The sequence below is a fragment of the Ascaphus truei genome (genome assembly GCF_040206685.1).
Source record: "Ascaphus truei isolate aAscTru1 chromosome 12 unlocalized genomic scaffold, aAscTru1.hap1 SUPER_12_unloc_3, whole genome shotgun sequence".
Classification (NCBI taxonomy): domain Eukaryota; kingdom Metazoa; phylum Chordata; class Amphibia; order Anura; family Ascaphidae; genus Ascaphus; species Ascaphus truei.
The window spans coordinates 135,473-202,545 of NW_027453839.1; the positions used below are offsets into that span (position 1 = coordinate 135,473).

Sequence of the window (67,073 nt, forward strand, 5' to 3'; positions counted from 1 at the left end):
AGGAGTTCTTTTAAAAAGGATTCTGTGGGGTCTCGTGGTAGCTCAGAGTAGGAAGACACATCACCAAGTTGGCGAAATGCCTCCCTGAAATAGTCTGCCCTACTCTGAACCACCACAGCACCCCCTTTGTCTGCATATTTAATTACCAGCATGTCATTTTCTTGCAAAGATTTAATTGCAGCACGTTCTCCTTTATTGAGATTGTCACCTCTGAATTGGGAAAAAGAGAATCCCTGTGCTAGTACTCTGAGGTCCCTAATGACTAGGTTCTCAAACATTGTGAGATATGGACCTTTAATGAAGGTTGGGTAAAATATTGATTTTTCTTTTAATGTGGATTTCCAAACCCCAAGTGTGTATGACTGTGATTCATCAGTTACATTACTCTGCAAAAGAAGGTCTTCCATATCTCTAAGTGCACATTGATCCCTAAAAGAGCTCAAGGTGTCTATGGGTGGGCTTGAAGGTGTGTGTGTTACATCAAAGGGATCATCCTCTGAATTTGTCGCTGTCGGGGACTCACCCCCATGAGGTTGATGATAAAATTTCTTTAAGGCCATCTTGCGCACAAACTTATGGACATCGACCACTGTGCCAAAGAGGTCAATGTCCATAGTGGGTGCATATTTGAGTCCCTTATTGAGGAGCGATATCTCCGACAGCGACAAATCAATCCCAGAAATATTGATTACATTATTGACATCATTAACATCACTTAATAGTTCTTTTTTCTTTTGTTTGCCCTTTTCCCCCCTGCGTCTCTTCCCCCCCCTCCTTGTCCTCTTTGGTCTTTTCTGAACATCATGTAGTTTTTTGACTGCTGATCTGTGTGGTAAGTGTCTAGTACTTGTGCTGAGGCGATATCCCCTCTGGATGAGCTCCCATCTAATGGGCGTCGTTCATCTCTGGTTTGATTATTGTCACCACGCTGTGATCCGCTTGATCTATTCTCCATATCAAGAAAAGACACTGAGTGTGAAGTTGTTTCTACGTCAGACAGTTCAGAGTCACCACTTTGGTAATCAAAATTTGTAGGTTTTAAAATGGACTTGCTTGGTGTAGACCTCCTAGACCCCTTCCTCATTGAATCCTGTAGAGTCCGGTCAAAAACAGGTACAATTCTTTGCCAGCTATATATTTGATTTTTTTCGTAATCAATACGATCACGATCGTATTTGCCTTGTTTCCTGATCATGATTTCTCTCTCAGCATCCTCTGTAGTTTTAGCCAGGATTTTATCAAATTTTGTAAACCCCTCAATGTCCTTAAATCTGCGTAGTTTATCCTGTAATTCCTTAATCTGATTATCAAGTGTTGCTTTCTCATTAATCTTGTGTTGTAGAATCTGGTCCATTAAATTGAATGAACAGGTGTTTAGAGTTTCTATCCACCTTTCCTCAAAGGCTTTGTCAGGGAAGCCAAATGTTGGGGCCTTTTTAACCCTCAAGCCTCTGGGGATTCTCTTCATTTTAAGGTAGTTTTCTGTGGCAATAATGTCCCACCAGTTGCGTGTTTTGTAAATCAACAATTTTTCTAATTTTTGGAAATATATCCTTAAATCTGCAACATCATTGGAATCAGTATCCACCACGCTTTCAAAGACACGAAGAGCCTTTTTTTTCCTGGAGGAATCATCCCCACAGTTGAAAGTGTATATCACTGGTACAGAAATATCTTGAACAGCCTCACTGTCATCCATTGTGAATTCCTTTCAGCTTAATTGTATTTAGTGTCCATAAAAACAAATGAAGAGCACAGACCTGTTCTTATGTCCTGAGATGAGTAAATCACTTCTTATAACACAGGAGATAAGTCCTCAATATTAAATTTCACCTTTGAATAGACACGAGCTACCTTGAAGAGAGTAAACGTGGTTTGGTGAAATAAGGTGCTCTTAAAGTGTACTATGCATAGGAAGGAGGGGAGATACACTCTGTTTAATAAAACATTGATTAATGTGACACTGAATATTGAGCAATGGGGCACCAGATACCCTGAAGGTTGGGGTAGGTAGTCCAAGGACAGCCCCCCCTACCTCATTGGGTTGGCCCTAGGTACTCACAGTATTAGCTTGTCACCAGAGTCTCCCCTCCACCGCGTGCTGCTGAAGTGAAATGGAGTCCAGCAATGTAGAAAAGAGTGCAGCGCACCGCGATCCAAAAGAAGAACAGGTCTGGCAAAAAGGTATCTTTAATAAGGAATCATAAAAGCAAGGGATGCAACCCTTCTACGCGTTTCGTGCTTGGCACCTGGACAGACCTACAGTTTACCAGCAGCCCTTTTTACACAGGTTCTGGAGGCCTGCTGGTGGATCCTGCCAGCACCATGGCGCCCAGGTGGTCTCCTTGGGTCACCGTGAGCCACAATTGGGTCCCCACGGTAGGCCCAAGGATGTCTGGGAGCCCCGGGTCAAACCCACAGGTGTCTGCGGGGCCTCGGGTGGTTCCCATGGGGGTCTGGGGAACTCACGGGTGCTCACTACGGGTCCGCGGTGCCCCCACAGAAGTGGGACCACACATCATCATCCCCGCACCTACAGGTCGGCGGTGCCCCCACAGAAGTGGGACCACACATCATCATCCCCGCATGTGTCACCCATGGAACCACCAGCCTGATACCCTTGGGATACCCGAGGATACCCACAGGTGGTCTCCATAGGCCCCACGCAAAACCACGGAATCAAACCCTGAATATAAAAAAAATAAACCTGGCCTATACATTCAATACATACACCCTCCCCCCCAACACCTACAGTACAATAATGTGCAAAATAACTATTATCCAGATATGGATAATAGATTAATTGCCCATTATTAAAAACATTAACTAGCATATACAAATAAATAAAGTACTACTGACCTCATCAATACGAAGTGTCCGTTGCCAGCAAAATCCTTGTCTTGTCCACAACATACATAGCAAATACAAAGCCAATACATTGCAATTACATTCAGATATCAATTAACCCCTTAAACACCTTATCAGATAATAACCGCAAAGGTAATTAAGGGGTTAAGCCACACAGGACCGATACCCACCCTTCACCCATGAATTTGTACTGTGGCTTCATCATGCAACTATATATATATATACTGTATATATATACAGAGAGACAGAGAGAAAGAGAGAGAGAGAGAGAGATATATATACAGTATATATATATATATATATATATATATATATATATATACAGTATATATATATACAGATATATATATATATATATATATATATATATATATATATATATATATATATATATACACACGTTATATACACACCCATGATAAACCAATATACAGTACAAATAAATGTAGAAGGGTTATCAAAAGAACTGTCCTACAACCAAACACTTCTCCATACATACACACTAAATTAAAATCAATTTCCTTTAATATTCATAACTGATCTCTCAATCTAAATCATCACTAAACCTCTGAAAAGCCATTTAAACAACTTACATTCCAATATAAATGATGCCTCAATATCTATGCACCATACAGTATACATTATGCAAATTTATCAAACGTAAACAAAAATCAATTAGCAATCATTATTTACATCCCTAAACAATTCACACTCAATCACGAACAATGAAACCATTAACAGATTCACGCCTAGAGCAGAACAATTAAGCCTTTGAAAAAATATAAGTACCGACAAAAATACAACCAAGGCTATCTATCCCTGACCTTCCTCAAACACACAATACAATACCAAGGAATACATCTACTGTATCTAATTTTAAAATACTTTAAACTCACAAAATAATTAAAAACACATCTAATCCAGCTTTTAAAACATCATCATTTCTTACCCTGAATGTATACTGTACAGTATATCTCTCTAGACATATATACTGTACATACATACATACAGTGGCAAGAAATGATATACCACAAAAAAAAAAAAATACACATGTTAAAAAACCTTTTGAAAAAATTAACAAGTTAAATAAAATACATTTCTTTACTGTAGTTCACTTACCATTACTTGCCCCCACCGACTCCCGTTGAGCAGCTTACTCACGAACCAATCCACGATCAGGAACCCATAAAATAATAAACCACAAAATAATAAACATTAAACTAAAAATACAAATCAATCCACGGGTCTTCTATCTGTAATCCATCTTCATCTGTGTTCTACTTTCTTCTATCTCCTTCCAGCTGGGCGCGGCGGGGTCTTCTCCCCGTCTGCGGCCACGCCCTGGTCTTCTTTCTTTCCCGGAGGTCCTTCCTCCACGGCGTCTGGCTTCAAAATGAGACGACATAGGCTTTTAAAGGCCTATGACGTCACATTTTGCGTCATGGTTCCCACGGTCCTGATTGGACCGTGAAAACCATGTGTTTTGGCCATGTGTTTTGGCCGACAAAAAAATAATAATGACGTCACAGGACCTGTGTGATGTCTAACCTATCCCCTAACTTTCGGTTAAATCTAGTTCTCATCTCATAATCCAATCTTAAACTCTTCTTGATCCACATCTGTCACGGTCCCTTCAGATTTGCAACTACCTCTGAACTTGCATGTAGTGTTAATCTCTATTCCTCGCTTTAGTTGTTCCTTGAGACTCTATTGAACTCTGTTTGTTTAACTTCAAACATTAACTACCAACTTTAACCTCAAACTTATTTAAACCCTACCTGCTACTCTAGTAACTTCACCCTCATGTAAAGCTCGGAGGGCCTGTGTCCTGAATTATGTACTCCCTCCTTCTCTGCTACCCTAAGCGTGAGTAGCTCGGAAGTGAGCCCCAGTAAATGGGAGATAGTTATGTGGGGGTTCTTTGAGCAGATAGCCCTGTTGTGCCTACTATGTCTCATGTATATGTCTAGCCAACTGCTACTCTCTCTTGCTAGGGGTGCTATGATATATTGCTGCGTGATTGGGTTCTTTTTTTTTTATGAAATATTTTTTATTTTTTGAGAGCCTACTTAGCGTTCCCTTCCTCCCATACTCCTTTCCCTTTCCCTTTTACATTCCAGCTTTTTTATTTACTAATAGAGACAGTAGGTCCTATATTCGTGTTGCTGCTGCCCATTCCCCCACTCCCACTCATCCCGTGTCGTGCATAGTCCACTGTGCCTTTGCCTTGTGGTGTTGCTTCCGAGCTTTACTGCCGCCTCTGGTCCCGGCCAGTAAACTTTAGGAGACTTCCGGAAGGTAATCGTATCGTCATCCTCTCCATCCGGTTCCGGCGATATACCACAAAAAAAAAAAAATACACATGTTAAAAAACCTTTTGAAAAAATTAACAAGTTAAATAAAATACATTTCTTTACTGTAGTTCACTTACCATTACTTGCCCCCACCGATTCCCGTTGCGCAGCTTACTCACGAACCAATCCACGATCAGGAACCCATAAAATAATAAACCAGAAAATAATAAACTTTAAACTAAAAATCCAAATCAATCCACGGGTCTTCTACTTGTAATCCATCTTCATCTGTATTCTTCTTTCTTCTATCTCCTTCCGGGCGGGGCAGGGCGTGGTCTTCTTTCCATCATCGGCTGTAGCTGTAGCTGTTAGATAGTTGCTGAATAGGTGATAGTAAAGTGAATATCCAAAGTGTTGTTATTAATATAATCAAAAAATGCTAATAAACTATCTGTGCTCCCGTGCCAAATAAAAATGAGATCGTCTATGAAACGTTTATAGAAAATAATATTGTGTCTGTAAGTATTAGTGCTATTATAGATGAAATTATTTTCCCACCACCCCATAAAAAGGTTGGCATAGGAGGGGGCAAAACTTGTCCCCATTGCCGTACCCCGAAGTTGCAAGTAAAATTTGTGCTCAAAAAGAAAATAATTGTGTGTTAAAAGAAAAAGTATAGCTTCCATGATAAATTTGGTCATAGGTAATGAGCTACCTGGACATTCTATAAAGTGACGGACAGCCGTCATGCCTAGGTCATGTCGTATAATTGAGTACAGGGAGACCACATCCATAGTTACCCATAAAAATTCCTGCTTCCATTTAACTTCTCTCATTTTGGTAAGCAAATCACCTGAGTCCAGAATAAAGGAGGGTAGTTGCCTCACAAACGGCTGTAAGTAAGCATTGACATATCGTGATAGACCATCTCCCAAAGATCCTATGCTAGAGACTATAGGCCGACCAGGAGGGTCGACCAAAGTCTTGTGGATCTTTGGGAGATGGTGGTAAATGGGGATAACTGGTTTTAAATTGGTTATAAAACCTGATTCATCTTTATTCAGAACATATGTAGCTGTTCCCAGATCAACCAAATCTAGGAGTTCTTTTAAAAAGGATTCTGTGGGGTCTCGTGGTAGCTCAGAGTAGGAAGACACATCACCAAGTTGGCGAAATGCCTCCCTGAAATAGTCTGCCCTACTCTGAACCACCACAGCACCCCCTTTGTCTGCATATTTAATTACCAGCATGTCATTTTCTTGCAAAGATTTAATTGCAGCACGTTCTCCTTTATTGAGATTGTCACCTCTGAATTGGGAAAAAGAGAATCCCTGTGCTAGTACTCTGAGGTCCCTAATGACTAGGTTCTCAAACATTGTGAGATATGGACCTTTAATGAAGGTTGGGTAAAATATTGATTTTTCTTTTAATGTGGATTTCCAAACCCCAAGTGTGTATGACTGTGATTCATCAGTTACATTACTCTGCAAAAGAAGGTCTTCCATATCTCTAAGTGCACATTGATCCCTAAAAGAGCTCAAGGTGTCTATGGGTGGGCTTGAAGGTGTGTGTGTTACATCAAAGGGATCATCCTCTGAATTTGTCGCTGTCGGGGACTCACCCCCATGAGGTTGATGATAAAATTTCTTTAAGGCCATCTTGCGCACAAACTTATGGACATCGACCACTGTGCCAAAGAGGTCAATGTCCATAGTGGGTGCATATTTGAGTCCCTTATTGAGGAGCGATATCTCCGACAGCGACAAATCAATCCCAGAAATATTGATTACATTATTGACATCATTAACATCACTTAATAGTTCTTTTTTCTTTTGTTTGCCCTTTTCCCCCCTGCGTCTCTTCCCCCCCTCCTTGTCCTCTTTGGTCTTTTCTGAACATCATGTAGTTTTTTGACTGCTGATCTGTGTGGTAAGTGTCTAGTACTTGTGCTGAGGCGATATCCCCTCTGGATGAGCTCCCATCTAATGGGCGTCGTTCATCTCTGGTTTGATTATTGTCACCACGCTGTGATCCGCTTGATCTATTCTCCATATCAAGAAAAGACACTGAGTGTGAAGTTGTTTCTACGTCAGACAGTTCAGAGTCACCACTTTGGTAATCAAAATTTGTAGGTTTTAAAATGGACTTGCTTGGTGTAGACCTCCTAGACCCCTTCCTCATTGAATCCTGTAGAGTCCGGTCAAAAACAGGTACAATTCTTTGCCAGCTATATATTTGATTTTTTTCGTAATCAATACGATCACGATCGTATTTGCCTTGTTTCCTGATCATGATTTCTCTCTCAGCATCCTCTGTAGTTTTAGCCAGGATTTTATCAAATTTTGTAAACCCCTCAATGTCCTTAAATCTGCGTAGTTTATCCTGTAATTCCTTAATCTGATTATCAAGTGTTGCTTTCTCATTAATCTTGTGTTGTAGAATCTGGTCCATTAAATTGAATGAACAGGTGTTTAGAGTTTCTATCCACCTTTCCTCAAAGGCTTTGTCAGGGAAGCCAAATGTTGGGGCCTTTTTAACCCTCAAGCCTCTGGGGATTCTCTTCATTTTAAGGTAGTTTTCTGTGGCAATAATGTCCCACCAGTTGCGTGTTTTGTAAATCAACAATTTTTCTAATTTTTGGAAATATATCCTTAAATCTGCAACATCATTGGAATCAGTATCCACCACGCTTTCAAAGACACGAAGAGCCTTTTTTTTCCTGGAGGAATCATCCCCACAGTTGAAAGTGTATATCACTGGTACAGAAATATCTTGAACAGCCTCACTGTCATCCATTGTGAATTCCTTTCAGCTTAATTGTATTTAGTGTCCATAAAAACAAATGAAGAGCACAGACCTGTTCTTATGTCCTGAGATGAGTAAATCACTTCTTATAACACAGCAGATAAGTCCTCAATATTAAATTTCACCTTTGAATAGACACGAGCTACCTTGAAGAGAGTAAACGTGGTTTGGTGAAATAAGGTGCTCTTAAAGTGTACTATGCATAGGAAGGAGGGGAGATACACTCTGGGTAATAAAACATTGATTAATGTGACACTGAATATTGAGCAATGGGGCACCAGATACCCTGAAGGTTGGGGTAGGTAGTCCAAGGACAGCCCCCCCTACCTCATTGGGTTGGCCCTAGGTACTCACAGTATTAGCTTGTCACCAGAGTCTCCCCTCCACCGCGTGCTGCTGAAGTGAAATGGAGTCCAGCAATGTAGAAAAGAGTGCAGCGCACCGCGATCCAAAAGAAGAACAGGTCTGGCAAAAAGGTATCTTTAATAAGGAATCATAAAAGCAAGGGATGCAACCCTTCTACGCGTTTCGTGCTTGGCACCTGGACAGACCTACAGTTTACCAGCAGCCCTTTTTACACAGGTTCTGGAGGCCTGCTGGTGGATCCTGCCAGCACCATGGCGCCCAGGTGGTCTCCTTGGGTCACCGTGAGCCACAATTGGGTCCCCACGGTAGGCCCAAGGATGTCTGGGAGCCCCGGGTCAAACCCACAGGTGTCTGCGGGGCCTCGGGTGGTTCCCATGGGGGTCTGGGGAACTCACGGGTGCTCACTACGGGTCCGCGGTGCCCCCACAGAAGTGGGACCACACATCATCATCCCCGCACCTACAGGTCGGCGGTGCCCCCACAGAAGTGGGACCACACATCATCATCCCCGCATGTGTCACCCGTGGAACCACCAGCCTGATACCCTTGGGATACCCGAGGATACCCACAGGTGGTCTCCATAGGCCCCACGCAAAACCACGGAATCAAACCCTGAATATAAAAAAAATAAACCTGGCCTATACATTCAATACATACACCCTCCCCCCCAACACCTACAGTACAATAATGTGCAAAATAACTATTATCCAGATATGGATAATAGATTAATTGCCCATTATTAAAAACATTAACTAGCTTATACAAATAAATAAAGTACTACTGACCTCATCAATACGAAGTGTCCGTTGCCAGCAAAATCCTTGTCTTGTCCACAACATACATAGCAAATACAAAGCCAATACATTGCAATTACATTCAGATATCAATTAACCCCTTAAACACCTTATCAGATAATAACCGCAAAGGTAATTAAGGGGTTAAGCCACACAGGACCGATACCCACCCTTCACCCATGAATTTGTACTGTGGCTTCATCATGCAACTATATATATATATACTGTATATATATACAGAGAGACAGAGAGAAAGAGAGAGAGAGAGAGAGAGAGATATATATATACAGTATATATATATATATACAGTATACATATATATATATATATATATATATATATATATATATATATATATATATATATATATATATATATACACACGTTATATACACACCCATGATAAACCAATATACAGTACAAATAAATGTAGAAGGGTTATCAAAAGAACTGTCCTACAACCAAACACTTCTCCATACATACACACTAAATTAAAATCAATTTCCTTTAATATTCATAACTGATCTCTCAATCTAAATCATCACTAAACCTCTGAAAAGCCATTTAAACAACTTACATTCCAATATAAATGATGCCTCAATATCTATGCACCATACAGTATACATTATGCAAATTTATCAAACGTAAACAAAAATCAATTAGCAATCATTATTTACATCCCTAAACAATTCACACTCAATCACGAACAATGAAACCATTAACAGATTCACGCCTAGAGCAGAACAATTAAGCCTTTGAAAAAATATAAGTACCGACAAAAATACAACCAAGGCTATCTATCCCTGACCTTCCTCAAACACACAATACAATACCAAGGAATACATCTACTGTATCTAATTTTAAAATACTTTTAAACTCACAAAATAATTAAAAACACATCTAATCCAGCTTTTAAAACATCATCATTTCTTACCCTGAATGTATACTGTACAGTATATCTCTCTAGACATATATACTGTACATACATACATACAGTGGCAAGAAATGATATACCACAAAAAAAAAAATACACATGTTAAAAAACCTTTTGAAAAAATTAACAAGTTAAATAAAATACATTTCTTTACTGTAGTTCACTTACCATTACTTGCCCCCACCGACTCCCGTTGAGCAGCTTACTCACGAACCAATCCACGATCAGGAACCCATAAAATAATAAACCACAAAATAATAAACATTAAACTAAAAATACAAATCAATCCACGGGTCTTCTATCTGTAATCCATCTTCATCTGTGTTCTACTTTCTTCTATCTCCTTCCAGCTGGGCGCGGCGGGGTCTTCTCCCCGTCTGCGGCCACGCCCTGGTCTTCTTTCTTTCCCGGAGGTCCTTCCTCCACGGCGTCTGGCTTCAAAATGAGACGACATAGGCTTTTAAAGGCCTATGACGTCACATTTTGCGTCATGGTTCCCACGGTCCTGATTGGACCGTGAAAACCATGTGTTTTGGCCATGTGTTTTGGCCGACAAAAAAATAATAATGACGTCACAGGACCTGTGTGATGTCTAACCTATCCCCTAACTTTCGGTTAAATCTAGTTCTCATCTCATAATCCAATCTTAAACTCTTCTTGATCCACATCCGTCACGGTCCCTTCAGATTTGCAACTACCTCTGAACTTGCATGTAGTGTTACTCTCTATTCCTCGCTTTAGTTGTTCCTTGAGACTCTATTGAACTCTGTTTGTTTAACTTCAAACATTAACTACCAACTTTAACCTCAAACTTATTTAAACCCTACCTGCTACTCTAGTAACTTCACCCTCATGTAAAGCTCGGAGGGCCTGTGTCCTGAATCATGTACTCCCTCCTTCTCTGCTACCCTAAGCGTGAGTAGCTCGGAAGTGAGCCCCAGTAAATGGGAGATAGTTATGTGGGGGTTCTTTGAGCAGATAGCCCTGTTGTGCCTACTATGTCTCATGTATATGTCTAGCCAACTGCTACTCTCTCTTGCTAGGGGTGCTTTGATATATTGCTGCGTGATTGGGTTCTTTTTTTTTTATGAAATATTTTTTATTTTTTGAGAGCCCACTTAGCGTTCCCTTCCTCCCATACTCCTTTCCCTTTCCCTTTTACATTCCAGCTTTTTTATTTACTAATAGAGACAGTAGGTCCTATATTCGTGTTGCTGCTGCCCATTCCCCCACTCCCACTCATCCCGTGTCGTGCATAGTCCACTGTGCCTTTGCCTTGTGGTGTTGCTTCCGAGCTTTACTGCCGCCTCTGGTCCCGGCCAGTAAACTTTAGGAGACTTCCGGAAGGTAATCGTATCGTCATCCTCTCCATCCGGTTCCGGCGCTATTTTGTGTGTGGCAAGTCTCTTTGCGATCCGGCCTCTCGCGAGAAGTGGCACTTCCTCCTACGTCGCCATCTTGCTCCGCCCCCTCTCCAGTGTGGAGCGAGAGCCGATCCAAGATGGCCGCCATTCTCAGAGGAGCGCTGTCAGGGCTAAGGGACGGGAGCGTCAACTGACCTTAACAAGTCTTTAAATGATCTCGCAACGACAAAACATCAACTGGAACAGGTAGGTGAAGGCACTGATCTGCAACTTGGAGCGCGACCTCACTTTGGATTTCGGGATTGCTCCTCTCCTGTTATCCTTCCAGGATGGTTCTGGGGCTGATCCCCCTGCGGACATCTCCTCCGGTATTTTGTCCTGGAGCCCCAATTTGGTGAGGAAATTTGCTCCGTCTTCAGGGTGCCTCAGTGTGTTGGCCGCTCCGTTTTGGACCACCAGTAGCCCAAACGGGTATAGCCACCTGTACCGGGTTCCTTCCTCCCGCAGCACTTTGGTGACGGGGGCTAGCTACTTCTTTTTTAAGAGGGTGGTGGGGGAGATGTCCTGATAGACTTGTATTTTATAGCCCTCGAATTCCACTTCACTCCTGGTCATTTGTCTGAACGCCTCCTTTATTCTGAAGAAATGGAACCGAGCGATAATGTCTCGTGGGGGGTCCCCTTGCTGAGGCCGTGACCTCAAAGCTCTGTGGCAACGATCCAGATGCAGGTCTTGCTCTGCTCGATCGGGCATTAAGTGTTTGAGCCATCTTCCCATAAACTCCTCTGGGTCTGTCTCGGTTTCTGGCACTCCCCTGACTCACACATTATTCCGGCGGTCTCGGTTGTCGGCATCTTCCTGCCTATCCATGAGATGCCTGACCGACTCTTGTACCTGCGCCACTTGCTTGTCGGTTCTGTGTAGCGCTTTCACTGTGGCATCCATTTTCTTCTCTTGGGAGTCTGTCATCTCTCCGATCCCACATATATCAGCACGCAATGCAGCCAGTTCCGTCTGTAAACATCTCTTGATATCGAGACATAATTCCCTCATGTCCCTCCTTCTCAGAATCTGATTGTCACTGGGATTCTCCACTCTGTCTTCCTCCTCCTCCGAGTCTGAGCCACTTCGCGCCATTCCCTCTTGGCTTTTGGCGCGTGCTGAGTCCCCTTTCGCAAAATAATCAGTCAGGACTGTGGAGGTTCACTTTGAATGTGGAGGTTCACTTTCGACATCCTGGCTGTATAAGGCAGCTTTGGGTAAGGTTCTGATGTTGGTGTTTACGCTGTGATGCTATTTATTATTAAATTTGCCGCCGGCTGTGAACGGAGCTAATGGCTCATACGTCCATGCAGTTCAGCCGTCACGCCTGATTTTACATTTTAAGGCTTCAATCTCTTGAGTGGTGAATTTCTGTAGTATCTTGCTCTCCAATTATGTGTTTTTTTTCTTTAGATATCAGTACTGTAGCAGTTTCTGGATCTCTTCGATGGTTAGGATTATAATATCGAAAGAACACTTATTCAGAATTCTCTCACATTTGTAACAACATCACTTATTAAGAACATATACAGAAAAGGCGCCCAAAAAGTCCAATAAGTCCCAAATAGAGTCCAAACAAATGAAGGGGGAGAGAATCCAGATGGTCCAATCACTGAAAGATCTCCAATCCGGTGGTCAGTGACATAGGGACAGAAACAAAAATAATATAATAGTGTAATACATAATATTAAAATTAAACAAACAACATAGAACACATAACAAGAGACATAACACTAAACAAACAAGCTGAAAATAAAATAACTATTTATTAAAACAAACGGAGCCTACGGCAGCGGTCATCAGGGGGTTAAAACCCAAAACCCTACTTACAGCAGGACTGGAATATCCAAGTAAGGCAGACGCCGGCAGCAGTAAGGGTCCTCACGGGCTCCCCGATGTGTGGTATATGTTCCGTTTCCTCTGACTTCGGAACACTCTCCAAGATGGATGCCGAGGAAGGGAAATCCACACACACCTGCACACATGCAAAACAGCCTCTCTTGCGATGTCTCGATGACGCTGTTCCCTACTTTACTTGACTGACACGTTCTCACAACCAGTACTTCTCCAAGGTGCCGTGACCTTACTTGGTCACACACGCGTGTTATTCCAGTCCTGCTGTAAGTAGGGTTTTGGGTTTTAACCCCCTGATGACCCGCTGCAGCAGGCTCCGTTTGTTTTAATAAATGGTTATTTTATTTTCAGCTTGTTTGTTTGGTTATATGTCTCTTGTTATGTGTTCTATGTTTTTTGTTTAATTTTAATATTACGTATTACACTATTATTTTCTTTTTGTTTCTGTCCCTATGTCACGGACCTCCGGATTGGAGATCTTTCAGTGATTGGACCATCTGGATTCTCCCCCCCTTCATTTGTTTGGACTCTATTTGGGACTTATTGGACTTTTTGGGTGCTGGTCTGTATATGTTCTTTGTGCTTTCTCTGGTGGTGTTCTGCTAGTGTTCCTGGCTGCCCTGCATACATTGTGTACTGTTACATGTTCTATTTAGTTTCTATATTGGTTGTATTTCTATTTTTATGGTTTGTAGCGCCTAAGCACTTTCATTTGTGTTACAACATCACTTATTGTCACTAAATATTGTAGGCGTTAAATTCACTGTTAACCCCAGAGGTATTTGTTTTACTCTAAAGTATTCTGCAAGTGTAACTCCACGCGGTGATTGGTCCCATCCCCTCTTCCATGCTTTCCTACGGTAGAGGGAAAGCTAGATAAGTGGCACCCGATTAGCACTCCAGAGTTCATTCTGATCCTAACATGGTGGTGAACAAAGCGCTGAGCTCTGATGCTGTGCCACCTGAAAACGAGGCTGAGATCCTTGCCAGCGGGAAATTTAAACATGATTTGTGTTGTGGAACTGTGGCTCTGCCGGAGAAGCGGAGAGCAGGACTTTAAAGCAGGAGACTGGAAAGTCCTCTGCTGCAAATTGTTCCAGAGAGGTTTGGACGATCCCAACCCAATGGGGTGTGGAAGAAAACCCTTGGTAAGCCTTCAATGTGGTGCTCACTATAACGGTAGGGTCCCAGAAACCAGAGTATTAAAGGTAAGCCCACTCCCTGGCCCCTATCTGTGTGATAGGTGTACAAGGTAATCCTGTATATCCATCTACCTGTGGCTCATGTGGCCACCATGTTATGTGTAAACTTGTATTGTCTGTGAAATGTATTTGTGCTTGTGTAACTGTGTGTTTCTTTGTTCCCTGGGAATGCTAGGCTGGTAATACACTTACCCAGCCAATACATCCAAATATCTGGGTTTATCTGGTTCCACGAGTGTGTTGTATTGTATGTCTTTATTTATATAGCACCATTAATGTACATAGCGCTTCACAGTAGTAATACATGAGGTAATCAAATAAATAACAGATAATATAAATAACAGATCATGGGAATAAGTGCTTTAGACATAAAAGTAATAATTCGGAAGAGGAATCCCTGCCCCGAGGAGTTTACAGTCTAATTGGTAGGTAGGTAGAACGTACAGAGACAGTAGGAGGGAGTTCTGGTAAGTGCGTCTGCAGGGGGCCAAGTTTTATGTATCATGTGTTCAGAATATCCACAGTGCTATTCATATGCATCTTTAAGCAAGTGTGTCTTAAGGTGGGTCTTAAAGGTGGATAGAGAGAGTGCTAGTCGGGTACTGAGGGGAAGGGCATTCCAGAGGTGTGGGGCAGTCAGTGAAAAAGGTTTAAGGCGGGAGAGGGCTTTAGATACAAAGGGGATAGAAAGAAGACATCCTTGAGAAGAACGCAAGAGTCTGGATGGTGCATAATGAAAAATTAGGGATGAGATGTAAGGAGGGGCAGAAGAATGTAAAGCTTTAAATGTGAGGAGAAGAATGGAGTGTGAGATGTGGGATTTGATCGGAAGCCAGGAGAGGGATTTCATGAGGGGAGATGCTGAGACAGATCTAGGAAATAGTAGAGTGATTCTGGCAGCAGCATTTAGGATGGATTGTAGGGGAGAAAGGTGAGAGGCAGGAAGGCCGGACAGCAGGAGGTTACAATAATCAAGACGGGAGAGAATGAGGGCCTGAGTCAGAGATTTAGCAGTCGAGCAACAGAGGAAAGGGCATATCTTTGTTATATTGCGGAGGAAAAAGCGACAAGTTTTAGAAATGTTTTGAATGTGAGGGGCGAATGTGAGAGAGGAGTCGAGTGTGACCCCTGGGCAGCGTGCTTGGGCTACTGGGTGAATGATTGTAGTTCCAACAGTAATGTGGAAGGAGGTAGTAGGGCCAGGTTTGGGAGGAAGTATGAGGAGCTCTGTTTTAGCCATGTTGAGTTTAAGGCGTCGGAGGGCCATCCAGGATGATATAGCAGAGAGACATTCAGAAACTTTGGTTTGTACAGCAGGTGTAAGGTCAGGTGTTGAAAAGTATATTTGTGTGTCGTCGGCATAGAGGTGATAATTAAAACCAAAAGATGTTATTAGGTCACCTAGAGAGAGTGTGTACAGAGAAAAGAGAAGAGGTCCCAGTACAGAGCCCTGGGGTACCCCCACAGAGAGATCAATAGAGGAGGAAGTGTTAGCAGAAGAGACAATGAAAGTATGATGGGAGAGGTAGGATGAGATCCAGGATAGAGCTTTGTTCCGAATACCAAGAGTATGGAGAATGTGGAGGAGAAGAGGGTGGTCCACTGTGTCAAATGCTGCAGAGAGGTCAAGTAATATGAGCAGAGTGTAATGACCTCTGTCTTTGGCAGCATGGAGGTCGTCAGTTATTTTAGTGAGGGCTGTTTCCGTGGAGTGAGCAGTGAGGAAGCCAGATTGTAGAGGGTCTAGGAGAGAATAGGTGTTGAGAAAATGGAGCAAGCGAGAGAGTACAAGACGTTCAAGGAGTTTGAGGCAAAAGGCAGGAGGGAGACAGGTCGATAGTTAGAAAGACAGGTAGGGTCAAGCTTGCTGTTTTTGAGTAATGTGTTAATGACAAAAGAGTGGGGATTGGTCGACCACCTATCTGGGTGCCAGTCTGCCCACACAGAGAGGCGTATAAAGAGATATCGGGTCAGCATTGAGAACATTGACAGGTAAGAGCATTTTTCATTTTTGGTTTATAATTCCACCCTCCTTACCTCAGCCTCCCCATCATACTCGCCGCCCAGATTGCCCATCGTGCTGTGATTGGCCCAACTCACGGTATCTGAGCTGTGATCAGTTCTGTCCTGTTCTCCATGATTTCCCATGGAGGCTGGGAATCTGTAAAAAGGGCAGCCGACCTCAGCTCTAGAGCCTTGCTCAGGCTAGCGTGGAGAGGTTGTCATGGGAGACCAGATACTTGTAACACCTTTTATATTTGTTCATTGATCATACATTAGGCAAAACTGAGTAGTAGAAACAAAATGGAGTTTATTTTGGAAAACCTGCGTACAACAAGAAGATATACACAATAGACTGACAACAAAAGCACACTTAATGGAGGTCTGGGGGGTAATGTACACTTTCCTAAGTGCTGGGCGCCCGCTTGGAGTGGGCTTACCCTGACTGGAATATACCCCCAGTTCCTCTGCTTTTTCGAAAAGAGTAACTTTGAAAAGCCCACCTTACCTTCATCGACACAAGTCCCTGGATGGTCTGGTTCTCTGCCTTGGTCTTCTCCTTACATACACTCCACTAAGCTATACTTAGCATGGTGTTAGGAGGAGCGACCAATCAGAGCGTGGAAACCCTATTCCACTAGAAAATAGAAACAGGGGCTCATCTCTTGGCTGACATCAGAGGAGGGTGCATGCCATGCCAGTTCGGGATGTGGGGGACAGGACATATGAATTGGCCAATGGGAAATGCACCAACATACTTCCACTTGCCCCAGTCAACCCATTGCCACCTACTGAGTAGGCTCCATTAAGTCTGACAGGCCAGAGCATCCTCCCCACAGTTTGTCTCTGTTCTCCAGACTCAGTACTCCGCCCTGCCCCGTCCACTTAGCACCACAACACCTCTCAACATCCTGTCTCCTCTTTGAACTACAGACATTATGCAGACTTGCTGGCACCTTAAGCAGCTGCCCTGTCTGACTGCAAAGAGCCTTAAAATACATGTACTGTATGAAACATAAAACATATTTTAATGCATGGGGAGACTCATGGCTGTAAGGGATATAGGAGTGAGATATCAGGGCTCGAAAACCTGGAGTCTGGGGCACACGGGGCAGCCCAGATGTAATTTTGCACGTGTACAGGCAAATCATGCCTGCTCACGAGTAGAATAAAGGTACTACCGGTAGCTCAGGTCTCCCCAAACTCCTACAAACAAAATAATTGCATTCTTACCCAAATATCCTACCTAAAACTTACACACAGAAAGTGTCATGAGTCTGGGGTAAAGGGAACATGGAAAGTGAAAAGCAGGGGTCAATTTAACTTTTCATGCAAAGATACCTGGCCACTGGCTTACAGGGATAGGTAGCTGCCAGGGACCCAAGGCAACCAGAGGGCTTAGCCTTTATTATATAGCCTGGTTACCCTTGCCACATCACAGAGGTACTAATAAGTCTTAAGCAAGGTTGTGCCAAAGACACCCCAAGATGAGGCTGTCTGCCTTCCTGAAGCACGACATTTAAACCAGTCTGTCAGTTTTCAACTTGCAGCCAGCACTGCCTTTGGTTGTGTGGAGGGGTGGTATTGTATTTTGGGTGTGTGAGGAGGGGTATTGTATTGTGGTGTTTGTGGGGGGTATGTTTTTTGGGGGTGGGTTGTATTGTACTTTGGGTGTGGCAAAGTATTGTATGCTGGGTTTGTGGGGGGTATTGTATTTTGAGTGTGGGAGAGTATTGCATTTTGGGTGTGGGGGGTATTATTGTGAGGTAGGTGGTTGTACCAGTATTGTGTGTGTACGGGGGATTGAGGTAGAGAGGGTTAATTTAATGATAGTGGAAGGGGGAGAGTGAGTGAAGAGAGACAGATTGGGGAAGATAAATACATGGGGAGAGGAGGGGGCCCACAAAGAGGTACGAAAGGGCGGAATAGTAAAGGGGGCTTGCAATGTCTGAAAAGGATGGGGGTTCTTGTAAGGCTACTTACATGGGGGTGGGGGCCCAGTTAAATCTCTCATCCTGTGCCCCGGTACATTTGTGTGTGGTACTGCCCAGTAGTACTTGGACTGGGCCATTGGCAATGGTATCTGCAAGGTAGGTGTGCTGCCCCGTCTCAATACTGATATGCTGCTCGGTTCTGATTTGGGAAATTATTTCTGTATGTTCCAAAGGACCTTCCAGCGGCCCCAATCACAACTGTAACACCCTGCTCTATACCAGGGGAGATTGTCTCAAATCAGTAGGAGATAAATCCTGAACCCTACCAGGATCAACTCCCATGCTTCCCATGCTGCCCATGCTGATCCCAAGAGTCTGCATACCTGGATAAACCAGGGGTTCACCCAGGCCCACCAGTAGATCGTGGGTGCCATAGGGTCCTAGCACGGTCCCGAGCCTGGTACCAAAACCCCAGAGGACTTGGACTTCCAGGTATACTGCAGAGGATGACTCTGGAGCCCCAGTTGGCCTTAATCTTGGGGGGGGGTCTTTCCCATGAACTCTTGGGTTAGAGGGGGAGGTGTGACAGAAAGATACCCAGGAACAAGTATTGTATTGTATGTCTTTATTTATATAACACCATTAATGTACATAGCGCTTCACAGTAGCAATACATGTGGTAATCAAATAAATAACAGATAATATAAATAACAGGTCATGGGAATAAGTGCTACAGGCATGAAAGTAACATTAAGGAAGAGGAGTCCCTGCTCCGGGGAGCTAACAGTCTAATTGGTAGGTAGGGAGAACGTACAGACAGTAGGAGGGAATTCTGGTAAGTGCGTCTGCAGGGGGCTAAGCTTTATGTAACATGTGTCCAGTAATATCCACAGTGCTATTCATACACTTCTTTAAGCAAGTGTGTCTTAAGGTGGATAGAGAGTGTGCTAGTTGGGTATTGAGGGGGAAGGGCATTCCAGAGGTGTGGGGCAGTCAGTGAAAAAGGTTTAAGGCGGGAGAGGGCTTTAGATACAAAGGGGATAGAAAGAAGACATCCTTGAGAAGAATGCAAAAGTCTGGATGGTGCATAACGAGAACTTAGGGCTGAGATGTAAGGTGGGGAAGAAGAGTGTAAAGCTTTAAAAGTGAGGAGGAGAATGGAGTGTGAGATGTGGGATTTGATTGGAAGCCAGGAGAGCAATTTCATGAGGGGAGATTCTGAGACAGATCTAGAAAAGAGTAGAGTGATTCTGGCAGCAGCGTTAAGGATAGATTGTAGTGGAGACAGGTGAGAGGCATGAAGGCCAGACAGCAGGTTACAGTAATCAAGGCGGGAGAGAATGAGGGCCTGAGTCAGAGTTTTAGCAGTCGAGCAACAGAGGAAAGGGCATATCTTTGTTATATTGCGGAGGAAAAAGCAACAAGTTTTAGATATGTTTTGAATGTGAGGGAGGAGTCGAGTGTGACCCCTAGGCAGCGTGCTTGGGCAACTGGGTGAATGATCATAGTTCCAACAGTAATGTGGAAGGAGGTAGTAGGGCCAGGTTTGGGAGGAAGTATGAGGAGTTTGGTTTTTGCCATGTTGAGTTTATGGCGGCAGAGGGCCATCCAGGATGATATAGCAGAGAGACATTCAGCAACTTTGGTTTGTACAGCAGGTGTAAGGTCGGGTGTGGAAAAGTACATGTGTGTGTCGTCAGCATAGAGGTCATATTTAAACCCAAAAGATGTTATTAGGTCACCTAGAGAGAGTGTGTACAGAGAAAAGAGAAGAGGTCCCAGTACAGAGCTCTGGGGTACCCCCACAGAGAGATAAATAGAGGAGGAGGAGGTGTTACCAGAAGAGACACTGAAAGTACCATGGGAGAGGTAGGATGAGATCCAGGATAGAGCTTTGTTCCGAATACCAAGAGTATGGAGAATGTGAAGAAGAGGGTGGTCCACGGTGTCAAATGCTGCAGAGGTCGAGTAATATGAGCAGAGTGTAATGACCTCTGTCTTTGGCAGCACGGACATGGAGGTCATCAGCTATTTTAGTGAGGGCTGTTTCCGTGGAGTGAGCAGTGTGGAAGCCAGATTGTAGAGGGTTTAGGAGAGAATAGGTGTTGAGAAAATGGAGCAAGCAAGAGAATACAAGATGTTCAAGGAATTTAGAGGCAAAAGGCAGAAGGGAGACAGGTCGATAGTTAGAAAGACAGATAGGGTCAAGCTTGCTGTTTTGAGTAATGGCATAACTGTATCATGTTTGGAGGATGGAAAGGTTCCAGAGCAGAGGGAGGATTTAAAAATGTGTGTGGGTGTAGGGATTATAGTAGGACCAAGAGGTTTTAGGAGATGGGAGGGAATGCGGTCAAGAGAGCAAGTGGTAGAGGGAGAAGAGGCGATCAACAGCGACACATCCTCCTCTGAGACAGTGGAAAAAGAGTCAAGGAAGGCAGGAGGATAGAAAGAGGTGTAGGATGGGAGGAAGAAACAGAGGGGATGTTCTGACGTATGGATTCTACCTTTTCCTTAAAATAGTCAGCAAAGTCCTGAGCGGAGATGGAGGAAGGAGAGGCAGCTGAGGGTGGTTTGAGTAGAGCAGCAAAGACAGAGAACAGTCGGCGTGGGTTAGACTTGTGCATTTTGGGTTTAGTTAAGAAAAGTAGACATGTTTAGCTTGCGAGAGGGCAGAGTTGAAACAGGATAGCATAAATTTTAGTTAAGGAAGTCTGCGAGAGTATGAGATTTAATCCAGAGGCGTTCAGAGGAACGAGTGGAGGAACACAGCATGTGGGAGTTTAGCCAGGGTCTAGGGTTAGAAGGGCGAGGGCGGCAAAGAGAAAGCGGGGCAAGTAGATCAAGAGAGGAGGACAAGGCAGAGTTGTAGTTCCTGACCAGGTTGTCAGGGTCTGTAGCAGAGCTGAGGGAGGAGCGTAACGTGGATTCAAAGTCAGGTAAGTGAATAGAGCGCAGGTTTCTGCAGAACCGGGGGTTAGATGGAGGTGGAGAAAGGGAGAAGCGAGATAGAATGAGATGAGGTGATGGTCAGAGAGAGAAAAAGAGGAAATGGAGAAATCGGAGAGACGTTTTTAGTGAAAACCAGGTCTAAGCAGTGGCCATCCTTGTGGGTGCTGGCTGCAGACCACTGTTGAAGGCCAAAAGAAGAGGTTAAAGAGAGAAAGTGGGATGTCCAAGGGAGAGAGGGGCCATCAATATGAAAATTGAAGTCCCCAAGGAGAAGAACAGGGGAGTCTGAGGAGAGAAAGAGAGCCAGGATTCAAAGTGAGAAAGGCAGAAGGGGGGTGAGTAGAGGTAGGTGGGCGATGACCGCCACATGGACAGGGGGAAAAGATCTGGACAGAGTGAGCCTCAAAGGAGGAAAAATCAAGAGATGGAGGAATAGGAAGGGTTCGGTAACAGCAGAGAGAGCAGGAGTCCCACGCCTCCACCCCTGCCGTCAGGACACGGAGTGTGGGAGAAAGAAAGGCCACCATAGGAGAGCGCAGCTTCCAGAGCAGAGTCAGACTGAGTGAGCCAGGTCTCAGTTATAGCAAATAGGAGCAGAGTGAGAGAGAAAGAAGTCATGTACAGAGAGGCACTTGTTAGTAAGGGAGCAAGCATTCCAAAGGGCACAGGAGAAAGGGAGAGAGGAGGGAGGGTGGCAGGGGATGGGTATGAGGTTGGAGGGGTTCACACCAGAAGGAGTAGAGGTTGTAATTGGCAGGTGAGGACGAGAGCATGTAGGAATAAGGCAGGGACCAGGATTGGGGGAGATATCCCCAGAAGCAAGGAGGAGAAGCATGGATAGAAAGAGGATGTGTGAGGATGATTTGTAGGGGTGTTTTTTAGTGCAGGGGATATAGCTGTGTGGTGTCAGAGGACGCAGGTAAGAAAGGAGTTCATGTGAACAGAGAAGTGGTAAAGGAAGGAGAGATGGAGATATATGAATGGAGTTAGAGACATACTGAGGCTGGTAAAAAGAAGTGGATAATTTGAGAAGAAGTGAACACACATCAAATATAAATGGTAAAGGCAGCATCACAGCAGTAATGATGCAGTCTGGTATAGATGACATCCTCCTTTCCAGCGTAATTCAAATGCAGGAATCGGGGCCAGTTGGGGGTGTCCACTTCTTCTGAACTTCCTTTTAAACTTTTGTCTGCTTAATTAGCACATCTGAGGCACATTCAAACAGAAGGTTTTCTACACAGGGTGTTCCCTGTCTAGGTTTCAATGCTTAATTTAATTAAGGGTAGGATGAAACAGGATTCAAAGATAGTTTTTACCTAGCATTGTATCACTTGCATATATTATAATACACACAGCAAAGGCTTCAATGAGAGGATTTAGAGATGTTTTTTTATCTAGCATTGTATCACTTGCATATACTGTACTATAATACACACACACAAGTATAATAAAGGTTAATACCTGGGGCTCGTCCTTACCTGGAGCTCATCTAACCATCAGACACGTTAGCTACCCTGTTGTTACAAGCCCGGAAGCCTATGCATCCTATGTAAAATATACTCTTTATTCAACTGCAAGTGTAGAAATATTTTTTTTTTTTTGTTTCTTTATGCAACAGTTAAGCATATCCAAAGTCTGGGCATGTGGGGATGAGAAACCCTTTGTGCAGCCCACATGTTTGGGGAAAATGGCTGCTGCTGTGACTCGAGGAGCAGGTGAAGTGTAGAAAGAAAGGAGAGTGGCAATTGGCGGACATCTGACTGGGGGGGGGGGCATCCACCATAAAAGTATAACATTTTGTTACCTCCCCAGCCAGAGTGGTGCCAGCCAAGGGGGAGACATCATTACAGCCAGCTGGGGGAAGCCATTGCTGAGTCCACCCTGATAGGTGCTGCTATTTGTATTTCTCTCCACAGGCCCTTACATCTCTTAGCCCCACCTCATCTGATTGGCCAATTACAGATGAACCCTCACCTACTGATTGGTCACCTGCAATTCTACCATGATTTCCTATGGAAGCAGGGAATCTATGAAAGGGGAACCCAATCAGCATTCCATAGTTCACTCTGATCTTGCCGTCGAAGTGAACTAAGCGGTGAGCTCCAAGACTGTGCTGGAGACACCCAAACATGGGCCTGGAAGTCTAACCCAGTGGGACATTCAAAATAACTTTTGTACTATGAACTGTATCTTGACAGAGAAGAAGTGGAGAGCAGGACTATTAAGCATTACTTTTGAAAGTTCTATGCTGCAAATTGTACCAGAGAAGTCTAGACGATATTTGCCTCAACAGAGAGTGGAAGCAAGTCCCGGGTAAGCCTTCAATGTGGTGCTCAGCACCTAGCCAGCTCAGATCCCTTCTGTATGCCCCTGTTCTAGTGAGAATAGCTCAATTATGTTTTTTGTTTTGAGGTTGCTGGCTCTGGCTGGAATATAAACATTTATTGAACTGCTTTGTCCTGTCTGGTCACAGTGATAAGTTCTGGTCTCTTGTGACAGGCCATATGACACATTCTGGTGCCTGAAGACACGTTGCAGCCAATTCTAGTCAATGAGTCATGGCATGTTTGCTGTACTTGAATGTCCTACACTTGGGGTCCAAACTAATGTAGATGAATCAGAGCATTACAGATTTTCATCAAGTAACATTTATTGTGCCAAAAGGAAACACAATGTTTAGGCCTCAAACTGGCTTTTATCAAGTGAAAGGCCAGTTAGAGGCAGAAACAATGTGTTTCGTTTTGGCACAATACATTTAGCTTGATGAAAATCCATAGTGCTATGTTTCAGCTACATTAGTTTTGATTCATTCTGGATTATTGGCAGGCTGTCCGTGGAACCAGGACCACAGATATTAGTATCAGATTTTTTTCCCTTCATTTTATGGTGTGCAGCATTTACCCTATTTTTCACTACACATGTGGTCCCAACCTTTTTGTGTCCAAGGCGCCCACTTGAGAGTCCAGGAGAGTAGCAGGCAGCAACCAATTAACATACAAACACACAATTACCTTGGGGGTGGCCTCCAGTGTCACAGATGTGGAAGTTGTGCCCGACGTCCGGAGCAGAAGGAAAGAGCAAGAAGCACAACAGCTGTTGGCGGCACTGCGGCAAGCTACTCACTGGCAGCCGGCAAGCTACCCGTAGCTCACGATCAACGTGTTTGCGACCCCTGATCTATGAAATGGCTAGTCACGGCCACCCACAAATGCTTGGCAGGCATCTTGGTGCGCGTTTGGGACCCCTGGCATATAGACAGGCAGCCTTACATCTATAGACTCAAACAAAAATGCAAACTCATTCAGCAATGCACTGAACTTATCAAAGTGTAGTGAATAGGCCCCAAAGTGTCTAATAACCACACAAAGGATACCATAAATATTCACACCACTGTTGGTTGGGTAAAATGGAAGTCTTCTTGCCTCAGACTTTTATTCAATGTTTAGAGAGTTGAGATTCTCCTATAGAAGGTCCAATGTGACAAAGCTTTTTATGGACATTGTGTTTGACTTTGAGAAGGGCCTTTATGCTTGTAAATCCTGGCTCTAAGGCCCGGATGTTTAGATCACTTGTTTGTGGCTCTAGCCAGTAGCACGATCTTAGCTAGTAGCACAATCTGGAGGCTGACAAAATTCAGGGCCTCAGATACACAACTCTAAACTTAGTGGTCACATTTCGTCTCTCACAAGTCTGCTTCTCACGTTTACTTCTTCAGAGCATCCACTTTTTTTTCAGCCTCCAGATATTATTTCATTTAGACAAGGATTCTGGTATTCAGACCCACATATCTCTCTCTGAAAGTGCACGCTCACCCTGCCACAATTCTTGCAAAGGACACCAGAAAAAATAGTATTGAAATTATAAGGTAGAGTGACCATGTAAGTCTGCCAGGATCTTCAGGGAAACATACAAGTGTATTATGCAAAGTAGTAGACTGTCAGGTTTGTGCTCGCCACAAACCAGGACTGGACTGCAGGGCTGAGGTGGGGATGGTTATACACCAACCTTAGACTACAAAGACGGGTCCGGAGTGCGAATTCCGTGGTCAAACGTAGCCGGGTAAGGATTGGAGAAGTCAGGGTTAACAATATATATCAAGGCCGGGGTTAGGGCAGGCGGCATAGGTGTAAGGAATCTGTTCCTGGGTTTGGTGGAAACCCTTTCCTTACAGAACTGTGCTGTTTCCAGACAACCTCCCCTCAGATCCACCTTTGCTGGCAATTAGTGTCACCCTGTCTTGGTGCTCTCTCATTGGAGGAATGTCCTCACACCTCTCTCGCTGGCCTTCTTATACTCTGCTCTCACACTTCCTCAGTGCCGAGCATAGTTCTTTCTCTTAGAATGTTACTGTGTTTGCCACAAGCTATCTTTTTTGGCGCCCTGTTCCTGTATTCTTGTTCCTGGTTCCTGTGACCTGCTGCCTTTTCCCATAGCAGAGTTCTGCCTAATGAGTCCTAGGTCTGCTGCTCTCTCGCCTCACCGAGGCCTGTTTTGGACTCCTGTGCTGAAGCGCTGGTTTGCCATCGCTGCCCAGCGGTGTGCCTGTTCCGACCTCCTTCTCTCTTTGCTGTGACCGGAACCATGGGCCGTTCCCACTCCTTGCGAAGAGGCCACTCCCGCGCTGCTGCTTTTCCTATGCTGAAGCGCACCCGATTTCCTGGCGTGTCAAAGGATTACCCTGGCCTCTCCAGCCCTGACCATGCTATGAACGACTACGAACTGCACAATCCAGAACCAGCTTCGTGGCCTAAGGTCTGTTTATTCACATCCCACCTCAGCCCCGCGGTCCGGTCTAGGTTTGTGGCGAGCACAAGCGTGACAGTATGCTCGACCCCACAAACTCGGACCTCCCTGTGGTGAGGGTGGGAATGCTCGTGCCTGAAATACTATCTGCAGACCGGTTCCTGTTTGAAAGAATGCCCCCGCCTGAAATCCCGTCCCTGTATGAAGGTCTAACTCCGCCTGAAAGACTGCTCCATAAAGATCTCCATATTAAGGCCCAGCACCTTATGGAGTTCAAACAGACCCTGCTCTCCTGTGTCCCGTCTCCTGGTTCCCCTGTTACCTGGGAGAAAAGGAATTATGCGCACCTGCTGCAGGTTCAAAGTATGATCCAAGAACTGTCCTTAGCTTTGGATCAGTGCATAAAAAAAAAGGGTGACCCTCTCGCCAGCTACGCTATTTCTGGATGGTTCCCCGGCACTATTAGTCCTGTTACTAAACCTTTGGAGGTACCCCCTCCTCCTGAAAATTACCAAGCTGATGTTTTCCCTCTTAAGCCAAAAGAGAAGTTGGCCACAATCCCTGGTTTTGATTCTACCTCTCATTCCTCTGACTCATGTACTGCCTGCTTTAACCCCTGCTAGTGAAACCTTTGAGCCTCCCTCTGTGTATTCTTATAAACCCCACGCCAATGTTATGTTCCCAGCACCAGAAGATGAACCTTCTATGCCCCCAGTTTCAAAGTCAGATTCCCTTTTCTCTGACTCTCAGGCACTGCCTGCGTTAACCCTTGATAGTTCTCTACCCCTGGTTTTAAAGGCAGACATTGCACATTATGCCGCCCCTGAAGTTCATTGCTTTCATCCCACTGTCCCAGCTAAAGTTCCGGCCACTGAGTTCTTCTGAAACTTTAGGCCAATCTAAAAGGAATACCCATGAATCCGCCGTAGCCATGAACCAGCACACAGATTCCCCCCTCTCAAACGTTTATGGTATCTAGTAATACCCCTCCAGTTTCCCAGAGAGTTGAAAATCCTGCTTTAGACTCTAAATCTCCTTCCTTGGAGCCACCCACGGCGGTTGGTCCCCCTTTTGCTGTTTCTCTAGCTACCACTTCAAAGGTCAGCGTACCTGCGTCTGTTCCCTTAGTGGGATCGGAGCCTTCCCTGCCAGCAGTGGAGGATCAGGTTTCCAAGTCCGATTTCCCTTTCACTCATTTAAACCCTCAATTCCCTCTCACTGCATTTAAGAATTCTCCAGCACTTCCGGTGTTAACCTGTGCGACTGCTAAAATTCCTGATGTAAAAGCAGGTCACCCTGTCTCTGCCCCTTGAGTAGTATGTGATACGCCTGTCACCAATGCTATTCCTCCTATGTCTCAGACTGTTGCTATTCCTGTCCTTGACTAAGTCTGTCTCCTTGGAACCTTTTATAGCGATTAGCTCCCCTGTTACTGCCCCTCAGGCTATCCCTTCAGAGATCAGCTTTTCTGCCTCTTATCCTTTAGTACCCTCTGAGTCTCCCCTTATTGCTTCTAAGGATTCTCCAGCATTTTGTGTGTTAACCTGTGCCACGCAGACTCCTCCAGGTTCTGACTTATCGATTACGGACCCCCTGACTCCCACTTCAGAGATAAGCACAATGTCCTCTGATTCCATTGAAGAGTCTAGAGCAGTTCCGGTCACTTCCCAATCACCCTCATCTGAGACAAGCACCATCTCCTCCGATTTAATTGAAGTGTTCGGTCCGGTTTCTGCTATTTCCCAACCACCCATTTCAGAGACAAGCACAATGTCCTTGGACCCCATGGAAACACCCAGTCTGACTCCTCAAGTACTCTCGGCAGTGTCCAGTATACCTTCCTCGGACTCCGGTGCTGTACTTAGTACAGGCATACCCCGCTTTAAGTACACTCACTTTAAGTACACTCGCGAGAAAGTACATATCGCCCAATAGGCAAACGGCAGCTCACGCATGCGCCAGTCATCACATCCTGAACAGCAATACCGGCTCCCTACCTGTACCGAAGCTGTGCGCAAGCAGGGAGACTATAGAGCCTGTTACAAATGCGTTATTTACATCAGTTATGCATGTATATATAACGATTGCATTACAGTACATGCATCGATAAGAGGGAAAAGGTAGTGCTTCACTTTAAGTACATTTTCGTTTTACATACATGCTCCGGTCCCATTGCGTACGTTAATGCGGGGTATGCCTGTATAACCACTGTTGCTGTTCAATCCTTCGGTTCAGGAACAAACTGTTTCTCCACTGATTTTCCCGCAGCTTCTGTGATAACCAAGAATGACTTTAAGCTCCTCACTGCTGAGAACACTTTTTTCTTCCTAACTTCCCTATAACTCCACGCTTAGCCTTAGAGTCTGGCATTCCGACTCCTCAGATAATACTCTCTCGCTGTTTTTCCCACAGCATTTGAGGTATCCGCTACAGACTACATGGCTGCTACAACCAACTAAGGGTTATCTCTCTTGGAATCTTCTGTAGTGCCTGTTTATCCTACAGATTCAAAGGACCCAGGGTTCAAAACCGAGTTACACTTCTCTGATTTTTCCACAATATTTGGGGTACCTACTACAGATCGCTCTACATCAGCTGCAAACTCAGGCTTACCTTCCAGTGAAGTTTCGCTAGTACCTAATGTATCTACTGCTTTCAAGGACCCTGTGTTCGAAACAGAGATATCTGATACTGTCTCTCCTACAGTATCGCGTGAAGCCTCTGACGCTGGGACTTCCACTCCTCAGTCAAGTTCATGTTCTCCCGATCTTTCCTCTGTGCTTGAAATACCCAGTTCTAAATACAAGACTTCTGTTTCTAAATCAGGTTTACTGCTCACCTTGCTTCCTGCTGTACCGGATAAAGTCTGTATGGATCCAAGCTTTCTCACTTTGCTAGCAGATCCTATGCCCGCAGGGCCCCGTGTGGCGGCTGAGGTGTTTCCTCTGGATTTCATGTTGCCCTCGCCAAAGATTGAAACACCCCTATTGGACTGTTTCACCCCTGTGGTGTCCGTTCCTGTTTCTTGTCCTCCCACGGTGAATACGGGCATGCTTTTCTCTGCTTGTTCTTTGGTGCCTACTGCTCCCTTCCAGGATGTCCAGCTTTCGGACCGGATGCTTCCTAGACCTCAGATGCCCAGGAATGCTGACCTATCGTTTGCCAGTGCCACGGCAGGAAACTACTTAAACACAATAACCTCCACTTTTGACTTCTTTGGGGGAACGGGCCAGGACTGTACCAAAGGGGTTGCGTCAATATCTTGCAGTGAACCCTCCAGCCCTATACCCTTGCTAACCACGGTCCGGAATTCCTGGGGAGCAAAAGATTTTCTCAAGCTTCTACGTACCGATTCCAGCAAAAACATTGCCTGTCCAGAAGGCCTCTCTGCTATATCCGACCAACAATCAGTGTTTTTGTCCTATACTCTCGGACTATTACTAGGGACCGGGCACCTGGCTGGTGATCTTTGGACTTCCCTGTTCGGGAATCACCTACTTTTCCACAGCTCTGGATTTCCAAGACATTTTGTGTTGCTTTCCATATACCAAGAATTGCAGTGCTACTGCTCTCTGATCTAAAGATGGTGCTTGCCAATGATTTGTGGGATTATGGATCTACTCCTCGCCAAGACAGTTCAGGAACAATGATATGTCTCCCAGATCTATGAGTGGTCCTGTTCGCCCAGAGTTCTCACCTGAAAGGGTCGGGGGTACTGTAAGGAATCCGTTTCTGGGTTTGGTGGAAACCCTTTCTTTACAGAACTGTGCTGTTTCCAGATAACCTCCCCTCACAATTACTGCCGCCCTGCCTCGGTGCTCTCAATGGAGGAATGCCCTCACACTTCTCTCCTGGGATTAGCCCGCTGGCCTTCTTATACTGTGCTCTCACACTGCCTCAGTGCCGAGCATAGTCCTTTCACTTAGGATGTTACTGTGTTTGCCACAAGCTACCTGTTTGGCCGCCCTGTTCCTGTATTCTTGTTCCTGATCCCTGTTCCTGTGACCTGCTGCCTTTTCCCAAAGCAGAGGTCTGCCTACTGAGTCCAAGGTCTGCTGCTCTCGCCTCGCAGAGGCCTGTTTTGGACTTCCGTGCTGAAGCGTTGGTTCGCCAACGCTGCCCGGAGGTGTGCCTGTTCCGGCCTCCTTCTCCCTTTGCTGCGACCGGTACCATGGGCCATTCCCACTCCTCGCACAGAGGCCACTCCCGCACTGCTGCTGCTCCTACGCTAAAGTGGAGCGCACCTGATTTCCTGTTGCCGAACCCCTGCTTGGATAACAATTTTTCTACTGTCTCCAACCAAGACCCATGCGTGTCAAAGGATTACCCTGGCCTCTCCAGCCCTGAACCTGCTATGAACGACTACGAACTGCGCAATCTAGAACAGGATTTGTGGCCTAAGGTCGGTGTATTCACATCCCCACCTCAGCACCGCGGTCCGGTCTTGGTTTGTGGCGAGCACAAGCGTGACAATAGGAGCATAGTTTGAGGTCACAGACCGGGGTCAGCATCAGGAAGAGCATCAGCGTAGGGTTTCAGCATAGGCACTGCAGTGCAAAGGGAGGTCTCCGGGACAGGAATCCTGCAGTGCAGGGGGTCCAGCAGGTGGTCCAGCACAGGAGGTCCTCAGAAACAGGAAGGGCTTTGGCAAGGGTGCTTCAGCATAGATGCTGCAGCGTAAACAAGGCAAAGACTTAAGAGAACAAGGAAGCTTCAGCACAGGGGATTCGGCACAGGAATAGACTCTGGACAAAGGAGGCTCCAGGATACAGGAAGCTTAAGCACAGGAAGGCAAAGAAGAGACAAGCAAAGGAGCTTGTGCTCAGCACAGTAACACCAAGAAAGGATTATGCTCAGCCACTTCCTGGGTAAAGGGCTGACCCTAAATAGCATAGGCAGCCAATAGGGACAGAGCTGCATAGCAGGCAGCAAGAAGCAGACTGCAGTGTGAGTCCAGACCCAGGTGATTCCAATTGCCAAGTATAGGGAGGCCTTTGTCTGGAAGCTCTGAATGCTTGTAAGGGTGAATTGCAGCCAAAGCCAGGACCAGAACCCTAACATAGACATTCACTTTAATTTAAGATGTTACAGAGACAGAAGAACAGCAAATTGAGAACATGAAGACATAATGCCATTTGAACTGCAACACCACATATGTGGATTATACTATCAAATGCTCTTGTAATAAGAAATATGTTAGCCTGACAAAGAGACTATGACAGTAGGGGTAAATGTGGCTGCTCTTTAATAAAGGTCAAACACACCATTATCCCTACCTGTCAATAATATGCTATATTTATTCATGTATGAATACAGTAGGGCCCCACTTTCCAGTGTTCCGCTGATACTGTGGTACAAAGAAGGGGGCCGCCATGTCTGCGCATGCACAGAATGGGGGCTGCTGAGGTCACGCATGCGCAGAAGGTGGATGTGCAGGTCTGCATATGCACAGAAAATATCCGGTTAGGGTCCGTAGAGCAGAACTTGCCGTATTAGCGGGGCCCGCCTGTAGTCACATATCTGTATACTGTAGCTACATTGTAATGATGTTATATGTTGTAGCCTGGATTCAGCACTTTTGGAACCAGGAGTTAACCGATGTTAAATATGTTAAATGTGCGGATAATTGGTATATCAGTATCCAATCTAAACACAAGAGATCTTGGGCAACATAAGGCGAGTGGCCTGAAATATTATCGAGCGTGGCAGGGCTCTGGACTCAGGTGTGGGAAAAGTGGCTCCCCGCAGGGGTACCAGTGTTTGGTCCAGACACTGAGTTGCCTAAACCTTCAGGGGCTTTTGAGCGGACATAGGGAACCGTTGCCGGGAATGTGCCCTGTTGTTGTGATTCCCATTGGTCCATTCAAATGCCCCGCTAAACTTAAGCATGCCCCTGTGGGCTGTACTGGAAGTCTTGTAACCCGCCGTCACTAAGGATTGGTCCGATGCAGGCGAGCCTTCACTCACTGATTGGACCCTGAAGACTATCCGCCCTGGGATTAGCCGGCCCTCTTCTTCCTCCATGGTGGTGAATGGTGACTGAGGGATATATAAGTGGGAACCCGGCCTTGGCCCCAGAGTTATCAGAAAGCCAAAGTGGACACATTACATATTCAAAGTCGTTAATGGGTGATCCGGAGGGAAGCAATGGAAGAAACTTTGAAAATGCTGGCTCATGGAGAGCAAACCAGTGCTGCCCATACTACCAAGGACAGTGGCACAAATTTGGGAATGTGGATGAGGGTAAATATTCAAGACAGATGTCCCCACACGTAGGACTTTAGGTTGTTTGTTGTTCCCCGCGTTGGGTGAGTTTGTGTATATGTTTTATGTACTAGAGCAGGCCTGCACAACTCCAGTCCTCGAGGGCCACAAACAGGCCAGATTTTCAGGATATCCCTACTTCAGCACAACTGGCTCAATTAGTGTCTCAGTCATACTGTGATATCCTGAAAACCTGGCCTGTTTGCGGCCCTCGAGGACTGGAGTTGTGCAGGCCTGTACTAGAGGTTTGTGAAATGTTCTAATGCATTCCCTTTTGTTCAACTCTGCAGTTCTGTCTAGTGTACGGATCCCCCTGTGTAATTGTCATGGTCTCCCGTGACAAAGTGTTTCAAGCACAGCCCAAAGGTGCAGGCTTAAGCACAATGGGAAATTCAAAATGACCACCAGGAATCATGCCGACAGGGCCAATACCCAGCAACGGCTCCCAGGGCCGGCCTGATACCTACCACAGAGAAAGACTACTAAGAGTCTGGGATGAACAAAGGCTCCGCTCCTCGAGCCATCGTTCCCTAAACCAGAGTACACACCCCTCCTGACTAACAATGTCTTAAGCACTTCACCCACACCCATTTGGATAACAAACCCAGATTTCTATGTGTGCATGCTGGTAAAGGCACGTCCATAGAGGAGTTACTAGCCCTGCACACAACTCGGGGGGGGTGCGGGGGGGGAGGGATCTGCCTGAAAATCGGAGTATTTGAATGTTCCTCCAGACATAACGGCACCAAGCCAAGCGGGGGATATTCTGCTATCCGGAAAATCCATTGCCGAGCTCCCGCCTGTAGCCGCTGCTACCATTGACCAGTTTGTATTTCCCTCCAAGCCCTTTAAGTCGCGTTTGCACAACCTCCATCCCTGATTGACCAATGCAGGCATGATTGGTTCCAGTGCAGCATCCGTGCTGTGATGGTAGGGGTAGCCCCCCTCACATAATAAAGGTGAAGCCCGTCTGGCTGCCACAAAGCCGTGTGTAATGGTCACCTCTGTAAGGCTCATTTTGCCTGGAATGTAAAGTATTGTGTGTAACCTATTCCAGATGAGAGCTATATCACTGTGTGATATTTGGAAGGGGGGAAACTGTGTCTTGGGGAACAGGGATTGTTCCCATACAGTTAGTAAGGCAACCAGCACTGTCCTTTTGTGTTAGCATTTCTCTGCATGCAGACACAGTAATTCACTTAGCTAAGATGCATGCAGAGAAATGCCGGTTTGTGTCAGAGATCGGGAGCGGCTTAGTACCTTGACTATGGTGAGTGGGGAAGGGTTGTGATTCAGGTACGGAGAACTGGTTCTCGGCAGTGCAGACCCTTTGTTTACCCGAGACGCTAAGGCACCTACCCAGCGGGATGTATGGGGCTGGCCAGGGAGCCATTGCCGGGTCTGAGCCCCATAGCACGATTTCCAATGGTCAGTTTGAATTTCTCGCTCGCCAGACGCTCACTCCACGATGGGCGCCCTAAAGTCCTTAAGCCGGTCCCTTATATGATTGGTGCAGCCTGGCGAGCTCTTGTCCTTTAATTGGCTGCACCGTCACAATATGCCCTTTGATTGGCCGGTGGCCCCTGCTCCATGGAAACAATAGGCAACCGAGGGCTATGTAAGGGGAGCAGCCAATCAGAGTACCAGACAAGTTTTGGAGCTGATCTGAGACGCGACTGGCTGGTTTTTTGAAAGTGCTATTGGACAAATAGCACAGAGAAGCAGGAGGAGGAGCTAAAGCAGGCCCCTGCACATAGTTCAGTCTATATTCTCCTCCAGGCCCAGTTGGTGAGTGTACATGGTGTGTTTTGTATGTTTGCAAGATATACATTTTTGTTTATTCAACTATTGTGTCCTGTATTGAAAGTTCTGGTCTCCCGTTACAGTTGTAATTTACCCTATAACAAATTTCATATGGCCGGGGTGTATCTATGTTAGTGGAACCTGATCAGAGTGCCAGGTCTGTCTGATCCTAGCGTGGAAGTGAACTAAGTGGTGTGCTCCGAGGCTGTGCTGGAGACACCTGAAACCGAACTGGGAGTCTAACCGAGTGGGACATTATAAGTGCTTCTGTGCCGAGTTGCCGGAGAAGCAGAGAGCAGGATTTTAAAGTGGAGAATTTGAAAGTTCTCTGCCACATATTGCACCAGAGAGGTCTGGAAGGTCCCTATCCCCTTACATAGATTACCTTGTGACCAATCACAGTGCAGATGTTGCACAGCAACCACCACTCCTAGCCCTGCGCTCTGGGCAGTGTGAATAGCCATAATCAGTGGTCATCAAATCACCAAAAAATCTACTTGCCGGACCAAAAAAATGTACTCGCCACCTACACTACCGACACACTTAATCCGAGCACGGCTAGCACCGCAAGCCGGGGGATGCCCCGGCGTGCTAGCCGCACTCCCTCAGCGTGCCGCGCATCACCGATGCGCGGTCACGCGTCATCGGGTGCCTGCGCCCCCTGCACGCGCGTCCAGGGCTCCCCGAGGGAGCCCTGGTGTCCCGCGATGTGGGGGACGGCGGCAGGGGGTTCCGGGGGACCCGGCGGACCCGGCAGCGGGAGGGAGAGCGCCCCGATCGGAGGGCGCTCTTCCGCTGCTTCGGCGCGAACGGGGAAATGCTCGAATAAACTCGGCCGCAGCAGTAGCCCTGCCCTAGTCTCGCCCCACCACTAGTCCCACCCCCAGGCCCGCTTTAAAAAATGTTTTGAATAAATTCCTAGTAAGAACAACATTCGTTGTTGACATAAGTTTATTTATTGTATTACATTATACTACAATTAGTCCTTGTTAAGTGTATGTGTGTATATGTGTGTGTATGTGTGTGTATATCTGTATCTGTGTGTATGTATATGTCAGATTTAGAAAAAAAAGCCAGGTGTGAATGACTAGTTTCCTGCACCCTTTAAGCAGTGTCTGGATGTCCCCGCTTCACAATATCTAAAGCAGCAATCTCACCTGGAATCTTACCTGATCCGAAGTCTTTCAATGTCCAGGTACCCTCATTCCCGCAATGTTATATGTTGGAGGGGAGGTGTTCCCTACCTGTCTTCTGGGTTAGGAGGGATTCCGATGTCTCCCGTGTGAAGATTGAGTCAGATATGGAAGAAAGAAGTATAGGAGAGTGAGAGAGACAGAGGGGGCAGAGAGACAGAGAGACAGAGAAACAGAGGGGGCAGAGAGAGAGAGAGAGAGAGAGGGCGAGAGAGAGGGCGAGAGAGAGGGCGAGAGAGAGGGCGAGAGAGAGGGCGAGAGAGAGGGCGAGAGAGAGGGGGCGAGAGAGGGGGCGAGAGAGGGGGCGAGAGAGGGGGCGAGAGAGGGGGAGAGAGAGAGAGAGAGAGAGGGGGGGGGGCGAGAGAGAGAGAGGGTGACGAGAGAGAGAGAGAGGGGGGCGAGAGAGAGAGGGGGGCGAGAGAGAGAGGGGGGCGAGAGAGAGAGAGGGGGGGCGAGAGAGAGAGAGGGGGGGCGAGAGAGAGAGAGGGGGGGCGAGAGAGAGAGAGGGGGCGAGAGAGTGACAGGGAGAGAGAGAGAGAGAGGGGCCAAGAGAGAGACAGAGGGGGAGAGGGGGAGAAGAAGAGAGGGGGAGAGGGGGGCAGAGAAAGAGAGAGAGGGGGCGGCAGAGAAAGAGAGAGAGGGGGCGGCAGAGAGAAGAGACAGAGGGGGCGACAGAGAGAAGAGACAGAGGGGGCGGCAGAGAGAAGAGACAGAGGGGGCGGGAGAGAGAAAGAGAGAGACAAAGACAGAGAGAGAGACAGACAGACAGAGACAGAGAGAGAGGGAGAGAGAGAGAGAGAAAAAGAGAGAGAGAGAGAGAGAGAGAGAGAAAGAGAGAAAGAGAGAGAGAGAGGGCGAGAGAGAGAGAGGGCGAGAGAGAGGGAGAGAGGGAGAGAGGGAGAGAGAGAGAGAGGTAGAGAGAGAGGTCGAGGTAGAGAGAGAGGTCGAGGTAGAGAGAGGTCGAGGTAGAGAGGTCGAGGTAGAGAGAGGTCGAGGTAGAGAGAGGTCGAGGTAGAGAGAGGTCGAGGTAGAGGGGGGCAGGGTGCGGCAGAGGGGGGCAGGGTGCGGCAGAGGGGGGCAGGGTGAGGGGGCAGGGGGGCAGAGAGAGAGAAAAAGAGAGAGAGAGAAAAAGAGAGAGAGAGAAAAAGAGAGAGAGAGAAAAAGAGAGAGAGAGAAAATGAGAGAGAGAGAAAAAGAGAGGTAGAGGTAGAGGTAGGTAGAGGTAGAGAGAGAGGTAGAGAGAGAGGTCGAGGTAGAGAGAGAGGTCGAGGTAGAGAGAGAGGTCGAGGTAGAGAGAGAGGTCGAGGTAGAGAGAGAGGTCGAGGTAGAGAGAGAGGTCGAGGTAGAGAGAGAGGTCGAGGTAGAGAGAGAGGTCGAGGTAGAGAGAGAGGTCGAGGTAGAGAGAGAGGTCGAGGAAGAGAGAGAGGTCGAGGTAGAGAGAGAGGTCGAGGTAGAGAGAGGTCGAGGTAGAGGGGGGCAGTGTGCGGCAGAGGGGGGCAGGGTGCGGCAGAGGGGGGCAGGGTGCGGCAGAGGGGGGCAGGGTGCGGCAGAGGGGGGCAGGGTGCGGCAGAGGGGGCAGGGTGCAGCAGGGAGCAGAACAAACAGTATAAACCTGGCAGTAAGAAATCTCAGCAAAATATTCCATCTAATAACAAAAATATCAAACCTGAAAAAAAAACTTTCCCTAACAGACAAATGACAAAATCAAAGAAAAATGGTTCGATAAGGAATGCAACACCCTTAGAAAAAGCCTGCGAACAATATCAAACCAAAAACACAGAGACCCAAACAATACAGAACTACGAATGAGGTACCACCAACACATGAAGCACTACAGGCGCTCCCTAAGGAAGAAAAAACACAACCACATTGCCAAAAAATTAGAAAGAATTGAAGAAGCATTAGATGAAAATACTTTCTGGCAAACCTGTGTAGCCGTGACCCTTGATTCACCCCGAGTAATGAGAGGTTGCGCTTGCACGGAGTAGTTGCAGAAGCCCGCGAAGGAGGAGGATATATATTGGCGGGAAAGGAGCAGTCCCTTGATCCAGCAGCCCCCACGGGGAGGGTCAGGTGAGCGCGTTTAGCCTATGGGCGGAGGAGTTGCCAGAGATATAGGCAGTGGTTGCGCGCACGTGGAGTTAGAGCATCGTGGAGAGACGAGGAGACGGAGACACTGCGCTGGGAGGTTGTACCCCCCCCCCCCCAGGCGCAGTCAAGGTGCCCCGGCCCAGTTAGCCCTGAGTCACCGTAGAGACAAGCGGAGCTAGGGACACCCTTAGTAAGGGATTTATCCCCCCTAAAACTACTGCTGTGTTCGGGACTATCCTGTCGGGGAGAAGCGCCCCATATCGCAGCGTGGAATCCCCAGAGACTCTTTTTGAAGAACCGTAGCAGTTCCGAGCACCGGAGTGCTCGGCAGGTATTTCATCAAGTGCACCAACTCTACCCTTTCAATCACCTAAGACCTAGTGGCTGCGCAGTCACCCCTACACATACACACGGCCGTTGGAAGCGAGAGAACTGATTAACGTATTTGGACACGGGGTGGTAACACCCGGTGGTGGGATTGGGGGAAAGTTATTGTTGGCGTCCGCCGAGGCGCAAGTTATTGTTGGCGTCCGCCGAGGCGCATAATTGTGGACGTCCTCCGTGGTGTGTTAAATGTTGTGTACCAGCGGATTGGAATGTCATGGCATGCAATGTATCGTAAGGTTGATTTATCAGTAAACAAGATTGGTTTTATAACATGGTCGTGTGAGAGAAATTCTTGTATAGAGGTCCTGCGAAGACTAACTCCCCCTTTGGCGGGATCTGTCACAGGTGGAGGCGCTGCACTGAACATACATACATATTGTATGCACCCCGGGCTCTCCGTGGCAGAGACTCAGGCCCTGTGAGTCAGCAGGTAACACAGCACAGAGTAACAGCTTGCCAAGCGATAGGAAGCAGGGTTACACCTAGAAACATCTGCATACAAAGCAGAATAACAGACACCTGGCCATTCAGAATGGCAACATCTGGAAAAACTACTTCAAGGACCTTTACCAAGTAATCCCAGAAGAAAACCTGACACAAGAACAAAAACAAATCCTCACCAAACAAACCTCACTGGAGAACACTATAAAAGATAACCAAAACCCTCTGGACATACCAATCACAATCCAGGAAATAAAAGAAAAAAGAAAACTAATAAAAACCAAGAAAGCCTGCGGACCAGATGGCATTCTACAAGAGATGCTGAAGTATAGCAATCCTTCTATACAAGAAGCAATACTGAAAATGTTCAACCTGGTCCTCACTACTGGCTACTTCCCTGAACTATGGAACGAAGGACTGATAACCCCTATGCACAAGAAAGGAGACAGGATGGACCCATCCAATTACAGAGGAATCCGTGTCAGCAGCACCCTGGGGAAACTGTTCAACAGCATCTTGAACAGCAGAATCCTCACCTTCCTGACAGAGCAGAGTGTACTGAGTAAGAGCCAGACAGGCGTCCTGCCAAACCACCGCACCACGGATCACATCTATACCCTACACAGCCTGATTAATAAGCACGTCCACAACACCAACAAGGGCAAAATCTTTGCTTGCTTTGTGGACTTCAAAAAAGCCTTTGACTCCATCTGGCAGCCAGGCCTATTGCTGAAAATACTAGAGAGCGGAATAGGGGGGAGAACATACGACACAATCAAAAGTATGTACTCTGAAAACAAAGGCTGCGTGAAAGTTAATAACTAAAGGACAGACTTCTTCCATCAAGGCCGTGGAGTTAGACAGGGCTGCAGTCTGAGTCCCACACTTTTTAACATTTACATCAATGAGCTCACAGCAGCCCTAGTATCCTCCTCAGCACCTGGGCTCAACTTGGCTGGAACTGAGGTTAAGTCTCTACTATACACAGACGACCTGCTCCTGCTGTCTCCAACAGAACAAGGCCTCCAACAGAAACTGGCAATACTAGAAAAATTCAGCCAGACCTGGGCACTCTGTGTGAACCTAGAAAAAAACAGAATAATGGTATTCCAGAAAAAATATAAAAAACATCCAACCATATCGCAATTCACACTGGACGACAATGCACTGGAACAGACAGCGAGTTACACATACCTAGGTCTAACAATCATCTCATCAGGGAAATTCAGCCTGGCCATAAATACACTGAAGGAGAAGGCCCGCAGAGCATTCTACACAATAGAGAAACAGATGTACCACCTCAAACCACCAATACGAATCTGGATGAAAATATTCAACAGCATCATCACACCATCCTTCTGTATGGCAGCGAGGTGTGCGGCCCTGTAACATTCCCAGTTTACACAAAATGGAATACCAGCCCAACAGAAATACTGCATCTGGAATTCTGCAAACACCTTCTCCAAGTACACAGGAGTACATCAAACAATGCATGCCGGGCTGAGCTGGGCCGCTTTCCTCTACTGCTCACTGGACAGAAGAGAGCACTGACATGCTGGGCCCACCTAAACACCAGCCATCCACAGTCTTACTGCTACAGAGCAATGAGAAGCCAGGACCTCCTCACTAAACCCTGTGCCATCAAATAACTTGTCCTCTCACTCCAAGGACAAAACCCCACACAGATCAACAACCTGCCGAAAAAACAAATCAACTCAATCGCCAACGAAATGAAGAAGCAGTATGTGACTAGGTGGGACAATGAAATCCAGCACTCAAAGAAGCTGGGAACCTACCACAGCCTACAGAGAGAATACACTCTGGTACCCTACCTACTGAAGGTAAAAGATCCAAAGCAGAGACAGACCCTGGGCCAGTACAGAATAAGTGCCCACAGCCTAGAAATAGAAACAGGCAGACACAGACACAACTGGAAGCCCCTGGAGATGAGACTGTGCCAAAGATGTGAGCTAGGAGAGGTAGAAGATGAAACACACTTCCTGTTGCGTTGCACACAATACTCTGAAATGAGGAGTGCCCACCTAGAGAAACTCACTGCACTTATCCAGAACTTTAATAATATAGAGGAGAACCAAAAAATAGCGATCCTCCTGGGAGAAGATGAAACCACAGCAGAACTGGCTGCACACTATGTCAGCACCTGCCACAGGCTGAGAGATGCCCACTAACCCCCATACCCCTGTGTGAAACTGTTACCCATATACCGTGCTACCATTATACCCTATCCCCTAGTATTCACGCGAGGGCGAGACAGAGGGCGGGACAGAGGGCGAGACTTCAACTTACACACACACACCCCCACTTACACACACACACACTCCCACTTACACACTCCACTCTGGTATGCTGCATCTCCCTCTCCCTCCTCACACACAACCACACTCTCTCTCTGCCACTTACACACACACACAGACACCAAACCCCTCCCCTACGCGAGAGCGAGTGTCCGCCCTCTCAAATTCCTCTCTCTCCCTCTTATCAGCGGTGCCGACAGGAGATGAAATACAGCAGTGACCGGGTGGATGCTCTTATGTCTGAAGCCGGCTCACTGGAGTGGTATGCTGCATCTCCCTCCCCCCCCCTCTCTTACCTGCCATGAGTGAGGAAATCCAGCCTGGGGGGCTCCCACCGTCCGCCTCGCCCACGATACACATGGAAGCAGCAGCAACACGAGCAGCACTTCCTCCAGCCACACAGCGCCGCTCCACAGACACATTCAGCTAAAGCCACAATCTCCAGGCCTCTCTCCGCCTCTGGTCCCGGCAGTTGCTAGGAGATCCTTAGTGCGGGAGGGCGTGCCTGTATGCGCCTGCGTTGGTGTGTGGCGTAGCGTCACTGCAGTGCCTCCAAGGGATGTCTTCGGCTGGGCTATCCTTCCGGCGTCCCGCGTTGCTAGGTGACCCGCTTGATCGTGTCCCGGCATAATGAAATGAGCCACAGCACAGCAACGGCACTCTACAGGGGGTTAAATGCACTCCTCCGGGCGATCAGGGGTTGCATTTGTCGAACACTGGCCAAAATCATGTGTGTGCATGGTCCATCTCAGCTTCAAACACTCTCCGGATTGGACAGCTGATTAAAGAGACAATGCTGAGTGGCCTAGCCGCCCCCTCTCCATGGTTTTGTATGAGAACCAAACCTATATAAGCCCAGCAAGACTTCCAGAGATTCAGAGAAACTCTGCGTCCGGTGGAACCGTTTGTTGACTGTTTTGAAGCAACATGCTCCAGCTGCTGGAGGTCCTCACCCAAACCTTTCTTAGTTCCAGAGGCCTCACAGTCTGCAAGAACTTATCCACAGGATAAGCAAGCTTAAGCGACATCATGAACTCTAGTAAGAGTTTATGTTCTATGTTTTCCCCTTTTAATTTCTATTGGGCTAGGCCTGTACTATTACCTGTTCCTAATAACTCGTCCCCCTAGAAATGGTGTGATCTGCAAGCGGGTCATGACAATGCATATGCAGAAAACACGTCCCCATCAAGCTCTTGCAATATCCACAACTGGGTGTGTTGTCTCAGACAGAGGTAATTAAGGTTTATATGCAATGCAGCAAGTAAAGTGTGGCATAGATTTCCATATCCCAGTGGTCAGCCAACTACGTTACAGAAGCACATCATACACAGATACAGTTGTATTGAGGCATACTCACAGACACCATGCAATGCCGATTTGGCAACCAATTGTTTCCTGGCTGGCGAGAGCTGCTGACCCCTATTTGTAGTAGCACTGGTACTGCTTGTTGACTTCCACAATGGAGGTTGAGTATTGCCGGTAGACCGTGTAATCTTCAGCAGCACACCTTCAATTATAAATGCCATTTACAATGAATGTGTTGTATTACATACAAGCTTCATTACCCTGTCAGAGAGACGCCAATACGCCCAAGGGGTATGGACATTCCAAGAGCTTGATCACAACTGTTATAATGCAGACAAATACTTTATGAACTCAGAACAGCTCAAGATACTTCAACAAGTGGGGCGGATTACTTGGCACCGAAAGTCCCCTATGGCCTATTATGGAGACTGAACCAAAACAACATTGTAATTGTGCATTAGGTGAGACTTATATTTGTTTGTTGAAGGGCATTCAGGGAGACATACTTCCAATTATACCACTATCCTGCTTATTATTGTAGTTTCTATGCACCTCCTATAGTTTTTTTTAGATTTCTGAGGCATGAAGAAGTGTGGTAACTTTGCAACATAATCCTACATTTCCTATAAGGATATGTAATGATAGCTCAAACTTTTCATTACTGTGCATTGTAAGAGAAAAAAAGAGTGGTGTATATAGCGCTAAAAACAAAACAAATGTGATTATAGATTATATTGACAACAGCGTGAATATTATATAATAGGCAAGGCTGCCAGGAACATCTAACCCAAACACAGTTAGTGAAACACAAAAAAACAAATACAGACCGGCGCCTTAGAGTCCAAATAGGTGAAATATAGAAAGTCCAATGGATGGCTTGGGATATCCAATAAATGGTGATCTTGTCCAGTGGACAGCAGATTCCTCAGCAGCAAAATTGATATGCCATGCAGGGAAGACAAGAGAGCAAGATCATAGTGTAACAAAATATGGTTAGAACATATAACATATAAACATAGACAAACAGACACAAATAACACTGAACAAGTAGGCTGACTAATAAATGAAGATTTAATAAACACAGTAAAAACCAGCAAGCTGGTGACGAGCAGGTATAGGATCCGGTGTTTTTAAAACCGGAATCCTACTTACAGCAGGTCCACAGGATATATGCCGGTGAATGGTGTAATGGTGGTCCCGCGACAGATGTTGGTGGACGTGTGCCACGTGTAGAGTCCTGCAGGTACCTCCTCGGGTTGCTGCCGAAGATGCGACACTGCCTTCTCCTTCACAGGACGCCTTCCGTTTGCGCCCGGAACTGCGTCACAGCGGGCGGGACAACACACCGGATCACACTGCAAATGCCAACTCCTATGCACCGCAACTCCAGGAACTGCTGAAACAGTCTGCTCCTCTACCAGTTCAGCTGGTGAATAACTCTCAAAGGCCCAACGCGTTTCGTGCGCATGCGCACTTCTTCATTGGCCCTGAAGGAGAGGCAGTGTCGCATCTTCGGCATCAACCCGAGGAGGTACCTGCAGGACTCTACACGTGGCACGCGTCCACCAACATCTGTCGCCGGACCACCATTACACCATTCACCTGCATATATCCTGTGGACCTGCTGTAAGTAGGATTCCGGTTTTAAAAACACCGGATCCTATACCTGCTCGTCACCAGCTTGCTGGTTTTTACTGTGTTTATTAAATCTTCATTTATTAGTCAGCCTACTTGTTCAGTGTTGTTTGTGTCTGTTTGTCTATGTTTATATCTTATATGTTCTAACCATATTTTGTTACACTATGATCTTGTTCTCTTGTCTTCCCTGCATGGCATATCAATTTTGCTGCTGAGGAATCTGCTGTCCACTGGACTAGATCACCATTTATTGGATATCCCAAGCCATCCATTGGACTTTCTATATATCACCTATTTGGACTCTGTAAGGCGCCGGTCTGTATTTGTTTTTTTGTTTTTTACTGTGCATTGTACCATAATTTACCACACCATTGTTTTAGCATAGCACAATTATCGCCAGTGTATATTCCTCTCCCCTGTGCCTTATTCTGTCTGGTGTAATTGCTAAGTTCCGTTTATAAGACAATGATTAAAAGATAGGCCAATGGGGATCATATTAATAAAGGTTAACCCATTGTCCCTACCTATCTTAAGGGATCCTCAGGGGGTTAACCCAGTATCCCAGAGAATAATGTGATTGGGTTTATGTACTTCCCTGATTAGAATGAGTATGTTCTGCTGTTGCCCATGTGTGCAGGGCTGGTAATCACTCAGCGAGCCTGCACACACAGAGATAGGGTCCTGCTATCAGGAATGTGGGTGGGGAAGTGCCCCAGCCATTGTTAGGAGTGGGGAGGAGTGCTGACTCAGGTCTGGGGAACAATGTCTCACCGAGTGGCGCTATTGTTCAGTCCAGATTCTGAGGCGCCTATCTCTGAGCGATATATTGGGTTGTCTTGGGGAACCGTTGCTGGGTATAAGCCCCGTAGGTACAATTTCTATTTGTCAGTTTGAATTTCCCACACCTCTTCAAACCCACCTCTGTGGGGTGTCGTAGGGGCACAGTCACCTCCTGTGTCCCGGATTGGCCGATCAGACGAGCCTCTGCTCGGTGATTAGTCAGCACCCCGTCTTCCATGCTTTGCTATTAAGACAGGTAACCTATGTAAAGACAGAAAGTTACTCCCTGCACTTCAATCATTGGGTAGCAATAAATGGGGAAATAAATATACATAGTGAAAACTAAATCTATAAGACAAAGGAGACTTTTGGTTACATCCTTTGATCAAATAATGCCAAGCTTGGTAACCAACTTCAAGGTAAGTCTCAATAGCAGGTCCCTATGCTAAATGCATATACATGTTCTGTGAAATATACCCTGTAAAGAGCTGCCAATTTCTCATTACTATGCCATCCGAGGTTTGTGCCGGAGATAAACCAAAGTGAGGCGTGTAAGTGGAGGCGAGCAGGCGATTTGAACTTGCTATAGTGCAAATATCATCCCTGGATTACTGCGCTACCCACAGCGGACGGAGCGTGGAAGCCTCCCGGGTTAGCCTTGGAAGCGGCGCCTGGCACCTAGTTGAGAAAGTATTCCCTGTTTGGGTGAGTTTGTGCCTAAACTGTGGGTAGCGCCGTCTGTCGACCTCATTCAAAATGTGTGTGTGTGTTCCCGATGTTAAGTGTCCTGGTCTCCTGTGACTGATATCACAACCTGCAAATAATATTCACCTCCCCAGGACCAGCTGTGAGATGAGGGCCGGATCTTTTCCTGGGAGTGCGTCTGTTTCTCTCCTGGGCTTTGCATGTACAGTAGACCGTTGGCATCTCGTTTCTCAAGGTTACGTTTCCTAGACAATGGAAAATTAAATAGAAACGTGTTATTGGGAGTTTTGGGAGTTTTTAAACCCCACTATTTTGGGATGGGGAGGGGGAGATATTTTGCACACCCACAGGTTCCTAGTTTATGGTTGTGCTACTCCCCAATGTTGCTGTGATTAAGGATAAACAGCTCCTATAAAAATAAGAGTTTTCTAAGAGGTTTCAAACATGATGTTATGTCAATGTTTCTCCATAAGAGGAAACATTGAGGAATTCAAAATAAAATGTAATATATAAATAAAAATAAATATAAATAAAAAGGCAAAACCTACATCTCAGATAACAGATTTGTATAATGAGTCCATGCACTTCTCCATCTCACCATTATGTGTCTGTAGTGACGATGATGGGATAAGCTGCCTAACCAGGATCACCTTACAGTGGGGGATTTGTGGAGACTAATTAGCAGAGAAATCATTATCCTCCTGACAATGATGGATGACATTAAACTATGAGGTCACATAAGAAAATATCACAGAGCCCTTACCCCACCTCCTCCCACCCCCTCCGCACAGCGCTAGGTACATGGCCGCCGCTGCTTCTCCTCTTGCTCCTCCGTCTTATTACATGAACCACATTCACCCACCGTGCAGCCTCCGAACTAAAGCCCGGTGCGCGGGGGATCACGGGAGATGTAGTTCCGGGGAAGTGAAGCTGGGAGTCAGGGACATGCATAGTAATGTATTGCAATGGAGACCTTACTGCGCATGCCCATTAACAAGAGTCTCGGTCACCATAGAGATGATAGACGATGCACTCGGCGGCCATGATTACTTTGGGCAGATCCCATTGAGTGTAATGATAACTAAGGGCAGAGGAATGAGGCAACCAAACTGTGCAAAACAATGTGACTGGAATAACATGGGATCTTTGAATGAATATTACGGAGCTTGGATTTAGAATAGAGACAGAAATTGAATAGATGTAAAAGTTTCACAAGTGATGTTGGGATAGTGAAGGAACAGCCCAAGTGTTTCTTATTAATGCGAGTTATACATTTGTGTTTTGCTGCCTTTCTCCCTCTATAGATGTTATGGGGAATGTGGCATCTCTGGCAGTCTCAGCACCTGTACATGTATTTGTGTGTTTTGCTCAGTGATCATTTTGCAAATTCAGGATTTTACTCAATGTTTTTCATTACATTATGGGCTATTCAAGGGATTAAACCTAAATGTATCAAGAATGATGCAGCAATGTCAGAGTTCTATTGATTTGGACTTAACACCAATTCTATTAAGGGAAGCCACACAACGTGCAGTGTGTCACAGAACTATCTGGGGGTGAAACCTGATTCAGATCATGTGAGAAATCCAGGTCTCCGGGATACACGTTAGTGCCAAAGCAATACCGCCACCGTGTGGTCTGTGTGTGAATGGCAGATATTAAATCCTTTGGCCCTTTTTACATTCTCTGTATATTTGTGTTGCTTTTTTTTTGTGTGGTGTGGTTTTAGGATTAAAAAAAAACAGGACGTGATAAATATTTGCGATTTAGAGTTCTGACAAGTTATCACAAAACCACATCAACTGCTACTGAAATCTGAGGGAACACATGTTGCTCAGCCTTGTTTTTATACTAAAAAGGTGCAATCCCTGATAACAGGTTGAACAAGGTGACAATAGAAGCCTTTAATGTAACACCTCCCAGCCTATTTAATGCAGATTTGACCGATTTCTAAACTAATGTCAAACCCAACAGGACAATGAGAAATATCACTTGTTACATTTATGTAAATGGAATAAAAAATGTGCGACAAACTATAAAAGGCCAATTCTGATAATGCAAATGAATGTGCTCGTATCTAACGCATGTGGCAAACACGGATTGCATGGTCTGTTACTAATCCCAAACTGCACTAGGATTTTCCCCCGATCAGATGCGTTATATACCATGCGGGTGTGAGGGCATCATTTCATGCACACTTATTCTGACACGTGCACATATAATCTGTATTTTAGTGAGGCTCAAAAAAAAGTACACGAGGGAAAATAATCGCAGGTTATCCCAAATCCCACTTCACGAGCACGAACTCCATTACTAACACAGCAGCGCCACCCTGTGGGATGTGTGTGAACTGCAGATTATCTGAAGGGGATTCTCGGCGATTGTCACTTTGTCTGCGGTTCTCCCGCCTCTTACTAACAAAACAACACAAGTGCAGCAAACACGTGGCTGGGTAGGAAGCCAGAAAGAGCTAAAAATACATCACATAAGATACTTTATAATATATAATAGCTACAAAAGCAAATAACTGAGAAAGTGCAATGTATAATAGAACACTTCCCTTTTATCCCGAGCACAGGTGACATATGAGCATATCTCTTATAGTGATAAAGTGGGTGGCTCTTAGAAGAGCCTTTGTGTTTGTGGGTCAGTGATGAGATCGGGGTTACTTGGCGCTGGTATACTTGGTGACCGCCTTGGTGCCCTCGGACACGGCATGCTTGGCCAGCTCTCCCGGCAGCAGCAGGCGCACAGCGGTCTGGATCTCCCGGGAAGTGATGGTCGAGCGCTTGTTGTAATGAGCCAGACGGGACGATTCCCCTGCGATGCGCTCGAAGATATCATTCACAAAGGAGTTCATGATGCCCATGGCCTTGGAGGAGATGCCGGTGTCAGGGTGAACCTGCTTCAGCACTTTGTACACGTATATCGCGTAACTTTCCTTCCTGCTCTTCCTACGCTTCTTCCCATCCTTCTTCTGGGTCTTGGTCACCGCTTTCTTAGAGCCCTTCTTGGCCGCTGGCGCAGACTTGGCTGGTTCAGGCATGTTGGGCGATGCTTTCTCTCCAAACAGCAGAGAAACAATGTCACCAACTGACCGTTCTGTTCTGACTGACAGATTAAATCTGTCAGTGGTGATATTGGATACCGAGGCTTGAGCCTCATTACTCCAAGTTCTCTTGTTGAGTGTATTGTCGCACTCTTTAGGAAGCTTCTTGATCTGTGTTACTTGCCACAGTTGAGTTGGTTTCACAGGTTCAGCGCTGTGATGGGTCGTGGGTAGCGGTCAAATGGGTTTGCAGAGATCGCAGCAAGCTTCTTGATCAGCGGGTTTGAGTTCTGGTCCAGTTCCTTGAAGAATTTCTTGTTGAGCTTCTTTAGATGTTCATCTAACATCTCGATACCCAGTTCCCTATGAAGGTCTGCTATTCTTGTAGGAAGTGGAGCGTTGGACGCAATCCGCAGCGCCTTGTTCTGTAATTTTTGGAGAGATGATCTTTGATGTTGGTGGCAACCACTCCACACCGGGGAGGCGTATGTCATTGTGGGTCTAATGATCGCCTTGATCACATTGACTTTGCTCTTGATGGGCATGGTCCTTGTCTTCAGCAGAGGGTACAGTGCTGCCAGCTTGGTTGTTGCCTTCTGTTGAATCTTCTCAATGTGGTTTCTCCAGCTTAGTTTGCTATCTAGGATTACACCTAGGTAAGAGCTGTTTGGCTCCCATTTGACAGCCTCTCCGTTGAGGGTGATTGGCGGGTGTGCCTTGATCCTCTTTTTGGTAAACAGTGTAGCTGTAGTCTTGCTGGAGTTCAGTCCTACTTGCCAGTCGCTGTACCATGTTGATAGCATGTCTAGTGCTTTCTGGATGTTCTTAGCTACTTCTTTCTCTCTGAAGGACTGGGAGATGACTGCCACATCGTCTGCGTAGAGTGCCAGTTGAGTCTTGTGGAGGTCTGTGGGGATGTCATTCATGAAGAGGTTGAAAAGGAAAGGTCCCAGGACTGATCCCTGTGGCACGCCAGCGCGGATGGGGCGTGTTGTTGAGAGCTCTTCCCGCACAGCCACGTGGAATGTGCGCTCCCGCAAGTAGCTTGCAGTCAGCTTAATCAGGTAGTTTGGGAATTTCAGGTTGATCATTTTGTGCAGTAGTCCTTCATGCCAAACTCTGTCAAACGCTTTGGCCACGTCCAAGAAGACAACTCCAGTTGATTTGTGGATGTTGAATCCATGGCTTATTATGTCAACGACTCGCAGCAGCTGATGGTTGGTTGAGTGGTCCTTCCGGAATCCAAATTGCTCCTTTAGTAGAATGTTTTTACCAGAGGCAAAGTGGCGGAGGCGCGTAAGAATAACTTTCTCCAGGAGTTTCGACAGTCCAGAGAGCAGGCTTATCGGACGGTAGTTTGCAGGATCCCTCCGTGGTTTTCCAGGCTTTGGAAATACAATGACCTTGGCTTCCTTCCAGGATTGAGGAAAGTGCTGGAGCCGCATGCATGCATTGAAGATTTCTGTGAGGCATTCCATGGCTGCCGGCGGAAGCTTCTTGATGGCCAGGTTGGTAATTCCGTCACTTCCTGGTGCTTTGCCATTTGCCAGCTTTTCTGCAAGTTGCATTATCTCAGTCCTGGTGCATCCTTCAAGGGTTTCCGCTTCGGTCTCTGGTAGGTGCTCGGTAAGATGCCTGTTAACTCCTTGCTCAACTTCCCGTGCTATTTTGCTGGCTTGGTTAGGCCTAAAAGTTGTCTCCAGTGTGTCAGCGAGAACCTCTGCCTTGTCCTTGTTGCTACATGCCAGGTGGGTCTGGCCCTGGATCGGTGGATTAGGCTCCTTCTTCCCGGTCAGGCGTCGGGTCATTCTCCAAACAGAGTTGTCGGATTCCTTCAGCTTGGCTGCTGCGGCCTCCCACCTCTCCCCCCGGTGTTGGCTGATTTGCTGTCGCAGTAGTCTGGCAAGTGAGTTGTACTTTACCAGAAGGTCAGGTGTGCGGAACTTCTGCCACTGGCGTCGGGCCCTGTTTTTCTCAGCAATCGCTTGCTTGATCCCGCTCGGTAGGTCGTAGATGGAGCAGCGTTTGGGCATCTGTTTCGGGACGCTGTGCTCTATTGCATGTTGGACTGCGGTAGTAAAGGTGTTAACAGCATCATCAATGTCTCCGTTGGTGTCCAAGGGGCGGGGGTTTGTGATGTTGCTCAACTCTTCTTTGTACAGGCTCCAGTTCGCCCTGGTGAAGTTGTACCTGGGTGTTTGCTGGTGGGTTTCCATCTCGTCGCCAACAGTAATGGTAACTGGGTTGTGGTCTGAGGTCAGTTCCGCCAGGGTTTCCAACTGGACAGAATGTTTCACGTTCTTCAGTAAGACAATGTCCAGGACATCCGGTGTGTGGCTTGCAGTGCCTGGGTAGTGGGTGGGTTCTGTAGGGCCAGCCACTACAAAGTCACTCTCCTTTGAGTAAGCAAGAAGAGCTTGTCCTCTGGAGTTTGCTGTCCTTGAGTTCCAGCACCGGTGTTTGGCATTTAGGTCTCCCCCGATGATGGTTGGGACAGTGGAGTCCAGCAGAGCTTCCAAGTCTCCCAAATGTAGCTTCACCTTAGGGGGGCAGTAGGTGGCAATTAGTCGCAGTGGTCCTGTTGCAGTCTTTACCTGTACTCCAGTGGCTTCAATACTCCGGAGGGGTGGTAGTGCAATCTCATTATGGCTGACCCGTGTGTTAACAATCACAGCCGTCCCACCACCTCTGGCTCCTGTTGCCCGGTCGGTACGGTATACCCTGTGGTTCGCCAGGCTTAGTTTTTGGTTTCCTTGAAGGTGGGTCTCCGAGAGCAGAGCTGCGCATACATTCCTCGATTCCATCAGGTGAAGGAGTTCATCTGTCTTCTTGCTGATACCATTTGCATTCCACATCACGATGACAGAACTGCGTTTAGATGTTGCTGCCATGGTGGTTAGTTTCTGTGCTCCTGAGAAGGGCCGGGATGAGATTCGCTATCATTGTCACAATGGGGTGAATATCCATTCTCGCAATAGCGCACGCTATTTTAAGGATGATCTCTAGCCAGTTTGTTGGGCTTGCGGTTCCGCCTGCGGGGTCCGGGTTGGCCGCCTCAACGGGGTTGGTGGATGGTGTCCTGAGAGTTTCCGCGTAGGTCTGTCCGTCTGGGTTTTGCATCCTCTGGGTGGATGCCGTGCCTAGGTCTGGGATCAGGTGTTCTGTGGTCCTCTGTCTCTCCGGCGCCAGGCGGGGAAGCTGGTATTGAGTAGTGGGTGTCTTCCTTGGTGCCTGCTCCATCAGGTGGGGTGTCCGCTTTTCCCGTTCCTCTTGCTTTGCTTTTGTGAGGTACGGGCAACCACGGTAGCTTGCCGGGTGTGGGCCTTTGCAGTTTGCACATGTCGCCGGCTCCTTCTTCCTATCTCGTGGGCATTCCTTGGAGTTGTGGTTCTCTCCACAACACACACAGCGTGGCTTCTGGTGGCAGAATGCAGAGGTATGCCCGAGCCGTTGGCAGTTGAAACACATGGTTGGGCCTTTTCTGCCCTTTGGCGCTTCTGTGGTTACCACACAGCTACAGAGCTTGGTAATCTTGGTAAGATCTGCAGGCTGGCTCTCCGGGGTTTCTGCCAGTGTGACAATAAACAAAGGGAACTTCTTGGTCTTGTCCACCGGGGATGTCAATTGGGCTACGCTCTTGACTGGAAGTCCATGTTCCGCGAGGTCGTGGGAAATATCCCCCACGGAGGCGTTTGCTGGTAAGCCGCGAATTACAAATTTCTGGGGCTTTAGGCGCGTCAGTGGGAAGGTGTAGTATTCTATGCCCTGCTTTGCAAAGCAGTCCGTTAAGCTCCGGTAGTCGTCCACAGTTGTGGTAGTGATCTTTGCGTGGTTCGCCCGTGGTTTAACTACAAACGGGGAAGTGCAGTGCTCGGTGAGGATGTCGACAAGGTCCTTGTGGGTCTTCATATTCCTAACCATTACCGGTGGTATGCGAATCTTTTTGGGTGGGAGTGCAGTCTCTTCATCGTTGCACCTGGGCCCTGAGCAGTCATCGGCATTAGCAAGTGGCTCGAAGCGGTTTGATGTTTTGATGCCTTGGTCTTCCTTGTGCTTCTGCATCTTTGTCTTTGCTACCGATGGAGGGGAAGAACCATTGGAGCTATCAGAGTTTGCTCGCCCTCTCTTCTTCACTAAAGTGTAGTCCATGTCTTCTGCAGCATCATGTATTGCAGTCTCCATAGGTGGCACATTTGCCTCTGCCATAATAAGGCGCAGACCAGAGCCACGCACCCGCACGGCGGCGGGCACACGGCACAAATCAGAGCCACACGCACGGCGGCAAGCACACTGCACAAATCAGAGCCACGCACACGGCGGCGAGCACACGGCACAAGTCAGAGCCACGCACCCGCACGGCGGCGAGCACACAGCCCAAATCAGAGCCACGCACACGCACGGCGGTGAGCACACGGCCCAAAGCACGCAACGCAGGGAGCAAAAGCACACGGCGCAGGGGGGGGCACGGCACCAAGTTCAGGGGGGGCACAGCACAGAGCGCAGGGGGGGCACAGCACAGAGCGCAGGGGGGGCACAGCACAGAGCGCAGGGGGGGCACAGCACAGAGCGTAGGGGGGAGCAGAGAGCACAGGGGGGAGCAGCACAGAGCACAGGGGGGCACAGCACAGAGCGCAGGGGGGCACAGCACAGAGCGCAGGGGGGCACAACACAGAGCGCAGGGGGGCACAGCACAGAGCACAGGGGGGCGCAGCACAGCACACAGGGGGGGGGCACTGAGCACTGGGGGGGCACAGAGCACGGGGGGGGCATAGAGCACAGGGGGGGGCACAGAGCACAGGGGGGGCACTGCACTAAACAGGGGGGGGCACAGCACTAGGCAGGGGGGGGGGCAAGGCCGGGGGTCACAGCAAGTCGCAGCTCTGGGCTCAGTACTGCACACAGAACTCAGCATACAGTGCAATAAAGCTATAAAGCAAAGCGATGGGCAATGACCCACGTGGCAGCAGCAGCTCTCCCACACGTGGCAGCAGCGGCTCTCCCCCACGTGGCAGCAGCGGCGGCTCTCCAAACGGGCCAGTCAATACATCCCCGACTGAAGCTCTCAATCATCAATGTCACCGAAATCCCCAGCAGCTCTATTTATAGGAGTGCTATGCAAACTAGCAGCCCCAGCATTCTGTTCGTCTATTGGCTGACTTTATCATGTGACCGTTTATGACATCATCAGTTTTCTTTCAAATTAGACGATTGGTGGTTACAGGATTATGGAACTGATTGGCTGTTTTCAAAACTGACCAATCACAGAGGAGTTCAGCTGCTGTCTGAGTGTATAAATAAGGGCACAGGGGGCGGGGTTTGTCACTTCTCTTGTTACCCGAGCTGCTGTCTGAGTGATACACGATGTCTGGAAGAGGCAAACAAGGCGGGAAAACTCGCGCTAAGGCCAAGACGCGCTCATCTCGGGCTGGGCTGCAGTTCCCAGTCGGCCGTGTGCACAGGCTGCTTCGGAAGGGAAATTATGCTCAGCGTGTGGGGGCCGGAGCCCCGGTCTATTTGGCCGCAGTGCTGGAGTATCTGACCGCTGAGATCCTGGAGTTGGCCGGTAACGCCGCCCGGGACAATAAGAAGTCCCGCATCATCCCCCGGCACCTGCAGCTCGCTGTGCGGAACGACGAGGAGCTGAACAGGCTGCTCGGAGGGGTCACCATCGCTCAGGGGGGTGTCCTGCCCAACATCCAGGCCGTGCTACTGCCCAAGAAAACCGAGAGCCACAAACCGGCCAAGAGCAGCAAGTGAGCTTCACCCCCGAGACCAGGAGCAGAGATCCCCACATACCCAACACAAAGGCTCTTTTCAGAGCCACCCACAACATCAAAAAAGCGTTATAGTATTTCACATTTCCTGCAGGACATGTTTTTATTATATTTCTATCTCCATTCTAAGTCACTTTCATTGTTTATGATAATAGTTCTCTTCATTTGTAAAGTAATGTATAATTAAGTCCATGTATGTGGAGGTGTCAGTTCTGTCATTAGAAACAGTAATGCGTTTGATACGACACTGCAGAAAGCAAATCAATATTTAATACCATAAAGGCACCTACTGTATATATAACTTGGGGGTGAACTTTAATTACCGACATGATGATTTTAAGGGAAAAATCCCATAACATTGATGAACTGATTAAAGTGCATTTAGTTTGCTGGAACCATAACTATAAAGCTAAACAAAAAACTGTTTCTAGTTCATCGCTAAATAAATTAAAACAAAGTAGTGCAGCATGGCTAATACACTATAAAGTAGTGTTTGTTTCTGTTTGTGATTATACAAAAGGCGCAACGTATTGGTATTAGGAGTCTATTCTTGAAACAATTTACCACACGGTGGCGCTGTTGGATTAGAAATCGGTATCTTCATTACTTGCTTGTAAAGGCTAAAACCTGTTTTTATATCGGACACAAATTCGCAAGCCATGAAGGTGTATTATACTGAAAATGTATATAATGTATCATTAAAGACAAGAGAGTAACATTGATGCAAGAACAATTAAAAAAAAAAAAAAAATTCAACCAACGTTGTTTACAGATTGCCCTCGAACATGCAAAATCAAGTCATAATATAATTAATGTTGACATGTTAGAAAATAAAATAGCATAATGGTATAGAAAGATTCAATAACCAAAAGGCAGAACACATAATTACAGCATCTGGTCTTCGAAATAAACAGCACAAGTTTTTTGGAGGTACAATTTATCAAATTAATTCCTTTATGAGCAAGAACAATAATCAGAATTTATTTTTGTACCACTAATATACTCTGTGCTATAAACTAAAAATTACAGAACCTGTCCCTGGTCCATCTGTGAGCATGTGGCCCATATACTATCTGTCACGGACCGCACAAAAGTGAGCATGTGATATGCAACCAGGGTTAATACACACGGCTACTCTAGCCAACTCACCTTTCTCCTGCACAAAGTACTTTCAATATGTTTATATTAACCCATTACTCAATTGCAATCCCATCTATGTGCGTACATCACTGGATAATTTAGGCAAAATATGTAATTATTTACCAGAGTCTCAGGTCCCTGTTTATTATAGAAAAACAAAATTGTGCACTTAACACACAATCAGTTGTAGCTAAATGTGGCAGCAATGAAAATACTCTGTAGAAAGCGTGCACCAGTTTATTCTGAGCCCCAACACATTACTTATTAAATGTTTTAATACCCCCGTCCATGGTCAGTCCGGAGTCCCTGGGCTCTGTTCTCTGTATGGGAGCTGGCGGCACTCACAAGCCAATCGGATCTGGACTCAATGACCGGTTGGGCAGCGTGCTGCCACATGCCGTCTAAGCTCTGATCTGACAGCAAGGTATTGTGGAACTGCCGACTGTGCTCTGGCTCATTGGCCCTAGTCATACTGGCAGGGATAGGGTTGTCAGTTTGGTCAGGTTACACCCAGCTTACTTTACTGGTCTCCTCCAGGACATCCAAGGGATGAACTCCAATGTCCGGGGAGTGATGGTTTCATTCTTGGGACCCTCAAAAAACATAGTGTCAGAGGTGGCAAGGTCTCAAGTCTGACAGCAGGTCACAGCCACAATGGGAAATAAAATTGGCAAAGAGCCAAGGATAGCGTTGCACCACGAGTAGGAACAGATGAAGAGGCTGTGGTAAAAACATAGTTATTGGCAACCAGAGAAACACACTAACATGTTTCGCACCCACAATAGGGCACACTCGACGGACACACTCTACCCCTATTAGTGGCACATAAAATTGCCCTAATCAGTTCCCAACAACATGTTGGTGTTATGGCCTGGGAGGTCTCTGCCATTACGGATGCTCTGGGCCATGCCCTAATCGATGAAAATACGGGCCACCTGCAGGGACTTAGGGGCACCATCGGACAGGTGGCAGATGCTCTGGCCCAAACATATCAGGTTGGACAACAGTGATGACCGTGCCAGGGTCCAACTGGCTGGCCACCATCATAGTGCTGATGGTATAAGGGCACAAATATTTCAACCGCACAATGATCTGCTCTAGCCCAATGGTGGCTCCTCTTTGTGTTGCAGCACAGGCAGCAATCTCGGCAGCCTCGGAGACTGGGACCTGGGTTGCCTGGGTGATAAGGTGGGTCACCTGCTATTGCTCGAGCATGGGAATGTGACTTACCCTGGCGTTTATATGAGGAGCTGGGTTGTGGGTCCCATCGCAGGTGGATCGGTTCAAAGTGCAGTGGGGCAAACCACCCTCAGGTGGCACGCCCTGTTGAAAGCAAAGCATTGCCACTTATGGGTAAACTTGGTGGTCGGGTTCTGGAACTAGGGGGCACTGGGCAGCTCCACAAAGATGCATCGGACCTTGGGGTTTATGTGTGCCGAGGAGGTTGGTGGCCAGGAACTGGAACACTCGGTTGGGGTTGTTGCCAGAATAGGAGTCGAGCCGCCATGAACTCATCCGTAATCTTGGCAGTTTGCTGAGCCATTGATGGTTTGCCATCCATAATGCATTCACTCACCTCCGGGAAATGTTTGAGTACAAATTGCTCCTTCACGATTAGGTTAAGGAATACATTGAAGGTACTCACTGAACACACAGTTACTCACCTCTTTGCATGATGGGCTGACCGGGCCACAGAGTCAGTGTGCAAATCCGTGGACCCCTTGTGCATGGCATGAAACTGGGTCCAGTAAGTCTCGGGCGTGATCTCATACTGAGACCAGAGCAGTGCTTTTACCACCTGGTAGTCACCAGCATCCTCCCAAACCATTGCTTGATAGGCTTCCATATCTTTCCCATGCAGCTTGGGGAAGAAGCCTGTCATGGGAGACCAGATTTTTTAACACACTTCGCCAACTGGGGTCTGAGGGAGAAGAATCTAGCCTCAACTAGGTGCAGGGGACTGCTTCAGTAGATTTGCCCTGTACAGCTCCTTCTCAGTGCTATTGTCCCAATAGCACTATTTAAAATCCTGCCAGTCGCCTGTCCGATCAGCTTCAAAACTTGTCTGGTACTCTGATTGGCTTCTCCCCTTACATAGCTATCGGGCTCCTATACTTTTCATGGAGTAGGGGCAACCAGCCAATCGGAGGACGTTGTCTTGTCCGGCTGTACAAATCAGAGGAGGGGGCCGGCTTAGTCACTCTTGACCGCCCCTCGAGTAGGGAGGGTCTAGCGAGTGGGAAATTTGAAATAGCCAATGGAAATTGTGCCTATGGGACTCAGACCCGGCAACGGTTGAACTAGCCAGCCCCATACATCCCGCTGGGTAGGCACCTCAGCCTCTCATGTGAAAAAAAGTCTTTGCACCAACGAGAACCAGTTCCCCGGACCTGATTACCATCCCTTCCCTACTCACCATTGTCCTCATACTCACACCGACCCCACCTTCTGTCACAAAGCAGCTTTTCTCCGAAATGCTAGCAAAACAAAAGGCAGTGCTGGCTGCCTTACTAAATGTATGGGGAACATACTAGTACTACAGGGCACAAAAGTGCCTTTTTTTTACCGATACAATCCCTGTTCCCAATTCCTACTGTTTTCCCCCTTCTAGAGATTACACAGTGATTAGCTCTTTTCTGGAAGAGGTTACACACAATACATTATACACAGGCCAAACGAGCCTCACCGAGGTGGCTATTACACACAGTTTTGGTTTATCCAGTCGGGCTTCATCTTTATTATGTGAGGTTGGCTACCACATACCATCAAATATCCCCCTTTAAGATGAAGGCTCTGGGAAAGCTACCCCATCAGGTGTCTCTCCAAGACTGAAGACCCTGGAAGTCCATTTGTCGGGGCTGGGATCGTCGTGCTGGGAATGACTATTGGCGTTGCTGTGCTCATTGCACTTTTTTGTGTTGAATGGTAAAATTAAACTCCTGGAGGTCACACCAACTTCCCATTTTCACCTTACACCCGCTGCAACAAGCTAAGGGGGTTGCGATCAGTGATCACAGTGAAAGGCTTCCCGTAAACATGACCTATAACTTCTTGAGAACCCACACATTGTTGAGACCCTCTTTCTCGATTGTGGCATAGGTGACCTCCCAAGGCAACAGCTTGCAGCTTAGGTCGGTGAACGTATCCTTGCTGCAATCCTCACCTACTTGGCTTAGCACAGCACTGATGCCATAAGTTGAAGCATTGGTTGGCACCAAGAATCGCTTGATGTTATCGAGGACCACCAGGATCAGAGCACTGGCTCGAGCATCTTTGAAAGCCTTTAACGCTGCCCACACTCAGGAGACCAGGCAACTAGCACCAAAAGCATCTTCTTTGTTAAATCAGTCATGGCTTGAGCCAGGGCACTATACTGGGGCAAAAATATTCTATAGTAGCCGGTGGTACTTATAAAAGTGATTACCTGCTTTATAGTGTGGGGGACCGGCCAGTTCACTATTGACACAACTTTCGTGGGCTCAGGCTTGAAATGTCCCCGGCCTACCCGGTAGCTGCGGTAAAATACCCCCACCATGCCGACTTGGCACTTGGATAGCTTTAGTGTCAGACCAGCCTTCCTGATCCTATCTAGGACTGCTGCTACATTAACCAGATGAGTGTACCAGTCATTAATACAAATGGCTAAGTCGTCCAGATAAGCCCTAACATAGCCCTTAATCCCTTCCAGCAACCGGTTGAAAAGGCGCTAGAACGTGGCCGGCGTTTTCTTCATCACAAATGACATGACCAAACATTCTTACAAACTACGGATGATTAAAGCCGACCTTTCCTATGCCTGCTAGGTCAATGGAATCTGTACAGATTCATGGTGGCCAGATACCTGGCCCCGATGAGCTCATCTAAGAGCAAAGGACAAAGGATAGGCATTTGCCACGGTCTGAGTATTAAGCTGACGTTATTTTACACAGAACCAAGTGGTCCCACCCGTCTTGGCACCACAAATACCGGTGAAGCCCAAGGACACTGAGCACGAGAAATTACCCCTAATGCCATCATCTCCTCAACCTCCCCCTTAATGCTCCACTTTACCTCCGCAGAGATCCATTACGCTTCTTGAGGAGTGGCCAATGATCCCCGGTGTTGACCGGGTGATCGGTTAGATGGGTAATGCCCTGATTATCTGTAAACATGACCTGGTACTGCTCTAGCATCTCTCGCACCAGCTTGGGAACCGCGAGTTGGGGACCCATCTCCACCTGCTCCACTAAGCCTCCCTGCCAGTTTTCTCCCAGGAGATCCCCCAGCAGCGGGCTACAAATAGCAAACACCTCCGTCCCGCTCTTGTGATACTCCTTTAGCATATTGATATGGTATGTTCTGTGCCTATCTTCCTCTGGATCCTGGTTTACCACATAATTACACTCATGCACCCGCCGTTGAACCGTGTACGGGCCCGCCCAGGTGGCAAGTAGCTTGTTCTACCAAGTGGGATTCAGAACAAGCACCTGCTGCCCTGGGATTAATTCTCTACTACGGAAACTCCTATCATACCAGCGCTATTGCCTGATCTGAGCTGCCTCAAGTTTAGCCTGTGCCAACCCCATGTGTTCCTCTATCTGGTCCCTGAGCCCCACCACGTAATGTAGCACCAAAGCATCAGTATCTCCCCCTCCCAGCCCTTATGAAACAGATTGAGTGGTCCACGGACATGGCACCCATAGAGGAGCTTGAATGGTAGGGGGTTGTACAGAGAGATTTGACCTCGCACATAGCCAAGAGACATTGGAGCAGTTCGGACATGCACTGTGCCCCCGGATCAGCCAGGATCTCACTTGGGAAACCTACCCTAGTGAATATCTCAATCAAAGACTCTGCCAATTGACGTGCTTCAATCAAGGACAGAGCAACTGGGATCATGTGCGGATCCACTATATTTACAGCTACACGCTGGAAGGACTCACCGATCACCGGTAGCGGTCTCAGGGGAGCCTTTGTGTGGTCACTCGACTTGCCCACTAGGTGGCAGGGATTACAGTTATGGCAGAACACCAATACCTCCTGTTATGACGCCGGTGAGTAGAAAGTCTGTAGTAGCCGGGCTCTAGTATGAGTGACTATCTGATGCCCCTACCAGCAGGATCACATGGGATATCTGCATCAACTGTGCCCTATACTCATGAGTAACAACTATCTGTCGCCTTCATGTCCCTGATCTGACCAGAGCAATCTTGGATTCCTGTTATGAGACACTATGGTGCCAAAGGAACCGATGGGACACACCCTTGGAGTCAGACTCGGTCGCCCGAAGTATCATGCCCTCCAGTTTGGGGTCCGATCACACAATGTCCATGAACTCCTGGCTCAGTTCTGGTAGGTTGGCCCTGTCAAACAGTCAGAAGAAATGTTGGGACAGGGTTCGGGACAAATGTCTGGCTTGTTCTGGCTTACCTGCTTGGTGTCCACCGGGACTTCAGCTCTCTTTGGCTCCAAAAGCTGGGGAGAGATAATTGGGGTGGTGTGTGGCAATGCCAAAGGCACTTCCACCTGGGCAACTGCCTGACTTTTGCTCGGGGTGACCGCAGCCACTGGTGCATTCTCCTCAGAGTAGGAGCAAATAAAGTGCCCCAAGTCATTGCCCAGCAGGATGTTGGTGTCCAAGCCGGGTTACACTGTGACATCCCAGACTCCTCTACTAGTGCCCTGATCAAGTAACACCCGGGCAACTTGCAATAACTTGGGGGCTCTGTCCAGCATTCTCACCAGCATCCCCGTGCCTTGGAGAAGTTTCTCTGGGCTGACCATATCAGGTTGCACCAGATTACCGTAACACCGGTGTCCATCAGGCCGGCTACCCGGAGATGGCCTCTGGTAACCGGGCACAAATATTGTTGGCGGACATCATTGGATTCCAGCCCGATGGCTGCGATTCCATGTCCCTCCAGATCCACTTCTGCATCGTTGACGGCTGCTGCTAGGTCTGCTGCTGCACATTCTGCACGGCCTCCACTTGCTATGCTTTTGGGGCCAATCTCACGTAGGGGATTGTTCTCGCTGCTTGTGAGCATTGCCCCATATTGGGGTTACTGGAGCAGGGTGGGTTGGGGCAGTCCACCCGCAGATGTCCTAGCCAATTGCACTGGTAGCACCGGCGCTCATGGGCAAACTCTGCAGGCTTTGGCTGCAGCACCTCCGGCACTCCACTTGTTCCATCCCAGCTTAGTGGCCTTGGGAGGGTCAGCTACGTTAGGTGGTGTTGTCACTGGCACTGTATCGGGGGTCAGGACCCACTTCTCCAACTGTGGCCGCATGGTCACAAAATCATCTGCCATCATGGCGGTCATCTGGTGCATTCTCGGCTTATGCTCTATGAACCACTCCCGCACCTCCGGTACACATTTGGGCAAAAACTGTTCACGGATGACGATGTCCATCCTGTCTAGGAGCGAGGTGACTCTGCATCTGGCTACCCACCGAGGGCTGTGAAGGTCTAGCCAGGAGTTGAACTCCATGTAGGTGCCCCGCCTCCTTTGTCCAGAGCCCTGAACTGGGCACAATAGAACTCCGGTGAGAGGTGCACTGGACTATGCTCATTATGTGTGGAACTATCGGTCCTGCGGTCTTGAAATCACGAACTACTCAGAAATGAAAGTCCGCAAGAGATTCAGAACTGGGCCAAGTGATGTCCATTACTATCCACCAGATAAAAAGCCTGTCACAGGAGACCAGAACCTTTACACACATCCCCCGGGATCACACATTGATTAGCTCTTTTCTGGAAGAAATTACCACTCAATACATTATAAACAGGCCAAATGAGTCTCACAGAGGCAGCCATTACACACAGTTTTGGGGCAGCGAGCCGAGCTTCCCCTTTATTATGTGAGGCTGTGATAGGATGAGGCGGAGGAGAGGATAGTTGGTGATGGACTGATTATGGTTTGTGAGGTTGGGTTGAACAGTGGTAGTTCATCAAGGGTTAGTGGTAATTTTAGTGGGGATAATTAATGGAGGTGTCAGTTAATAATGGAGCAATCTATGTAGGGTTTTACAGGTACAGTTAATGGGAGAATCATTTTAATAAGGACAGTCATGTGTTAGTATTTGCGAGAGGAGTTGTAAATTTTGAGAGCACTGGGAAGGGGACAATCAGATTTTGGAAGCATTGTGGATGGGAACAATGAATTAGGAAATCACTGGGGAACAATGGATTATGAACACTTTGAAAGGGAACAATCTGATTAGGAAACAAAGGGAAGGGGCCAATCTCCTCACTACAATAGATTAGGAATAATTGAGGGACACTACATTGCTTAGTACTTGAAACCAAGCATTGGGAATGCCATGGAAGTAGAGGTGGGAAACAATACAGAGTGGGACCGCTGGGGAAGGGAGCAACCCACAAACTATTACAACAAGAATTAGGTAAATCTTGAAACACTTGAGAAGTGGACAATCAAGACAAGGCACTGAGGGAGGGAACAATGTGTTTTGAGCATTGGGCGAGCAAGAATGAGAACAATATATGAAACAGGTCACGCCGGATAGTAAGGAGGGGAGCATAGTTCTCGTTACATATTGCTTACTAACAATAGTTGCCACAGCAGACCAGGACTCTTTCACTGGATCACGTGCCAGACAGGACACAGCGATCAAATAAAGAGGTGTTTATTTCAGCAGTAGCCATCAGACACAGCACAAAATCTCCTAAAAGAGCAATACTCGCACCAACCAGGGAATACAGGGGGAATCCTAGCAGTCCTAGGTGCCCAGTGCCACAGAAATGGCTTACCCGGAGCAGCTTCCACTCTTGTAGAGGATCAGGAATTCCGGCAGTGCTGAAAACAAGTTGCAAGCAGGCAAGTTTAAATCTTCTGCTTCAGAAAAGCACAGCCTTGTCTTGGGTGTCTCTGGCATGACATCAGAGAATACCATTTAGTCCATCTCCATGCCAGTCCAGAAAAGATCTGTGGAATTGATATCTGCCACCCCTGTTTCTAGATTCCTGTCTCCATAGCAAATCATGGAGATAGGGTGGTGACCCATCAGAGTGCCTGATGTGTGTGGACACAATCACAGTTCCCCAGGCCTCAGTACACACCCCTGGGACCAGGCTTAACCTGTATTATTCTGGACCCCGTCCCTCCCACCTACCTGTCCTTTCCTGGGGCTCATCTGGTCACCAGACCCTAGATTTGCCCCATTTTAATGTGCCATGCAACCCCTTCCATACCCTGTAACTGTAATTGTTTACTCTCGTGTTGTAAACTGTACCAAAGTATACACTGTGTGTGCATATATAAAGCATAGCCAAGGTCTCTGTACATTGGGCTGAGAATCCCACTGAGCAGCCCACATGTCCGGAGAACTGCTATTGCTTGGAGTGGAGGGGGAGGAGAGGGACAGGAACAAAGGGAGAGTGGCTGGGAAGAGATCGGGCTGACGGGCAAACACCCTAAAAGTGCAGCATTGCGCTGTATCCCGAGATATCGCCGATGCTCATGGGAGATATTTCTGATGGCCGGGAAGCCGCTGCCAGGATCCCACTGACAGGCGCTGCTCCCACTGGCAGGCGCTGCTCCCACTGACAGGCGCTGCTCCCACTGACAGGCGCCGCTCCCACAGGGACGTTCATATTTCTCCAAAAGCCCTTTAACTCTCACCCACCCCGCGCCCAGCCATGATTGGCCAATGCAGATGTGACCTCACGTCCTGTCTCCCATGCAGTATCCACACATGATGGTCGCGGCTCCATCTACAGCGATTTCCTATAGCAGCGGGGACTGTATGTAAGGGGAACCCAGCAGCGCTCAGGGTCAGTGTGATCCCAGCGTGCAGGGAACTAAGCGGTGCGCCCCAAGGCTGCGCCAGAGACACCTTCACACGTCGCTGGGAGCTTCATCCAGCGGGAGATGTGAAAACGGTTCCGCGCTGCGGGACAGAGTCTCAGAAAGCAAACAGGTTTGAAAGCGCTGCAGTCTCAAACCCCACAGGAGTGGGAGCAAACCCTGGGGAGCCTTGGAAGTGGCGCCTGGCACCTAGAATTCCCCTGTATTCCCTGTTTTGGGGAGTGTAAGTGGTTTGTGAGTTTGTGCTGGGCTGGATACAGCCAGAATAAATTCTCTTTATTGAAACGCTTTGTCCGTTCTGGTGCCTTGATCCCGGGGTTACGTTCTGGTCTCCGGGATAATCTTTGAGATAAAGTGTGACTGAAATAAAAAACAAAGGATCATTGAATTAATTAAACAGATTGATTTAGAAACATTGTTCACAAAAGTAAGGAAGACCCCAAGTGTTTCATATTAATGTGAGTTACACACGTGTGTGTGTTTTGCTGCCTTTATTTTGGTGCTGCTGCGTTTTCCCTGTATAGATTGTGTGGGAAATGTGGCATCTTTGGCAGTTTCAGCCCCTACATCAGTACACATATTTGTGCGATTTAAGAAGTGATGCTAGAGTCCTGTTGATTTTCAACTTAATTCACTAATTATATTAAAGGGAATCCGCAAAACGTCTTTATCACAAATATCTGGAGGTGAAACTTTGATTCAGATCATTGTGAAAAATCCAGGTCTCCAGAAACCAGATCATTTCCAAAACAATACTGCCACCGTGTGGTCTTTGTTTGAATGACAGATAGTAAAGCTTTGGCGCCTTTTTACCTTCTCTGTATAATTGTTCCGAGATCCCCAAACCGAGTGTTTTACACATGAAATGCGGGGTTGTATTTATGTATATTTATGATCATAAAACCAAAAAACGTGTTCAATATGTATGAGATTTACAGTTGTGACAAAGAATCATAAAAGTCACAGAAAGTGCTAAAGAAAATCCGATTGCATTTTTTTCTCATCAAAAGCTGATACATGATGCCCAATATATGGGACTATTTAATGGAATATAAAAGGAGTGACTATTTTATGAAACATTTGCATTGGGGATTCTGTTTTAAGAGCAGAAAAGACAGCAAAATAATAATGAATGAATGCTCAAACATTGTCATTGTTTTATGCAAGTCTATAAAAATGTAATTGTTTTCATAGCGGTTAAAATCAATACAGATAAGGCATTTATCAGATACATTTTCTTTTGCAGATTGTACCAATGTGTAATGTAAAAAAATGTGTATATGGATCGAGCAATTAAAATCACGTATTTAAATCTGTCAAGTGCAGGCACTTCTAATTCAGAGAAGTTATATCAAAAAGTGAAACCAATATTTGTAGTTTGCTTTATGAATGAGCAGTTGAAGGGAGTATAGCAAAGTTTATATAACTCACGAGTGTACATGTCAATTCATAGAAAAGAATCGTACATAAAGCGCTGTAACAAAATGCTGTCACATACTGTGGGGTGGTAAAGTGGTGAATTGTATTTCTCTAACCCGTTTCCAATATGAAATATTGAGTCCCGTCAGAGACAGCAACATGAAAACGGGTAAGAATAAGATGGCGGTGTAACCAGAGCTCTATACAGGAGAATGTGGGTGGCCCTTAAAAGAGCCTTTGGGTTAAATGAATGTGAATTCCGTATCATCAGTTGGTAAGAAGTGTCACCGTTTAGCCGCCGAATCCATAGAGAGTGCGGCCCTGGCGCTTGAGAGCATACACCACGTCCATAGCGGTGACTGTCTTCCTCTTAGCGTGCTCGGTGTAGGTGACCGCGTCCCGGATCACATTCTCCAGGAAAACCTTGAGCACCCCACGGGTCTCTTCATAGATGAGACCGGAGATGCGCTTCACTCCTCCTCTGCGAGCCAGGCGGCGGATAGCTGGCTTGGTAATGCCTTGGATGTTGTCACGAAGAACCTTCCTGTGCCTCTTGGCACCTCCTTTACCGAGCCCTTTTCCTCCTTTGCCGCGACCAGTCATTCTGCACAGTGTCAAAACAAGAAGCGAATGAGGTAATTGCGGTAAAGCTGCTGCTTATATGCAGTATGAGCGGACCTGAGGGAAAACCACAGACACCCCATGTGGGGAGAAAGTGAATTGCACTGGAAGACAGTCCTTGATTTTGATTGGCTGAAAAAGTCTTTCGTCTGATTGGCTCAGTGAAAGCCGTTACTGTTTATAAAAAAAGGCCGCGTGGTAATGGGATTGGTTGGAAGTTTATCTCAATAAACAGTGATCACATTTGCTTTGCCTAGTATTGCCCAACTCACACGAACACATTTGTGTGCCATCTATTTCATGTATTTAATTATATTGTGTCTGCATCTATATATCTGTAAATGTAATTCATTTGTAATATTTAGATGTGTATGATCAACTACATTCATCAGTATTTTTTTGAATAAATATCCCTGTTTTATAAATTTGCTTTTATTTCTAATTTACCCTGCATGAGGTGACACGTGGAAGAAATGCAGACCGGGGAAACAGGTTCAGCAAACACAAATCCTCCAGTAGAAATGTCTGAAGTTGACAGTTACTCCACAGGGTGGCAGTGCTGCTTCGAAATTGAAGTCACGTGGGAATGAAGTTTTTTGCTGTCCTGACAGAGGAGACAACAAGCGCTTGGGAGGCGTGTGTGTGTGTGTGTGTGTGTGTGTGTGTGTGTGTGTGTGTGTGTGTGTGTGTGTGTGTGTGTGTGTGTGTGTGTGTGTGTGTGTGTGTGTGTGTGTGTGTGTGTGTGTGTGTGTGTGTGTGTGTGTGTGTGTGTGTGTGTGTGTGTGTGTGTGTGTGTGTGTGTCATGGTAACGGTGACGGGGCGGCGGCGGCGCGGGATTCCGGGCATTTAATTGGTTCAAGGACCATCACGTGACACGACGGCCCTTGAAAAATCAAATTTGCCGGCTTCAAGTTTTCGCGACGGCGACGTTGCTCCGTCGCTTTGTCGCCGTTGTGTGCACTATAAGCGCACGCTGCGGCGGCAATGCTTTTGTGTTTGTGCGATGTTGTGTCGCTGTTGCAGGCACTATAAGCACGGCCTAAGGGCTGTGCACAAATGTATTACATTGTACACACACACAAATACATATACACACACACACACATATACATACACATGTACAAATACACACACACACACACACACACACACACACACACATATATATATACACACACACACACACA

At 47.0% G+C, this 67,073-nt stretch overlaps 3 protein-coding genes across 3 annotated transcripts; 1 reads left to right on the forward strand and 2 right to left on the reverse strand.

The window, feature by feature from the left end:
- Positions 1-47,442: 47,442 nt before the first annotated feature.
- On the reverse strand, positions 47,443-48,121 carry LOC142473639 (histone H2B 1.1-like). The gene has a single exon (XM_075580734.1). It carries the CDS (start codon positions 48,119-48,121, stop codon positions 47,741-47,743), a length of 381 nt encoding a protein of 126 aa, XP_075436849.1. The 3' UTR covers positions 47,443-47,740.
- A 5,364-nt stretch (positions 48,122-53,485) lies between these two features.
- Positions 53,486-53,881, forward strand: LOC142473622 (histone H2A type 1-like). Its single transcript, XM_075580719.1, has one exon. It carries the CDS (start codon positions 53,486-53,488, stop codon positions 53,879-53,881), a length of 396 nt encoding a protein of 131 aa, XP_075436834.1.
- Positions 53,882-65,555: 11,674 nt separating this feature from the next.
- LOC142473623 (histone H4) lies at positions 65,556-65,867 on the reverse strand. The gene has a single exon (XM_075580720.1). The coding sequence runs from the start codon at positions 65,865-65,867 to the stop codon at positions 65,556-65,558; it is 312 nt and encodes a 103-aa protein (XP_075436835.1).
- Between the last annotated feature and the right edge of the window lie 1,206 nt (positions 65,868-67,073).

Bases quoted from the DNA above. Each gene is read 5' to 3' on its own strand.
- LOC142473622 (XM_075580719.1), top strand. From the start codon at position 53,486: ATGTCTGGAAGAGGCAAACAAGGCGGGAAAACTCGCGCTAAGGCCAAG.
- LOC142473623 (XM_075580720.1), bottom strand. From the start codon at position 65,867: ATGACTGGTCGCGGCAAAGGAGGAAAAGGGCTCGGTAAAGGAGGTGCC.
- LOC142473639 (XM_075580734.1), bottom strand. From the start codon at position 48,121: ATGCCTGAACCAGCCAAGTCTGCGCCAGCGGCCAAGAAGGGCTCTAAG.